General features: G+C 41.4%; 2 protein-coding genes and 1 long non-coding RNA gene across 3 annotated transcripts in view; 2 read left to right on the top strand and 1 right to left on the bottom strand.

Annotated features, from left to right (window-relative positions):
• Positions 1-23331: 23331 nt before the first annotated feature.
• On the bottom strand, positions 23332-30745 carry LOC146895933 (pregnancy-specific glycoprotein 22-like). The gene is made up of 5 exons (XM_087911432.1): positions 30685-30745; positions 29063-29422; positions 26096-26455; positions 24588-24947; positions 23332-23612 (listed from the first exon to the last, which is right to left on the bottom strand). Exons 1-5 carry the CDS (start codon positions 30743-30745, stop codon positions 23332-23334), a joined length of 1422 nt encoding a protein of 473 aa, XP_087767558.1.
• A 15072-nt stretch (positions 30746-45817) lies between these two features.
• Positions 45818-51063, top strand: LOC146895934 (pregnancy-specific glycoprotein 22-like). The gene is made up of 5 exons (XM_085685616.2): positions 45818-45881; positions 47101-47460; positions 47893-48252; positions 49411-49770; positions 50792-51063. Exons 1-5 carry the CDS (start codon positions 45818-45820, stop codon positions 51061-51063), a joined length of 1416 nt encoding a protein of 471 aa, XP_085541742.2.
• Positions 51064-71278: 20215 nt separating this feature from the next.
• The window catches only part of LOC148123418 (uncharacterized), a 6562-nt gene continuing 5751 nt past the window's right edge, over positions 71279-72089 (top strand). The window contains exon 1 of the long non-coding RNA XR_015738645.1: positions 71279-71366. This is a non-coding gene — a long non-coding RNA (uncharacterized LOC148123418). The remainder of the gene's footprint in view (positions 71367-72089) is intronic.

Genomic DNA, 72089 nt, shown 5'->3' with positions numbered 1-72089 from the left:
TTCTGAATAACACAATTAAAAAATGGGGCCCTGAACTGAACAGAAAATTCTCAACAGAAGTTCAAATGGCCAAAAGATACTTAAGGTCATGTTCAACTTCCTTATCTATCAGGGAAATAAAAATCAAAACAACTTTGAGATACCATCTTACACCTGTCAGAATGGCTAAATCAAAACCACCAATGATAACATATGCTGGAGAGGATGTGGGGTGAGGGGAACACTCATCCATTGCTGGTGGGAATGCAAACTTGTGCAACCACTTTGGAAATCAGTGTGGTGGTTTCTCAGAAAACTGGGAGTCGATCTACCTCAGGATCCAACAATTCCACTCTTGGGAATATACCCAAGAGATGCCCAATTATACTATAAAAACATTTATTCAACTTGTTCATAGCAGCACTATTTGTAATAGCCAGAACCTGGAAACAACTTAGGTGCCCCTCAATGGAAGAATGGATAAAGAAGGTATGGCAATATACACATTATAGTACCACTCAGCAGTAAAAAAACAATGACATCTTGAATTTTGCATGCAAATGGATGGAAATAGAAAACACTTTACTGAGTGAGATAACCCAGACCCAAAAAATGAATATGGTATGTACTCACTCATTAGTGGATTCTAGTCATAAACAAAGGTCATGAGCCTATAGTTTGTGATCCTAGAGAAGCTAAATAATAAGGTGAAACCAAAGAAAAACATATAGTTATCCTCCTGGAAATTGGAAGTAGACAAGATTGCTGGGCAAAAGTTTGGAGCATGAAGGTGGGGGTGAGGTGGTGGGAAGTGGAGAGAAGGGAGAAGGGGAGGATTGGGGAGAGGTTGGAGGAGTGGGATGGTTGAGATGGAGGAAGGGTGAATATGGGAGCAGGGAAGAAGATATCTTAATCAAGGGAGCCATTTTAGGGTTGTCAAGAGACTTGGCTCCAGAGGGGTTCCCAGGTGTCCAAGGGGATGTCCCCAACTAAGTTCTTTGACAGCAGAGGAGAGGGTACCTGAACTGGCCTTGTCCCATAGCCACACTGATGAATATCTTAAATATCACCATAGAACCTTCATCTGGTGATGGACGTAGATAGAGACAGAGAACCACATTAGAGCACTGGACTGAGCTCCCAAGGTCCAGATGAAGAGCAAAAGGAGGGAGAACATGAGCAAGGAAGTCCGGACTGCGAGGGGTGCATACACCCACTGAGATGGTGTGACTGATATAATGGGAGCTCACCAAGGCCAGCTGTACTGGGACTGAACGAGCATGTGATCAAACCAAACTCTCTGAATGTGACTAAGAAGGGGGGCTGACTGAGAAGCCATTGATAATGGCACTGGATTTTGATTCTACTGCATGTACTGGCTTTTTGGAAGTGTAATCTGTTCGGATTCACACCTTCCTAGACCTGGATGAAGTGGGGAGGGCCTTGGACTTCCTAAAGGAAACTGTACCCTGACTTATCTTAGGACTGGAGAGGTAGGTGGAGGGGTGTGAGGGGAGTGGGAGGCAAATGGGAGGAGGGTAGGAGGTGGAAATTTTTAATAAATCAAAAAGGCCTATGGGGAACCTCAAGTAATTGCCTCCTTCAGCTTGGTCTGGGGGAATGGGGAGAATATAATTGTTACTGTAAGGGCCCAACCCACTGTGGATATTGCCATTGTTAGGCAGATGTTCCTAGGCTATGCAAGAAGAAGGTAACCAAGCACACCTATACAGAGTATGTCAGGAATTGTCACTCTTCCATTATCTCTAACTGATTTCCAGTGGGTTAGAATAATGATTCAAATAAATAATAATAGTTTTACACCTTACAGTTCATTCTTCAGAATTTTAAGAATTCCATGAGAACTCAATACTTATTTACTAACTGTTGCATGTCTCAGATCAGATATATTCTTAGAAGTATAAAACCCAGAGAAGTAGAAGCATGGAAAGCATTAAACCAATGCCATGAATAGCCAATACAACTGAATCAATGAAGACAATTGACAAAATGAAGTCTTTTTAGTTTGTTTTGTTTTGTTATCCAAATATTCAATGTGTATCCCTAGATATCCCCAAACATGCTCTATAGTACAGGTTGACTGAGAGTAAAGGTGAACTTAACTACAACCCAGCTAAAATGAATAGATTTAAAAATTAACATAGACAAACTAAGTATAGAATACTATACTATTTCAGTAGGGCACACATGAAAATAGAGCACCAACTCTGGGTTTAGAAAGGACACTGACAGCTTTTTTTCATAAATTTCAGGATCAACACAAGCATGTAACCATGGACACTTCTATTCAAACAATTGTGAGAACTGACCTTCCCTCTTACAAGCCGTAGCAATAGGTCAAATGGGCCCTGCCCCTCATCTAGACAGCACAGTAGAGCTGCCTGCTGGTTTGAACTGAGGGTAACAACCCAAATGTTATGAGTGAAGAAGAGCTGTCCACATTATTCTTCAGATATGAGGTAGCTTGGACACAGCAGTGATGCCCTCCATGACTTCCTGCCCAACAACACCTGGGAGAGGTAGTGGAGCTGGGCCTAGGTTTGTAAGGGCAGAATGACTGTCCCTACTCCCCACAGCTGCAGAAATCAGAGGAGTTGCCCTCTGCCACCTAGGCAACACAATAGAACTGGCTCTGATAGTATAGGTGTGCGAGAGGAGACCCTGAGGGTGTGAAAACAGGAGAACCAGCCCCACCCCTTGCTCACTTCTGCAAGAGGTGAATTAACTGGGGAAATTCTGGAGAGCTCACCATGGTAGAGAGGACACAGACAATCTGACTGGCAGTCCAAACTTACAGATTACACACCCTGAACCAGAGTCATGACTTGGCCTTCCCCAATATCCACTTCAACTATTTTCTGTGGGATCATGTAAAGGGAATTGAAATGCAGACCCAAAGCTGCAGGATCTCCACAACAGAGGGAATAAACAATTCCAAGAAGAGTCCTAGTTAGGGCATTGAGAGTGTAGTAGAAATCAAAGGCCTTGAACCAGACAAATACATTTTTGCAATGCTTACAGTAAAGATATATGGACGAAGTGGTTTCCTGTGTGAAACACTATGTCACATCACAGCTTCCATGGTGTTAATTTTAATTTTTTTCACTTTTTTTCTTAAATTTTATTTATCTTGGGGTGGGGTTGGAACAGAGGGTGAATGCAAAAGAAAAAGAAATGAATAGAATCAAGATACATGGTGTGAAATATGTGTATAGTAAGTAAAAGAAAGAAGCAAAGTACATAGAAATGCCTCCACTCTGGTATAGGATAAGAGGAGAGAGGTCATAGGTTCATCACAGTCAACATGAATGGGAGACTGGCCTTTGAACTGACTGGGTTGTAGACCACACTGGAACTCTGCAGCATCTTCAGTTCTGACAGGGGGTATGTTAAGTTAGAACGTTTTCAGGGAAAATGTCATTCTCTCTGAAGTTAAGACTCCAGTTATTGAAGATACAAGCAGTGGAGATTGCAAAGTCAGGTGAGAGGCAGATTTGAATCATAGAGTTCTGTACTCTAACTGTGGTGTCTGAGAAATGAATAAAGAGTTGTGTGATAGGCCCTACAAAGCAGAAGATGAGGGAGAAAAATGACATGAGTCCTTCAGCTATCTCAACCAGCTCCTCTATAGTAAACAGACATTTAAAAAGCCTCCAGGGTATAGAAATTTGGTCTATGACAATACAGAGGATTCATGTGGTTCAGATATGACACCCATGATTTCTGTGACCTTGATTCACCCACTATTTCCTGGAACTCTATTTTCCCTTCCTTGTGCAAGAAGGGCATGATCATTGTTGCATCCCTGAGTCAAATTTAGGTAGGAGCAGTGACCTGCCCCTGAAATGGGGGCATGGCTCAAGTCAGACGCACCTGTTACTATTTACCTATAATAAGGAATTTCCTATAGAGAACCACTGAGGAAAAGCAGCTGCCTGAAGTAACTTTCTCCTCTGTGCCTCCCTTGTAGGACCTTCCTATGAAGTCTCTTAAGCCCATCAAAAAAGTTGCTTTATGTCCTGGCACCTGTCCACTGAATATGACCCATCATACTTTTATTAGTCGTTACTACATTTCACACAGTTTCACTTCTGTTAACAATTTTACCCCTTTAAACAAAGAAAAAGTATCAAAGGTTCTCTGTAATATTATGAACAAGTAGTAGAGTGTTTCCCCCTTCATCAAATTTGCGCAGCATTAATTCAATAGTGAACTGATCAGTGGTCCAAAGGCCACTCCAGGTTCAAAGGGAAGATAGAAGGGGAAGACAGAACAATTAATCAATAATACAGCCTTTGTCTTTGGAAAAATATGGGACCCTTTGTACTGAAAAGCTTAGTTTCATCACTCAGTTGAGGTGGGTTGGAGTGTCTGCTTCTTCACAGCTATAACACTTACAGTTTGACTCTCTGTTGATTTTCTCAAAGAACCAATTCTTGGTTCCATTGGTTCTTTGTATTGTTTTTTTTGTTTCTATTTTATAGATTTTACCAATCAGTTTACTATTGTCTGCTGTCCTCTACTCCTCTGGGATATGTGTGTTCATTTTATTTTTAGAGCTATCAGGTTTTTAGTTACTAATATGAGCCCTCTCTAATTTCTGTATAAAGACACTCAGTGCTGTGAAATTTCCTCCTCTGTCTCTATTCCTGGATTTTCTGCCTTGCTATATTGTATGTTACAGGCAAAGCGACTTCTTAGTTAACCAATGGTAATAAAACATACTCACAGCATATAGAGGGGAATCCCACATCATTTCCCCTTTTATACCTAAGTAAAAAGAAAGGTTTTAACTTTAACATACTAAAATTACATATAACAAAAGAGTTATCAAGTAAAAATTAAAGTTACAATATTTAGTCTATTTGTATAAGGCAAAAATTAAAGAAAATATCCTATCATCTATCTTATCTTTATGAGTCTAAAGTTTCATATCCAATTTGTCTTTTATGATAATAAGGAAAACTATAACTATCAAAAACCCTGGAAATATATAATATTATGTAAGTAGACAGGAAATACATTGTAACCAACTTCCAAAACTCTAGAATTGACAGATAAATCTTACTGTCTGCCTAATCAACCAATGTTCTTCTGTAACATTGATGCATCCATTTTCAGCCTGCAAGTCCATAGTATCTGTCAGACTTTTCCATGGAGCCAGAAATCTGAAAGACTGTTTCACCTATATTGACAGTTTATTAATCACTTCTGGGTCCTGCAGAATGTCTAGCAGACTCTTTCATGAAGCAGGAACCCTGCAGAACTGTCTCACCTTCTTTAGATGAGTGCAGCAGTCATTTTTGTGTCAGTCTTGCATGTCCAGTTCATACAGCATACCATCAAATAGTCCAGGGAAGAGCAGTTTCTTGCACAAACTGCAATGGGTAGTAAACTCCATAAAGAGCCTCTTCAATACCCATCACCCTCTGAAATAATTGGTGCTGACAGAAACAGACATGTCTCACTATCAGGAAAGTCTAAGTTCTTAAAACATTTTAAATGCTATATTCTGTAGGTCTTTGAAGTGTTGAAGATTATCTAGCATATATATATACTATATATATATGTGTGTGTATACTTTATAGATGTGTGTGTGTGTATGTATTGAAAACCTGACTAACATAATTAAAAGTTTGAATATTACAGATGACTGTCAATCTGTTTTTCTTAACTACACATTACATTTTTAAATGAGCTATATAAGCATAATACCTTAAACAAGAGTAGAAATATATACATAACAAAATTGACCTTAAATTTGCATCAATAGACCAATGTAAAGCACTCCTTTCTATATCATATTCCCCTTAAAATGAAAAGAAACATTTTTAAACAATATTTTGAGAATTTGGGCATTGTGTTTTCTTCAAAATTTTTCCTACTGCTTGTTGGGGAAAGTATCTTTAGTGTTCACATAGAATTTTCAGGAGGTCTTCTATAGATTCACATCCTCTGTGAAAATGAAAGCAGAACCTCTTTTCCAAAGTCACATAACCTTAGACTTTTGAAGTCAAGATACCTTTAAAATATATATGTTGGCTTATCTTAGCAACCCGTACTATGAAATGTCTCTCTATACTTAGCTCATTCACAGTCAAAAAATTCAAAATAAAAATCACAATAATGTACATAATCCATGTTTTTTTACTCTATTACTTTTTAATATTAATTTTATTGTTTTTATTTCTTTTATCTACCTTAACCAAGGTAGATAAACTTGATAGATAAACCAAGGTAGATGACTGTCTGTACTCTTTCTTCTCTCTCTCTCCTAAGGCCATGTACTTTTATTCAACACTGTGACCCATTTAGAAATCTTTTTTCATCTGAATCTGTCTTCCCTATTTATCTATAATACTTTTTTTGACCAGAGATACTTTTTAAAGTGCTAAGCAGCATGGCTGGGACTAACACTGCAGCTTTGCCTTTGGGTTCCTCTCAGTTCAACATGGCAGAAGTAAATTCACCACCAGCTCTGTGAGTCATGCTCTTCTTCCCAGCTCCAGGGATACAGTGGGTCTATGTCACGACTAAGCAACTTGTAGCACTCTGCTCACAAACCCTACTTAAATGCTCTGTAACTTAAGCTACACTTAAGTTAACTTAAGTGGTTCTTAAAGAGCCAGAGCCATTCATGCTACCAATATGAACCAGGAAGCAAGCTCTTAAAGAATTTATGCCTCTGCTCATCACAAGCAAGCATAGCTTTTCTGAAAAAAAAATGTGGCTACTGTTTGTATGGATCTAAAAGTCCTCTTTTTTAAAAAAAGCATTTTTAGCAAAATATTCAACAGTATGGTTATGGGCCAAGGCCGGTTCAGGCACCCTCTCCTCTGTCCAGAGAACAATCTGGGGATCTCTCCTTGGACCTGGAATCCCATATATAATCAAGTCTCCTGTAAACCCTAAACTGACTCCCTTAGTTGAAATATATTCTTCCCTGATCCCATATTCATCCTTCCTCCCTCCCCCCCATCCCGGTCCACCGAGCTTTCCCCATTCCTCCCCTACTCCCTTCTCTCTTACCCTCTCCCCTTCCAACAACCCTCCCACCCCCCCATGCACCCGAGGTTACCTGGGACTCTTGTCTATTTCCTACCTCCTGGTGGATAGCTAAATAATCTTCCTCAGGTTCATCTTCTTATTTAGCTTCTCTAGGATCACGAATAATAGGCTCAAAGACCTTTAATTATGGTTAGAATCCACTTATGAGTGAATACATACCGTGTTTCCTTATCACCATAGATCCTTCATCTGGCGAAGGATGGCGATACAGACGGAGACCCATATTGGAGCACCGGACTGAGCCCCCCAAGGTCCAAATGAGGAGCAGAAGGACGAATAAAATGAAAAAGGAAATAAGGACTGTGAGGGATGCTATCACCCACTGATACAAGGGGATGGATCTAATGAGAGTTTACCAAGGCCAGTTGGACTGGGACTGAACCAGGACGTGATCTAACCAGATTCTCGGAATTTGGCCAGATTCTCTGAATGTGGCTGGCCCGAAGTCTTTCTGAAAAGCCATTGACTATGACACTGGGACTTGTTTCCTCTGCATATACTGGATTTTGGGGATCCAGTCTGTTTGGATACTCACCTTCCTGGACCTGGAGGGAGGGGGGAGGAACTTGAACTTCCCACGGGGCAGGAAACCCTGACTGCCCTAAGGGACGAAGAGGGAGGAGGAGAGGGAGTGGGGGGAGTGGGAGGGTGTTGGGAAGAGGGGCGGAAATGGAAACTTCTATAATTTAGTAAAATTACTTTAAAAAAAAAATAACGTGCAAAAAAAAAAAAAAAGCGTTTTTAGGTCTTATGTGGATCCGTTCCAGACAGTAGGTGCCACTATGTAAACTAAGACTTTGCTTACATTTCCATGCCATCCAGACACAAATAATCACACAGAAACTACACTGGTTACAAAACTCTTTAGCCAATAGCTTAGGCGTATTCTTTGCTATCTCTTACACATTACATTAACTCACTTCTATTAACTTATGTATCACCATGAGACTGTGGATTACATGTAAGGATCTGTTCCACCATCTTTCTCCTTCGACAGGTACATGGCATCTCCCTGGTTCCACCTTCTTTCTCCCTGCATTCAGTTTAGTTTTCCCACTTCTCTCTATTCTGCCCTGCCATAGGCTAAAACAACTTGTTCATTAAGAAATTGTAATAAAATATATTCACAGCTTACAGAGGGGAATCCCACATCAAATGGATATTTTTCCACTCACTATGTTGCAAGTTTCACACTCAGAGAGTCCTGCATAAGTCATGATATTCAGTACAGTGACAGTTCAATTTCTTTCTGACAGTTCAACATAACTCCTTATTATAGCCTTTCACCATTTTTACTCAATGAGTAGATTGTATTCTCATCCTTATGTCCATGCTTTTAAGATACCATCCTCACCCTCAATGTGGTTAGAGTTGTTGTTTGTGATGGTGAACTTGGGTAGCAGTACTGACCCTACCAAAACCTTTTTTCTTTTTTGAGTTTTATTGTGTTCTACACTTTTCACTGCTCCCCTACCTGTCTCTCCCTTCCTCTTCAAGCCTCTTCCAAGGTCCCCATGCTCCCAATTGACTCAGGAGATATTGCCTTTTTCTACTACCAATGTAGATTAGATCTCTGTATATCTTTCTTAGGGTCTTCATTGTTATCTAGGTTCTCTGGGACTGTGATTTGTGGGCTGGTTTTCTTTCTATCAGTGTTTGTATTTCTAAGTTCAACTCACAATTCATGTCCTTCGATAACCAAGCAAAATATGACTCACAGTCAGATGCTAAAGGACCTTATTACTTAGAGATGATGTGTCTAGGTTGTTTCCAGGTTCAGGCTATTACAAATAGTGCAGCTATGAACATAGTTGAGCAAATACTTTTGTAGTATGATAGGGCATCTCTTGGGTATATTCCCAGGAGTGGAATTGCTGGGTCCTGAGGGAGGATGACTCCCAGTTTCCTGAGAAACCGCCACACTGATTTCCACAGTGGCTGCACAAGTTTGCATTCCCACCAACAATGGATGAGTGTTCCCCTCATTCCACATCCTCTCCAGCATAGGCTATCGTTGGTGTTTTTGACTTTAGCTATTCTGACAGGTGTAAGATGGTATCTCAAAGTGGTTTTGATTTGCATTTCCCTGATCGCTAAGGAGGTTGAGCATGACCTTAAGTGTCTTCTGGCCATTCGAAGTTCATCTGTTGTGAATTCTCTGTTCAGATCAGTACCCCATTTTTTAATTGGGTTAATTAGAGTTTTAGTGTCTAGTTTCTTGAGTTCTTTGTATATTTTGGAGATCAGGTGATGGAGGAGGGTTATCTGTCTATTGTGTTATTTTCATTGGTCAATAAAGAGACTGCCTTGGCCCCTTGATAGGACAGAAAATTAGGTAGGCGGAGTAAACAGAACAAAATGCTGGGAAGAGGGCTATGAGCCAGACGCCATTGAGCCAGCTACCAGGTCAGACATGCTGAATCTTTCCCGGTAAGCCACACCTCGTGGTGTGATACAGATTAATAGAAATGGGTTAATATCAAGATATGAGAGTTAGTCAGTAACTAACTCTCTAGAGATAATGGGCCAGGCAGTGCTTAAATGAATACAATTTGTGTGTTGTTATTTCTGGGACTAAGCTAGCCATGCAGGAGCCAGGCGGGATGAAAAGCAGGCCTGCCCGTAGCTCCTCACTACAGATGGCGCCCACGTGGATAACTGAGAAAGCCTGAGAAAGTTTGGAAAAGAATAGAGTAAAGCATGTTTTCTTGGTGGCAGCAATTTCTCGGGTCTGCTCTGCTTGCTAGAGACAAGCAAATGCTCTCATCTAAGAGAGGCTTCCTGACTCAGCTTTAGCTGCAAAACTTTGTAGCTCCTTTAAGAGGTCCTGCCGTGAAACACTTTAACGGTGTTGATGAAAAGCTGAACGCATGCTTTTCGGTTTTCAGCCATAGCAGGAAAAAAGCTGCGCAGTTTTAAAATGCCATCTTTCTGGGCTGCCCTGCCAGGGCAATCTCTGACTGTTTCAGGCAGGCAGTCCAACTGAGTGTGGTCTGTGAGCAAAATGCTACAGCTTGCTTGCTGGCAGGTACCTTGAAACGCCATAGAGTTGTGGCAGTAAAAGGCTCCAGTGGTACCTCTACCATGAGTCTGGAAAGCTAATAAATGGACTGGATCTCCTTAAAGGCTCATGTAGTCAGAAAAAAGAGAGATATACAGTAAAGAGAGATTCAAAGAGAAAAAAAAACCTCTAAATATTTTACAGTGTGTTAAAAATATACATGCAGGCTAAAAGTTAAAGTTCTTAATGTAAAAAAAGGAAGAAAGAGAGTAGTTGGGTGTGGTGGTACACACCTTTAATTCCAATGCCTGGGAGGCAGAGGCATATTGACCTCTGTGACTTCAAGGGGCAGAGGTAGATTGACCTCTGTGACTTCAAGGTGTGGTAGCACACACCTTTAATCCCAGCACTGCGGAGGCAGAGACAGACAGATCTCTGTGAGTTCAAGGACAGCCTGGTCTACAGAGTTATTCCAGGACAAAGATATACAGAGAACCTGTGTCAAAAAGTAAAAGTAAAAATAAAAGAAATAGAGGTTAAAAATAAAGCTGCATAAAGATGAAAAGTACACAGAGAATCTTGATACTGTATGCTATTATGCTCTCTTTGAATTGTTTGAATGCTGAGGAAGGAGCAACAGCTGCTAAAAGATATTTGTTTATAAATGCTGCTGAACTAATCCAAGATAGATGTGTTGAAAATACCTTGACTTCTGAACTTGGATCTAAGGATATGATACTTTGGAAAGGAGGTTCTTCTTTTGTTTTCACAGAGGGTGAGACCCTGTGGATTGCTTCTATCCCATTATGGTATGATAGACCACGCCCTCCTGAAAGGTTGCTGTGAACACCCTCAAAAAATTACTTCATTCAACTATCAACTGAGACGAAGCGAGCAAACAGGTTTACTGTGAAAGACTTGATTAACAGCGCCCCTATTCAGCAGGAAGAAGTTTGGAGAGAAATAACTACGTCCATATTCCCAGATATTGTTTATAAATGTTCTTTTACATTTAAAGGGGGATATGATATAGATATGAATAATTTTCTTTGTTGTGGATTTTAAGGTCAATTTTGTTATATGTATATATATTTCTGATCTTGATTGATGTATTGTGATTGTGTAGTTCATTTAAAAATGCAATGTATAATTAAAAATATAGGTTGTTAATGGATAATCATCGATAATAGTCAAGCTTGAAGTAATGTTAGTCTGATTTTCTAGAACAGCATAGATATATTTCAGATAGACATTCACATCTTTCAAAGACTACAGAACATGGCATTTACTGTTTTAATAACTTAGGACTTTTCATGACAATGAGACACGTCTGCTCCTGGCAGCACCAATCTACTTCAAGAGGAAGATGGGCATCGAAGAGGCTCCTTATGGAGTTGGTTAGCTATTTGGGCAAGAAACAGCTCTTGCCTGGACTGTTATATAAACTGGACACAGAGAACCCGCAGAGAGAGGACTGCTGAACTTGCCTAAAGGTGAGATGATCTTTCGGGGTTCCTGATTCATGAAAGAGTCTGCGAGACATTCTGCAGGACACAGCAGATACTGACTGAACTGCTTTTGAAATTTCCTGCTTCATGGAAATGTCTCTGGATATTATGGGCCTGAAGGCTGAAGATGGGTGCCCCAACGATACAGAGGAACTTTGGGTGACTGTCCAGGCAGCGAGATGTCTCTGTCATTTCTAGAGTTTTGGAAGTTGCTTACTTCTTGTTTACTTAGGTAATATATCCTTCTGGAGTCTTTGATGGAGTTAAAGAATGGATAGTCGTAGTTATAGTTTTCCATTATTATGATAAAGATATAGTTATAAATATTGTGACTGTAATTCTTGCTTGATAACTGTTTTGTTATGTGTAATTTTACTATGTTAAAATGAAAGCCTTTCTTTTTTGTTTAAACAGAAAAAGGGGAAATGATGGAGGAGGGTTATCTGTCTATTGTGTTATTTTCATTGGTCAATAAAGAGACTGCCTTGGCCCCTTGATAGGACAGAAAATTAGGTAGGCGGAGTAAACAGAACAAAATGCTGGGAAGAGGGCTATGAGCCAGACGCCATTGAGCCAGCTACCAGGTCAGACATGCTGAATCTTTCCCGGTAAGCCACACCTCGTGGTGTGATACAGATTAATAGAAATGGGTTAATATCAAGATATGAGAGTTAGTCAGTAACTAACTCTCTAGAGATAATGGGCCAGGCAGTGCTTAAATGAATACAATTTGTGTGTTGTTATTTCTGGGACTAAGCTAGCCATGCAGGAGCCAGGCGGGATGAAAAGCAGGCCTGCCCATAGCTCCTCACTACAATCAGGCCTTTATCTGATGAGGGGTTTGTGAAGATCTTCTCCCAGTCAGAAGGTAGCCTTTTTGTCTTACTGACAGTGTCCTTTGCTTTACAGAAGCTTCTCAGTTTCAATAGATTTATTCATTGTTTATTCATTTATTCATTGTTTCTCTTATTGTCTGCGCTCCTGGGGTTCTGCTTAGGAAGTGGTCTCCTGTGCCTATATCTTGTAGACTACTTCCCACTTTCTCTTCTATCAGGTTCAAAGTGGTCAGATTAATGTTGATGTCTTTAATCCATTTGGACTTGATTTTTGTGCATGGTGATAGATATGGATCTAATTTCATTCTTCTACAGGTTGACATCCAATTATGCCAGCACCATTTGTTAAAGATGCTTTCCTTCTTCCATTGTATACCTTTAGCTCCCTTGTCAAATATCAGGTGTTCATACGCTTGTGGGTTAATACCCGTGTCTCCTATTCGATTCCGTAGGTCGACTTCTCTGTTGTTATGGCAATACCAAGCTGTTTTCAATACTGTTGCTCTGTAATAGCATTTGAAGTCAGGGATGGTAAAGTCTCCAGAAGTTCCTTTATTGTATAAGATTGTTTTGGCTATCCTGGGTTTTTTGTTTTTCCATATAAACTTGATTATTGTTCTCTCAAGGTCTGTGAAGAAGTTTGATAGGATTTTGATGGGAATTGCGTTGAATCTATAGATTGCTTTTGGTAGAATTGCCATTTTTACTATGTTGATTCTCCCAATCCAAGAGCAGGGGAGGTCTTTCCATTTTCTGGTATCCTCCTCAATTTCTTTCTTCAAGGACTTAAAGTTCTTGTCAAATAGGTCTTTCACTTCCTTGGTTAGAGTAACCCCAAGATATTCTATGCTATTTGTGGCTATCTTGAAAGGTGATGTTTCTCTGATTTCCCTCTCTGCTTCTTAATCCTTTGTGTATAGGAGGGCAACTGATTTTTTGGAGTTGATCTTGTATCCTGCCACATTACTAAAGGTGTTTATCAACTGTAGAAGTTCTTTGGTAGAGTTTTTGGGGTCGCTTATGTACACTATCATATCGTCTGCAAATAACGAAAGTTTAACTTCATCCTTTCCAATTCGAACCCCTTTGATCCCCTTATGTTGTCTTTTTGCTATTGCTAGAACTTCAAGCACTATATTGAAGAGGTATGGAGAGAGTGGACAGCCTTGTCATGTTCCTGATTTTAGTGGAAAGGCTTTGAGTTTCTCTCCATTCAATTTGATGTTAGCTGTCGGCTTGCTGTATATTGCTTTTATTATATTTAGGTATGATTCTTGTATCCCCAGTCTCTCCAACACCTGTATCATAAATGGGTGTTGAATTTCGTCAAATGCTTTTTCAGCATCCAATGTAATGATCATATGATTCTTTTCTTTCAGTTTATTTATATGATGGATTACATTGATAGATTTGCGTATGTTGAACCAGCCCTGCATCTCTGGGATAAAGCCTACTTGATCATAATGGATAATTTTTCTATTGTATTCTTGGATTCAGTTTGCCAGTATTTTATTGAGTATTTTTGCGTCAATGTTCATGAGTGAGATTGGTCTGTAATTCTCTTTCTTGGTTGTGTCTTTGTGTGGTTTTGGTATCAGGGTAACTGTAGCTTCATAAAAGGAGTTTGGCAATGATTCTTCTGTTTCTATTTTGTGAAATACATTAAGGAGTATAGGTATTAGCTCTTCCTGGAAGTTCTGGTAGAATTCTGCATTAAACTATCTGGTCCTGGGCCTTTTTTGGTAGGGAGATTTTTGATAACAGCTTCTAATTCTTCGCGACTAATAGGTCTATTTAGATTGTTCACCTGTTCTTGGTTCAACTTTGGTATATGGTACTTATCTAAAAAAATGTCCATTTCTTTTACATTTTCCGACTTTGTGGCATATAAACTTTCATATTAAGATCTAATGATTCTTTGAATTTCCTCTGTGTCTGTGGTTATGTCCCCCTTTTCATTTCTAATCTTATTAATTTGCATGTTCTCTCTCTGCCGTTTGATTAATTTGGATAGGGGTTTGTCAATCTTGTTGATTTTCTCCAATAACCAGCTTTTTGATTCATTGATTCTTTGGATTGCTTTCTGTGTTTCTATTTTGTTGATTTCAGCCCTCAGTTTGATTATTTCCAGTCTTCTAGACCTCCTGGGTGAATCAGCTTCTTTTTTTCAAGAGCTTTCAAGTGTGCTGTTAAGTCTCCAATGTGTGCTTTCTCCGTTTTTTTAATTGGGCACTTAGTGCTATGAACTTTCCTCTTAGCACTGCTTTCATAGTGTCCCATAGGTTTGAGTATGTTGTGTCTTTGTTTTCATTAAATTCAAGGAAGACTTTAATTTCTTTCTTTATTTCTTCCTTGACCCAGGGGTGATTCAGTAATTGACTGTTCAGCTTCCATGAGTTTGTAGGCTTTCTGGGGTTAGAATTGTTGTTGAATACTAACTTTATTCCATGATGATCTGACAAGACATAGGTGGTTACTAATATTTTTTTAACATATCAAGGGGATTTATTTCACAACATTTGAAAAACAAAACAGCACAATTTCCACTTTAAACAAATAACTATAAATAGCAATCCTAGTTTTGCAAACCTAAACTATCAGGTAAAACAACACACCTATAACAGCTATGAATAGAAACACCATATTTGTAAAATGGAAGTTTCAAAACATTGCAAAAATCCGTATCACTGTATATGGTAATCGTATATGTCCATATTTACATCTAATTTACTCACAATTTAACAGGAATTAAAATCACCTATATGAAAACTCTCTAGACATATCTGTGAGTGAGTTTCTAAATTATGTCCAATTGAAGTGGAAAGCACCACCATAACTCTGGGAGACACCAGTCTCCGAGCTGGGTACCTAGACTGAACATAAACGGTAAAGAAAACTTAGTAATACCAGCTTTTGTTTCATTTTACTTCCTATGTACAAACAGTATGTGACCAAAGACCACGATGCTTCCTCCCTGTCATGATGGTATATACCACTAAATTGTAACAAAAGCAAGCCCTCTTTTAAATTGTTTCCATCTGTTATTTTACGAAAATAAAAGAATGAAAGAAGGGATGAAGAGAGGAAGGGAAGAAAGGAGGGAGGGGAAAGGAAGGAAGGAAGGAAGGAGGAAGGAAAGAAGAAAGGCAAGCAGGCAGCCAAGAAAGAAACAATGAAGGAAAGAAAAAAGTTAATACAGAAACAATCTAATTCTTTAAACAAAATAAACCCAAATAGGGATTTTAACCCTAGAGTCTGATGCTACTGATCCAGACATTCTGACGTTCCAGGAACCAGGAGAAAGCTACCTTAGCTTCATAGAGAGACCAGTTCATCGTGTGCATTCCATCTAAGACACTGGTGAATTTTAAGGTACCAGCTGACACTTAGGGCACTTCTATATCTTCTGTCGTTCATTGACTTGTATGATATGTGATACCCTGGAAACAACCCCAGAGCAACAGGCAAGACAATGCTCTCAAAGTTAAGAGATATTGGTTCCCTAAACACGATGCACTTATCATGGAAATATACAACACACACACACACACACACACACACACACACACACACACACACACACATCCCTCCATTCTCCAGAATTTTCTACTCTTTTTTTTATCTCAAAGTTTATTAAAATACAAAAGTCTCCATTTCCGCCCCTCCTCCCAACCCCCTCCCACTCCTCCCACTCTCTCCCCTCCTCCCTCTCCATCCCCAAGAGCAGTCAGGGTCTCCCGCCCTGTGGGTAGTTCAAGCTCCTTCCCCCCTCCCTCCAGGTACAGGAAGGTGAGCATCCAAACAGACTGAATCCCAAAAATCCAGTATATGCAGAGGAAACAAGTCCCAGTGTCATTGTCAATGGATTTCAGAAAGACTCCGGGCCAGCCACATTCAGAGAATCCGGCCTCATTCAGAGAATCTGGCTGGATCACGTGCTCGCTCAGTCCCAGTCAACTGGCCTTGGTGAACTCTCATTAGATCAGTCCCCTTGTATCAGTGGGTGATCGCACCCCTCGCGGTCCTGATTTCCTTTTTCATGTTCTTCCTCCTTCTGCTCCTCATTTGGACCTTGGGGGACTCAGTCCGGTGCTTCAATGTGGGTCTCTGTCTGCATTGCCATCCATCGCCGGATGAAGGTTCCCTCTGATCTTGCCTTCCTTGCTCACGTTCTCTTTTCTTCTGCTTCTCGTTTGGACCTAGGGAGTTAAATCCAGTGTTCCAATGTGGGTCTCTGTCTCCATCTCCATCCATTGCCAGATGAAGGATCTATGGTGATAAGCAAAATATTCATCAGTATGGTTATGGGCCAAGGCCAGTTCAGACACCCTCTCCTCTGTCCAGAGAACAATCTGGGGATCTCTCCTTGGACCTGGTATCCCATTTATAATCAAGTCTCTAGTAAACCCTAAACTGACTCCCTTAGTTGAGATATATTCTTCCCTGAACCCATATCTATCTTTCCTCCCTCCCTCCTCCCAGTCCCCCGAGCATTCCCCATTCCTCCCCTGCTCCCTTTTCTCTAACCCTCTCCCCTTCCAACAACCCTCCTACCCCCCCATGCACCCGAGGTTACCTGGGACTCTTGTCTATTTCCAATCTCCAGGAGGAAAACTACCTGAATTTTCTTCAGGTTCACCCTCCTATCCAGCTTCTCTAGGATCACGAATAATAGGCTCAAAGACCTTTAATTATGGCTAGAATCCATTTATGAGTGAATACATACCTTATTCCTCTTTTTGGGTCTGGCTTACCTGACTCAGTAAAGCGTTTTCTTTTCTTTTTTTTATTCTTTTTATTTTTTATTTAATTTTTACTGGGAACCCCTCCAGAATCAAGTCTCTTGAAAACCCTAAAATGGCTCCCTTAGCTGAGATATAAACCTCCCTGCTCCCCAACCATCCTTCCTCTCTCCCCCCTCCCATTCCCCCAAGCCATCCCCAATCCTCCCCCTCTCCCCTCTCCCTGACCATCTTCCCTTACTTCCACCCCCCACCCCCAATGCACCCGAGTTTGCCTGGCAATCTTGCCTAGTTCCACTATCCAGGAGGATAACTACTATAGCTCTGTAATAGAGTTTGAAGTCAGGGATGGTAGTGCCTCCAGAAGTTCCTCTATTGTATTGGATTGTTGTGGCTATCCTGGTTTTTTTGTTTTGCCATATAAAGATGATTGTTATTCTCTTGAGGTCTGTGAAGAATTTTGTTGGAATTTTGATGGGGGCTGCATTGAATTTATAGACTGCCTTTGGTAGGACTGCCATTTTTACTATGTTGATACTACCCATCCAAGAGCATGGGAGATTCTTCCATTTTATGGTGTCCTCTTCAATTTCTTTCTTCAAAGCCTTAAAGTTCTTGTCAAATAGAACTTTAACTTTCTTGGTTAGTGTAACCCCTAGATACTTTATGCTATTTGTGGCTATTGGAAAAGGTGAAGTTTCTCTGATTTCCCTCTCTGCTTCTCTATTCTTTGTGTGTAGAAGGGCTACTGATTTTTTGAGTTGATCTTGTAACCTGCCTCCTCACTGAAGGTGTTGATCCGTCATAGGACTTCTTTGGAAGAGTTTATGGGGTCACTGATGTACACAATCCTTTTATAGACAATAACAGAAGTTTGACTTCTTCCTTTCCAATTCGAATCCCCTTGATCTCCTTATTTTCTCTTATTGCTATTGCTAGAACTTCAAGCACTATGTTGAAGAGATATGGTGAGAGTGGACAGCCTTATCTTGTTCCCGATTTTAGTGGAATGGCTTTGAGTTTCTCATCATTTAATTTGATATTAACTGTTGGTTTGTTGTATATTCCTTTTATTATATTTAGATATGATCCTTGTATCCATAACCTCTCCAAAGCCTTTATCATAAAGGGGTGTTTAATTTTGTCAGATGCCTTTTCAGCATCTAATGAAATGATCATATGTTTTTTTCAGTTTATTTATATGATGGATTACATTGATAGATTGTCATATGTAGAACCAGCCCAGCATCTCTGTGATGAAGCCTACTTGATCGTAATGAAATTTTTTTTGATGTGTTCTTGGATTCTGTTTGCCAGTATTTTATTGAGAATTTTTCCATTGAGGTTCATGAGTGAGATTGTTCTGTAATTCTCTATCTTCATTGAGTCTTTGTGTGGTTTTGGAATCAGGGTGACTGTAGCTTCATAAAAAGAGTTTAGCAATGACTCTTCTGTTTCTATTATGTGAAACACTTTAAGGAGCATAGGTATCAGCTCTTCTTGAAATTTTTGGTAAGCTCTGTATTAAAACCATCTGGTCCTGGGCTTTTTTTTTGATTGGGAGGTTTTATTTCCTCATAGCTTATATTTCCTCACAACTTATAGGTCTATTTAAATTGTTCACCTGGTCTTGATTTAATTTTGGTAAATGGTATTTATCTAAAAACAATCCATATCTTTTACATTTTCCAACTTTGTGGCATATAAGCTTTTGTATTAAGACCTAATGATTCTCTGAATTTCCTCAGTGTCTGTTGTTATATGCTCCCTTTCATTTCCTATCTTGTTAAATTGCGTGTTCTCTCTTTGCCTTTTGATTAGTTTGGATAAAGGCTTGTCAGTCTTGTTGAGTTTCTCAAAGAACCAGCTCTTTGTTTCATTGATTCTTTGGACTGTTTTCTGTTTTTTTTTTGTTGATTTCAGCCCTCAGTTTGACTATTTCCAGTCTTCTACTCCTCCTGGGTGAGTCTGCTTCTTTTTTCTAGATCTTTCAGCTGTGCTGTTAAGTCTCTAATGTGAGCTTTCCCCGTTTATTTATTTATTTATTTTTATTGTGGGCACTGAGTTCTATGAACTTTCCTCTTTACCCTGCTTTCATAGTGTCCCATAGGTTTGTGTATGCTCTGTCGTTAGTTTTGTTGAATTCAAGGAAGACTTTAGTTTCTTTCTTTATTTCTTCCCTGACTCAGGAGTGGTTCGGTAGTTGATGGTTCAGTTTCCATGAGTTGTAGGCTTTCTGGGCTTAGAACTGTTGTTTAATTCTAACTTTATTTGATGGTCATCCGATGAGAAACAGGTGGTTACTAAAATTTTTTCTTGTATCTGTGGAAATTTGCTTTGTTACTAAGTATATGATCAATTTTTGAGAAGGTTCCATGTAACATGACAGGCCGGCTTGTTGGGGTTTCTGTCCCACTCAGTATCCCACAACCGGCATATGCCAAAGAAAATCAATCACACAGAGATCTCTATAAGTTATAAAGCTGATTGGCCCATTAGGTCAGGCTACTTATTAGTTCTTATAACTTATGTTACCCCATTATCCTTATCTACGTTAGCACACGGCTCAGTACCTTTTCCAGTGGGGCAGCTTACATGTTGCCTCTTCGGTGGTTTGGGCAGGAATGGCAGAGGAACCTCCCTGCTTCCCAGAATTCTCCTGTTCTCATTGCAACACTTCTACTTTCTGTCTAGTTTTCCGGCCTATATTGCCTGCCTGGCCAATCAGCGTTTTATTAAAATATGATTGACAGAATACAGACAATTCTCCCACATCAGTTCCATGAGATGCCGAGAAGAAGATATATTCTTTCCTATTTGTGTAGAATGTTCTATGAATGTCTGTTAAGTTCATTTGATTCATTACCTCCATTAATTGTCTTATTTCTCTTTTAGGTTTCTCTCTGGTTGACCTGTACATTGGTGAGAGAGTAATGTTGAAGTCTCCTACTATTAGTGTGTGGTGTCTGATGTGTGTTTTGAGTTCTAGTAATGTTTCTTTCACATATGTGGGTGCTTTTATATTAGGGGCATAGATATTCAGGATTGAGACTTCATCTTGATGAATTGTTCCTGTTATGAATATAAAGTGTCCATCTCCATCTCTTTTCATTGATTTTAGTTTGAAGTCAATTTTGTTAGAAATTAGTATAGCCACACCTGCTTGTTTCTTAGGTCTGTTTGATTGAAAATCCTTTCCCCACCCCTTTACTCTGAGTAAATGTCTGTCTTTTTGGTTGAGGTTTGTTTCTTGTAAGCAGCAGAATGTTGGGTCCTGCTTTCACAACCATCTCATAACCTGTGATTTTTAAAGGTGAATTGAGTCCATTGATGTTAAGTAATATTAATGACCAGTGGTTATTAACTCTGGTTATTTATTTATTTTTTTGGTGGTAGAGTTTGTGTGTTTCCCTTCTTTGGGTTGTGCTTGTGGAGGGTTGTTAGATGTCTAAGCTATTGTGGGTGTTGTTGGATTCCTTAGGTTTTGGGTTTTGATTTTCCTTCTAATACTTTCTGTAAGGCTGGGTTTGTGGCTACGTATTGTTTAAATTTGTTTTTATCCTGAAATACCTTGTTTTCTCCATTGATGGTAAAAGAAAGCTTGGCTGGGTATAGTAGCCTGGGCCTGAATCTTTGGCCTCTTAGTTTCTGCAGCACATTTATTCAAGACCTTCTGGCTCTCATGGTTTCCATAGAGAAGTCAGGTGTAATTCTGATAGGTTTACCTTTATAAGTTACTTGACCTTTTTTCTTTGCAGCTCTTAATATTCTTTCTTTATTCTGTATGTTTTGTGTTTTGATTATTATATGGCGAGGGGATTTTTTTGATCCAGTCTATTTGGTGTTCTGTATGTTTCTTGTACCTTCATAGGAATATTCTCTTTAGCTTGGGAAAGTTTTCTTCTATAATTTTGTTGAATATATTTTCTGTGCCTTTGAGCTGTAATTCTTCTCCTTCTTTACCCCTATTATTTTTAGGTTTAGCCTTTTCATGGTGTCCCAGATTTCCTGGATGTTTGTGCTATGAATTTGTCGGTTTTGCTGTTTTCTTTGATCAATGAGTTCATTTACTCTATAGTATCTTCAGTGTCTGTGATTCTCTCTTCTATTTCTTGTATTCTGTTGGTTATACTTGTCTCTGTAGTCCCTGTTCATTTTCCCAGATTTTCCATCTCCAGCTGTTCCTCGGTTTGTGTTTTGTTCATTACCTCCATTTCAGTTTTCAAGACTTTAACTCTTTCCATTACCTGTTTGATTGCTTTTTCTTGGTTTCCAAAGTATCTTTGAGGGATTTGTTCATTTCTTCAAACTTTTTGTTAGTCTTCTCATCCATTTCTTTAAGGGAGTTTTTCCCATCCAGTTTATGGGACTCTATCACTTTCATAATGTTACATTTAAGGTTTATATCTTCTACTGCTTCTGGATTAGTATGTTCAAGTCTTCCTGTTGCATGTTTGCTGGATTCTGGTGTTGTCATGTTGTTCTTCAGATTGTTGGAAGAATTCTTGTATTGGTGCCTGCCCATCTCTTCCTTCAAATGCTGTCATGAGAGTCTTGGCTGCTTGGTCCAATCTTTGCTGTGGCTACCTGTGTACTTGGGGGTTTTTCTTGGTCTTCCCTCTCTTAGGTCCCTTCTGCACTGAACTCTCTCAGATCCTCTCCACCATTGAGTATGCTGTTTTGGTGGATCTAAGGTCCCTGCAGATGGAAAGAGTGCTTTGGGGGCAGCTGGTATGGAGTAAGTAGAGAAAGGCACTAGCCAGGGAGAAGCCCCACTGAATGGTCAGAAAGTTTAGGGGAATGGGGGGGTGCCTGTGCTCCATTCCTGGGACATCTGACCAGCCTTTCGTGCACTCACTTACTCCTCCTGAGGGATGGAACTTTTGGTACAGGATCAGGCCACTTGCTGGCCAGGGACCTCACAGACAAAATTGCATGCTTCCTGGGTGCAAGCTCAGTGGGACAAAGAAACTCCTGCAGCAGTTGCCCTAACCACTTTGTCCCCAGACCCTCAGTCCTGAAGCAGGCTGAGTTGGGGGATCCTATAATCCTACAGAATTAAAGGGGTTCTTGGGGGCATTCTGCAATGGGATAAGAGGAGAAAGACAGTAGCCAGAAAGAAGCCCCGACTGAATGGTCAGAATGTTTAGGGGAGTGGAGGGTGCCTGTGCTCCCTTTCCGGGCCATCTGAGGTGTTAATCTTTGACCCTACATGAATTTGAGCTAGGGCCTTAGCATATAAGTTAAAGTAATGCAGATGGATATTCTTCAAGAACTTCTAAAGGTAGAATAGGGGGACATCATTGACTCTTTTGCCTGCCCTTGGACCCTTTGCTTCCTACAGGATTGCCACTCCCAGCTCTGATATGAGGAATGGTGGCAAGTTTAATATAACTTGCTATGCCATGTTCTGTGGATATCCCTGGAAACCTGCTCATTATTTAAAGGCAAAGATGAGTGGATTCGAGGTAGAGGTGAAATGAGTTCTAGGGAGAGGTGGAGAGAGGGGAACTGTGTTGGTGATGTAATGAGAGAATGTAAACAGAAGGAAATACATATCAACAAGAAAGAAGGCTCAGGTGCAAGGTCCCACTGTGAATGCCACTTTCTGGGTGAAAAGAGTGTGATTTGCCCTTAGGTGAAGGATGCAACATCTGTGCATTTAGAAACCAGCGATGCCCACAGTAAGTCATGGATTGTCCATTCTCCTGTCTTCACTCTTTCTCACTTCACATGGATAAATAGTGTGCAGGCAGCACTGGATTTAGGTGAGTTAGAGAGAAAATGTATTTGAGCATACAAGAGAATGTTTTTCTCAATGAAAACATTGCACTATTTTTTAAGCAGACTCCAAGCATCCAAAGATTGAGAGCTCCTGAAATTAGTTCCTATGGGTTCTGAAGGATCACAATATATTTGACCCATAGCAAAAGTTCTTAAAGCCTTTGGATTTTTGTTTATCATATTGATGTCTTTATTTTCCTTTTAAGACAACATCACTTTTATTTCTGGTCTTTCCTTGTACACACGTGTATCCCAGTATTATAGGTATGAGTCACCATACTGGCTGTATCTTAGTAGTAACTAATCATTTTCCCCACATAGTGTGTCTCCATTTTGTACCCCATTGATAAAGAAATACCTACACTCTGATATGGGATGAGAGGAGAGGTCACTCACTTATCATGGCCCCAGGAAACTGGGAGACTGGTCTTTGAACTGACTTGGTTGGAGACCTCACACTGATACTCTCCAGCATCCTCACTCCTGACAGGATCTATTTTGAGTCCACACTTTGTCGGAGACAGAGTCATCCTCTCTGTGTGCTTCAGATTCTTCTTATTGAAGATCCAGCGGATGGAGACATCAGTGTCGGGTGAAATGCAGGTGAAGATCACAGACGTACCTCCTGAGACTGTGGTGTCAGTGATTTGCACAAAGGGCTGTGTCACAGACTCTGTGAAGAAACAGAGGAGAATGCCAAATGACAGTAGTCCACAGAGTAAACCAGGCCCTCTTTAGTTCATGCTTTTTAAAGCATCCAGGGGGGAGAATTTGGAGCTGTGACTCTAGACATAACTTGTGCTTTGGATTTGCACTCAAGAACTGTTTTACCCAGATTCAGGCACTGTTTCCTGTGCCTCAGTTTCCCTGTAATAGAACACATAGTGCCTGGTCATTGCTGTGTTCATGAGCTGAACTTGGGATGGGGGAGCTGCTCACATTAGCAGCATCTGCTACTGTTTACTTGCAGAAGAGAATTCCCTAGGTTGGACCCCTGAGGAGAAGGAGGAATCTGGAGCAGCTGACCCCTCAGTTTCTTCACTTGGTGCCTTGACCTTCCTGTGAAGTCTCATAAGCCCATCATAGCAATAGGCTAATGGCCCGGACACCTGCCCACTGAGCCTCAGAAGGAGACGCACAGGTGACCTACCTAACGGCAGCTGTCATGGCAGTAAACAGCTGATTCTACACTCTGTGGGGCAGTCAGTCAAGCCTTGTTCCTTCTTGATTCTAACAGAAAATCTAACCAAAACAGCGACATAAACTCCCCACTGTCACCTACTGTCCAGCCAGAGGCAAAGTTTTGGAGTCCAGGCTGACAGCCTCTGTGAGGACCCCATGGTTTAACTATTCAGGGGCTGCCTGATCCCCTCTTTCTGAGGACATGTGCATGGTGAGTGCTGCAGGTGACATCCTGGGACTGAGTTTACACAGCACAGTTCTTCCTTTTTCTGTGGAAAGGCAAGTGTGGGGTTTTGATCTATTCCAGTTTGTCTACTCCATGTGTGTCCTGCAGTAGGGGCCCAAACCCCAGTAGGGGGACACAATGCAGTGGAGGAGAGAGCAGGCACAACCCAATCCTGACAGGTTAGTGTATGAAGTGGGATCAGACACTTCAAGCAGTTGGAGAAAATAGAGAGTCACTTACTCTTTACAAAAAATTCCACGTAAAGTCTTTTAATTTTGGAATCTTTGTTTAAAACTGTTAGTGTGTAGGTTCCTGTATCTTTCTCAGTAAGATCCTGGAGTATCAGAGATCCGTTACTGTATACTGTCTTTTTAACTTTGTGTTCAGGCCCCCAGGAGCTGGAATTTGTGGCTCTGGTGTATTTTACAATTTTAAGGGTCGGAGTTCTATACGTTGCTTTGTGCCAGTAAAAGGCTTTCAGATCTTCTGGAAGATTATGAACTTGGAGAAGTACGTCTTCCCCTTCAGCTGCATAGCGAGGCATCGGTCGGATCATGAGTTGGGAAGAAGTGAAAGGGTTGCAGAACTGAGAATGGGAAGCTGGGAGGGAAAAGGGAAGAAAAAGCCATCACATGGGTATCATTGTGCTTGGTGAAAAGATGGTGAACTCCATCCTGAGCAGATGGATTCATCACTTAACCTAGGGTTCCAGGTATGTGTGTATCTCTTCCTCTTAAAGAAGGGCAGAAACATGACCTCCTCCTTTCTAACAGTGCCTCTGAATGTCTTCTGTGGAACAGTCTCTTTGGGTGTCTACATGGCTGCTCCCTCACTGCTCTTAGTCAAATACTGTACAGACTCATGAACACTGACATTTAATATGATGCCTCCCCTGAACTCAACAGGCCTGGTACTTTCACTTTCTAGGTTTTTTATTCTGACCTCTGACTTCACCCTATAGATGCAATTCCTGTTGTGTCATATAGCCCTTCGGTCTTTATGAGGGCTGGGAGCAGTCTTATCTTCAAGGCAGGCTCCATTCATTAAAGGCTTGGCTACTAGGTTGATTGTTTTCAATCAACTTGATACAAGCTACTGTTATTTTTCAAGAAAAGAACTCAGTTGAAAATGCCACCATCAATTTGGCCTGTGCACAAAACTTTAGTACAATATTTAAACCGGGGTTGATGTAAGAATTTAGATCAATGTGGTCAGTTTAAGCCCTGGCCTGGGACTCCTGGGTGACACAAGAGAGCTGATTGAGCAAGCAAGAATGGCAAGCCAATAGAAATCACTCCACCTTGGTCTCTGTACCAGGTCCTCGATTTTAGTTATGACAGTCTCATTTGTAAGCTAATAAATACCACAGTTTGACATGAGGTCTCTAACACCATTGTTTCCTATCAGTTTAGAAAGAATTAAGAGAAGAACAATAGAAAAATGTTCTCCTGGGTCACTTCGCTCCAGTGTTGAAAAGATAACAGTATTCAGGGCTCTCTAGTCTAGAGCACCAAGGGACTAGGTTGACTCTGACATCTTAGGCTGAGTTACTTTCCATCAAGGTCTTTCTTGACGCAGGTGGAGTCAGATGACAGAAGCGCATCTCTGGCCGTTTGACTCTACCAGTGTGTCCTTCACTAAGTGCTCAAACCTCAACACGGGGACCCAGAAGAGAGGCTAGGCCAGCCATGGCAGTCCTGTCTGTCTAAGCCCCACCCAGCACTGAACAGTCATAGAGAAGTACTTACTGTCCACCTGGAGTTGTACTTGTGCGTATTCAATTCCTGTATCTGTTCTCAGAATTCGTAGGGTGTACAATCCAGAGTCTTTCTGAGTGACACCATGAAGCAACAGGGATCCATCACTGTGCAATGTCTCTCTGCCACTGTATGCAGGCCCCCACACAGTTGATTTCATATCTTGTATTAACCGGGTGGCCACAATATTCTTGAAGTTAGCCATTCCCTTGAACCAGACAAAGCCTAAAATATTCTCTGGTGGATTGTGAATGAGTAGAAGAACACTTCCCCCTTCAGCAACGCTGGGTGGCACTGATTCAATAGTGAGCTGGTCAGAGGTAGTAAGGCGTCCACACTTCCAGAGGAAAGCTAGAAGGAAGAGAGAGATCCATCTAAACTGGAAGTTTTGTATTTGACTAAGATAAGGCCTTCTGTCCTGAGCAGCTGTGTCCCTTGCTCAGCCCAGGTTTCTGGGTGAGTTTCTCCCTGTCCTACTTGGTAGAGATCTGTACATGACCTTCATGTTCTCAGTGTCCCCACACTTGCCATTTCCACTATATAGTTCTCTCTTCACTTGTCAGCATTGCCCAGCTTAAGACTGACTGCTCACACTTACAGTGGATTAGTGTTGGGATGATGCCAACCTCTTCCCCTACAGACCCTGTGTCTTCACTCTCTGGCTTTGTTGCTGCTCTGTTCCCCTTGGGGCTGCAATGAACACCTGAATTCTGAATTCATCTTCCAGTTTTTTGTTTTTTACTTCAAGTCCACTCAAATGTTGACATCATCATAAGAAGCACAAGTCGTCTTGGCCTTCTTCTGTTCATTTGTCTCAGTTCGTCAGTCAATGAAGCAAATGCCTGTATACATTGGATCATGTTAGTGATCCACACCAGCTTGAATTTTTATTCAGACCATCAAGCTGAGAGCATCAGTCCTCAGAATATTGTGGTCATGAATACCAACTTGATGGAAGAATAATGTCTCCCCCATTCTTACTGTCTAATATTCGATGAGGATATCTTAATGCTGAGCCTCTTTTCCTCTCTGTATCTTCTGCCCTACAAACACTGAGGCTCCTCTCATGTCCTTGTGCCACTCAGGAGATTCCACAGTTTGTCAGTCCCTCCTCACACACACTGGTCTCATCTGTGAGAAGAAGCCCTGGCTTGTGCTGAACTTTTTCAGAGAAGTACCGAGAGGGCCTCCATTGTCTCAGATGTCTGATTTGTTTCTGTGAGGAACTTCTGCTCCACCACGTCTCCCAAGCTCTGTTGTCCTTCTCCCTTCTCAGCTGAGCCTCTTCCAGGAAGTAGCTCCTCCCAGAGTCTTATGGTGGGTCTGTTTTCAAAACACTGCTCTGCCCTTGCGGTTTCAGTGCTGCCCCATATTCCTTTCCCATTCTCTCCTGGTGTTTCTCTCCTCTAGAACAGAGTGGGAGTCAAGGCTACTGACCATCCCTGTGACGAGAGATAATTGCAGCGGACTCAAGAATTGCACTCTGCTGTGTGGTGGTCTAGTCTATGGAAGCTTGAAAAATGGGAAATCTGCACAACTGTGTGACAAAGAAACCCAGCTGTGCATCCAATCTGCCTCATTTTCAATGCTCTGGAAACCTGGAATTTGCTCTCAGCAGGAAGGTGACAAAACTGCCCTTGAGGTACAAAGGGACCAGGTGTGTGATGTGTGGAAAAAATAAATCTATTCTCCCTAGACTCACTATCAGCCTAGATTCTGACTGAGGTCAAAGGCACAGGATGCGCCACGTGTCATGAGGATCACGTCTTGGGTGTGTGGGAGGAGGTGACCTGATTCCGGGAAAAGGACTGTGAGATTCTTCAACCTGTGGATGATTTTCTACATGATTCTCCCACTTCCTCTGTTTGCTGAACTGTATAATGGGTTTGCCCATGTGATCCATGGTTTTTCTGAGAGGCCTTGAACCTCTATCTAGTTGATTCCCCTTGGATACCATAGGTTTCCCAAAGGAAATACATGAAGTAGGAAGAGAGAACATGATCTCCTGGCAGTGTAGCAGACACATTAAGTAGCCAGTAGCTCTGAGAATGTTGAGACAGTGATTTTCTGGTCTGTAAAAACAGGGGTGGAACCAGGCTACTAGGATAGTTCCTGATTTAGGCAAATATTTTTCTGCCAGTTCATTGTGTATCCTGATGACACGCCTGGTGATCACCAGGGGAACTACAGCTCATGTCTGCAAAGCTTTCAGATCAGCATAGCCTGTAGCCATTTGCATGAAGGAGGGAATTCCCCTCGTTGGACCTAGAGGACAGGCCCTTGTAAGAAGAATCTGTGTCCTGAGTCCCTCTCCTCGGGGACCACAACTTTCATGTGAAATCTCATAAGCCCAACAGGACAGTTAGCTAATGGTTTGGACACCTTTTGAGCTATGTTTCCCTACTGACTCTCTGAAGAAGATGACCATGGGATGAAATCCAGTCAAGGCTCTCAGGACAGTGCACTGTCTAATCCCACACATCACAAGACTTCGACTACCAGAGAGCACTCTTCCCTGCCATCTGAAAGCCAAAATTCAACACTTAGAAAATGCTCCTCATGGACACCTGGAGTTGAGTCTGGGACAGAGATCTTAAACCAGGGCATCCTGGTGTTCACATCTCTGAGAATCCTATGTTTTCCTCCACCAGGCAAAATGCTAATTCTCTCAAAGTCTTTCTCAAGGAAACAAACCTGTGAGAATCCCTAGACTCTCGACAGAGGCTATATCTTAGGCTGAGTTACCTACCATACATCCACCTGTGTCAAAGTGAAGTCAAATGAAGGATCCTGATCTATTGTCATTATTCTCCACCATTTGTTTCCCACATTAAATGCTCAAACCCCGCCATGGGGACACAATGCACAGGGAAGGAATGTAAGCAGAGGCCACTCTCCTGTATGTGTCCAGTGAAATGGACCTCACCTAGCTCACAGAGTTCTCAATGAATCACTTACCGTGCACATGGAGGTATATGGGCATGGTTGATATAAATTTTCTTCCTCTATTATAGGTTCGTAGGGTATAGAATCCTGTATCCTTCTGGGTGACCTTTTCAAGAAGCAGGGATCCATTGTGATATATTATCTCTCTCCCGCTGTGTATAGGACCTGGCATAGTTAAATTTTTGTGCAGTACGTACACTGCAATTTGTTGTTTCTTATTTCTCAGCCCTTTGAACCAGGCTACGTCTATAATATCCTCTGGCAGATTGCGGACCAGGAAAAGGACGTTATCTCCTTCAGCTACTGGTGTTGGCAGTAATTCAATGGTGACACTGGCCATGGTAGACAGGTGCCAGGAGGTTGAAAGGGAGGCTAGAAGGGAATTGAGAAAAACCACCAATATTAAAGAGGTATGAGCATCTCTCAGTTTGGTGTGTAAGTAGGACTGTGCTTACCCTCCTTGGTAGACATTAGCAACTTGGGTTTTTTTTTTTGACTTAGAGTGTTTGAGTGTGTCATTTACTCTCTCAGGAATTCTCTGCTCAGGTGTTTTCCTAGTTCCCCCTAAGTGTCCATCATCCTTCCTCATGTAGATTATTTGGTGTGAGGAGCATTGCATCTCTGAACTCCTCCTCTGGAGACTTCTCACTTTATGATTTTTTTCTCTGATACCTTTGTGATTCTAGTCAACCCAGGGTTTCTCATTGGATATGCTTACATCAGGTTCGAGAACCAGGACTTTTTTATTTTTTATTTTTGGTTATTTGAGACAGGGTTTATCTGTGTAGATTTGCCTGTCCTGGATCTTGCTATGTAGACCAGGCTGGCTTTGAACTCACAGAGATCACCTGCTTCTGCCTCCTGAGGGCTTGGTTTAAGGGCTTAAGCAGAACTGCCAGTTGAGAACCAGGGACTTGTAAGGGCAATATTATTCTGAATTTTTGAAAGGTTCAGTTCCTGGAAAATAATCAGACACAAATAAAAGAAAAATGGGAGGAAGGAAAGAGGAATGTGTCTCCATAGATTTCTCTTCATAATTCCTATGTTTGGAACTTATGACAGTACTTATATTTCAGTGTGAAATAAGTGATTTTAGATTTACTAATTTAAATATATGTGTTCATTTGTGCAGGCTGGTGTCTTCTTGTGAACATCTAAAGATGTATGCCACAAATCTGTGTGAGGTCACATGTTCCAGGGTGTATATATGTGAGTTCTAATCAGAACTCCTATGTGAATGGAAGAGTAGAACCTTCAGGAATCTGTTTTCTCTGTCTACTGTGTGGGAGCAGAGGATTAGTTTCAGGTTACCATATCTTCACACACTGAAACATTTCACTAGCCCTCCCCTGTTGATTTCTTTTTGGAGGGCCATGCTGGGAACATGTCTTCAGAACATTACAGCCAATGAAATTCACTGTGAATATGGAGTGCTTGAGGCTTTTCTCTTACCATCATCACTCCCTGTCCTCTGAGAGCTTCAGGATGCTGAGCCTCTGTCCCTCACTGTACCTTCTGCTCCGTGAGTGCACACAGAAACCTTGAGTCTCCCCTCAACATCTTGGTCTCTTTAGGAGACTCCAGCCTGCATCTAAGTTCCCCTTCCAACAGAGTCATAGAGTAGGTGCCATTACCTGTGAGCAGAAGCCCCTGCCAGAGGGTATACCTCTTGCAGAGAAGCACAGAGAACTCCATCTATCTTCTCACTCGTTGTCCTCCCTCTGAGGAGGAGAATCTCAGCTCCAACACAGAACTCAGGCTGTGCCGTTCTTCCTCCTTCTGGGCTGAGAATCTTTTCATACAGGAGCACAGTTACAGGATCCAAAGGGCTGTGAGTGGTGGGGTTCGAGTCAAGTCACTGCTCAATCCCTTCCACTCTCAGTGTTGCCCTGCATCCCACTCAACTTCCCTTTATTCTTCTTCTCCAAGCAACATATTGAGCAACAAGGCTGATAAGCATCCCCAAGCCCTCAGAGAACAATGACTCATCCCAGGGCTGACACCTGCTGTGTCCTTGCCTTGGGTCTGTCAGCACCAAAGAGCGAGCCTCCACCCTGCCTATGTGTCCATGTGATACAGAGACCAAGCTGAGCACCCAGCCTCCACTGTGTTCTCAATGCTCTGGGAAGATAGTATTTACTTAATTCCTGCAAGAAGGTGACAGAGATGTCTCTGAGGGCTGGAAAGAGGCAGGCTGAGTGATGACCTCAATCCTTTATCATCAGTCAAATTAATGATCCAGAAGAGAGGCCCAGGTACAGTTGTGTGAGGAGTTTCATGTGCTCAGTGTTGGGGAAGAGGTGACTTGTGTGTCTTTTAAAGGACTATGGACTCCTTCATTCTATGTTTCAAGACAACATTTTACTGTTATGTGTTGGGTGTGCACATGTGCTCTCTGATTTTCCTGAGTCACCTTTGTTCTTTCTCAGATGATCTCCTGGTGGTAATCAAGTCTTCCTCTATGGGAGAGGCCAGGAAGGAGGAGACATTTACGGTACCCATGCAGAAAGGTGTTCTCAGACAAAGGAAGATACAATAGGTCAGAAAAAGGTCTAGGGAGGGAGTTCAATGTTAGCAGGGACAGAGATGGAAGTCAGTTTGCTCAGGGAAAAAATTCTCAGAGCATTGAGACTATGCCCTGCTATCATCCCATGAAGATCACTGGAAGAACTGTAATATCATGTCTAGAGCTACAGCAAGCATGATCAAATAACCAAATAAGAACTTCCCCGAGACATTCAGCACAGGTAGTGTGCAGGGAACATCACACCAATCACTGTGCTATTCAGGACTCCTAATTTCTTCTTCTGTAGGATGGGTCTAGACAGGGTTTCAGATTTGTTTTTGGAAGACCTGGACTAAAGTTGGAAGTAGTGTGAATCCAGAGGATGGACATTCTTAGGAGGAGCCTTGTGCTTAGGAAATTTTGAAGGAAAGCCCTAGGATACTTCTTTTGAGGTTAAAAGAACAGGACACAGTTGTGCAGGATGGTAAATGCCTTTAATCACATCATCACTCAGGAGGCACAGGCAGGTGAATCACTTCCAGCCAGCCTGTTTATGATCAAATTCCAAGACATTTGTCTGGTTAAAAAAAAGGAGAGGACACTTATGTAGGGGGCTGCACCTGCACTTTCTGGCCAGTCACTGTTGTCTAAATCCTACCATCTCTGTCTATATTCTACCGTCTTTCCTAGAGGGTGCAGAGGGGTTTGCTCTTGAGTATAAATTACTTTGATTCAAATAGTCGTCTTCCCTATACACTGTTCTATGGTTCTTTCTCTTGGGGTAATAAAAACAGCCTGAAAAAGAGCATTTTAGGAGAGAGAAAATTCCATTTCCCTATTGGGGTTGTTTTATATTGTATCACTAAAGGAAGTCAAGGCAGAAAACATGTTGCTTGCTGGCTCATTCACTGACTCACACTCTGGATCATGCTTAGCTCGTTTCTTTGACAACCAAGGCCCATCTGCCTAGAAATGATGTTGTTGCAGTGGTTTGTGCCCCTGCATCAATTAGGACAATCACTCACAGAAATATACAGCCTGACCTGATTTGGTTGAGACTCTGTTATTTGTTGTTTGTTTATTTTTGCACCCTGACCACAGTTTCACCTCCTTCCTCTCCTCCCTGAAGCATGATTGATAAAATCTCAGAGACAGAAACTGGGGTTTAACATGAATGTCAGAAAAGCAAATTAGCTAGCCACTGTCTTTTACCTCTATCTCAGTCCCAAATGGCAATCCTGCCCTCAGGAATCTCAGAATAAGACTGATCCTGTGAGCTGTCTCTCACATTTTATAATCCTCTCTAGTTCTGGGATTAAGAGTATGCACCACTATCACCTGGTTTCTGTGGCAAGCTGGTGTGGCTATTGGGATTAAAGGTGTTTGTCATTGCTGCCTGGTCTGTAAGGCTGCCCAGTGTGGATGTTTCTAATCCTTGGGCAAGCTTTATTTATTAAAACATGAATGAAATGCCACTACATTTCCCCTTTTTGTCTAAAATAAAAAATGCTATAACCAATATAAGAAAAACTATATATAATAAGCACAATGACTATATACGATATATACAGGAAATAAATATGTCAACAATATCTAGTCCATTTGCACTTGCCAAATTCAGAGAAATACTCCATATCTTTGTGATTTTGTTGAGTTCAAAGTCTTATACCTAATTCACTTTCTATCATAATTTGGTTTCTGTGCCAGGTAAACAAGGAAAACAATAATTATCTAGTCTTCAAATCCCTCAGAGACCCAAGAAGGAAACAATATTATATACATAAACAGGAAGTGCATTGTAAGCAACTTCCAAAGTTCTAGAAAAGCCAGAGTTTTCTTGCTGCCTGGACAGTCACCCAAAGTTTTTGTGTAATGTTGGGGCAGTCATCTTCAGTCTATAGGCCCATAATATCTGGTATACTTTTCAGAGAAGCAGGAAATTTGAAGTTCTGTTCTTCCTTGTACTGGCAAAGTTCATCAGTTGCTTTCTTCTGTGTCCTTCAGAATGTCTGGCAGTTTTTTTTCTGTGGACCAGGAACCCCAAAGGACCATTTTGTCTTTTGGAAAACACAGCAGCCACTTTTCTGTGGGTCTTACAATCCAGTTCATAGATTATACCATTAAGCAGTCAAGACAAGATCAATTTCTTGCCCAAATGCCTATCCTAGTCACATTGAAGGCAAATTCCATAACAAGTCTCTTTGATACCCATTAACCTCTCTGAAGTAATTGGTGCTGCCAGAAGTAGACTTGTCTCATTGTCATAAAAATGAAACACTGGCTTATTAAAACATTTTATTTTATTTTCTTTTTTTAATTTATTTATCTATTAAAAATTTCCCCAACTCTCTTTTCCCTCCCCCTCCTCTACTCCCTCTCCAGTCCTAAGAGCAGTCAGGGTTCCCTGCCCTGTGGGAAGTCCAAGGTCCCCCCGCCCCCTCCACCCAGGTCTATGAAGGTGAACATCCAAACAAACCAGGCTCCCACAAAGCCAGTCCATGCAGTAGAATCAAAACCCAGTGCCATTGTACTGGCTTCTCAGTCAACCTTCATTGACAGCCTCATTCCGAGAGTCCAGTTTGATCACTTGCTCCATCACTCCCAGTTCAGCTGGCCTTGATGAACTCCCGTTAGATCAGTCCCACCGTCTCAGTGGGTGGATGCACCCATTGCGGTTCTGACTTCCTTGATCGTGTTCTCCCTCCTTCTGCTCCTCATTTGGACTTTGGGAGCTCAGTCCAGTGCTCCAGTGTGGGTCTCTGTCTCTATCTCCATCCATAACCAGATGAAGGTTCTATGGTGATATGCAAGATATTCATCAGTGTGGCTATGGGAGAAGTCTAGTTCAGGAATCCTTTCCTCTGCTGCCCCTCAGGGTTCAGAACAGGATACTTACACCAAGCAAAACTGGATAAAAGGGGTCTGAGGTTGAACAAATCACCTCAAACATGTTTCCTCCTCGCATGTCTTTATTCTTCAATAAAGAGTTTCCATTCTCTTCAAGGTTTTCAGTTTGTATACACATACAGACACAATTAGCAATTATTTAGGCAATAGCAATGATACCAATCATGCATTTCACATTCCAGGAAAACAGATAAATCTGACAAAGTGGGTTCCTGTTAGCTTACTATGTCTCAGAGGAGGCATGACTGAAGCTCCCCTGTAGTTACTGGGAGAATTAATTAAGGATCGTGGCTTTAAATCAGTCAAGAATTCTAAGAAGAAGAAAAATGGGGGATTTCTTTTACTAACTACATTTCCTAAAGGTAAATAGTTAAGCTAGAAGTTTGTAATTAATAAATGCAATAAAAACAGAGATGAATACATGGCAGTGTCATTGCGCTTTCTGAGTTCTTCCTCTTCCTTCTGCTGCAGCTCTGGAGACAACTTTATGGTAACTATGGCAACCAACTTTCATCATGGGAATAAAGCTATGATGCTTGATTTTCATTGGCATTTTTTAAAAGATTTATTTATTTATTTATTTATTTATTTATTTATTTATTTATTTATTTATTATGTACACAGTATTCAGCTTCCATGCCTGCAGGCCAGAAGAGGGCACCAGATCTCATTACAGGTGGTTGTGAGCCACCATGTGGTTGCTGGGAATTGAACTCAGGACCTCCGGAAGAACAGTCAGTGCTCTTAACCTCTGAGCCATCTCTCCTGCTGCTGTGGGAGTACCTTCCGCTCCTTCAGCCTATAGTCGCTGAAGTACTAGCCCACAATGCTGCGGGAGCGCATTCTGCTCCTTCAGCCAATAGCTGCTGAAATACCAGCCCACTTGGGTGTGGTATATTTCTCTTTAAAAAAGAGAGTGAGCCGAGGTTTGCTGCTCTTTCTTGCCGCTATTTTTAAAAAGGAGAGCGAGCCGAGGCTTGCCGCTCTTTCTTGCCACTCTTTTTTGGCTTAGCGATCCAAGCTTTCCCTCTGTATTTCTAGGGGCAAAGGCACAGTTAATTTCCTAGATTAAGATCTTGTGTCAAATGAAACTGAGGTGAAGATCAGTACAGAATATTAATAGCTTATTAGGGTAGAACCAAGGTCAATAGGTTACACTGTCCTGAGTCAGCTGCTAGAGAATTCAGGGCTTCCCAGCCCTGCTAATCAATAAGGGCATATATTTTGTCTTCTACTCAGTGCCTGTCTTTTGAGATTCTCATGTGGTCTATTTGCAAAACTCCTTTCCTTGTCAGATGTCCTTCCATAAAGGATAATTGTGAGTAACTGTTTTTATATAGATTTGACTATGAGAACAAAGGTTTCTTTGATTGGGTGAATACTTTTACACCAAGGCCCTACAGTGCAAGAAAAGTTTATCCAGCTACCAGTACAGAAAAAGTTATGCTCAGTGAATGATTAACTACATTGCTGATGATTTTTGGAATGAAACCCTCTATGGAAAGGGGTGGAACACTGTGACTTAACAAGGGTCATCACAGAAATGACAGTGACAGATATTCAAAAGTCAGGTATTCCTAAAGCTCTACAAATGGGTTTCCTCACTGGATTACTTCCATGAGTTAGTCTAGAGATATGTTAGCTGTACTTTCACTCTAAAGTCCTGTGGGCTTGTAGCAGAGAGTCCTACATATTCTAGGCAACAGGAAATGGTCTGTCTGCCATAAAAGCAAAGGTTTAGCAAAAGATACCTCAAAACCCACTCCTACAGTGATATACTTCTTCCAACAGGGCCACACCTCCTAAGAGTATCACTCCTCTTGGATGCCATTTTCTTACAATCTACCATTCTTGGTTAGAGCCACACTACGATATTTTCTATTTTTTTTTTGTGGATACTGTGAAGGGGGTTTTATCCCTGATTTTTTCATAGCCCATTATCATTTGTGTGTAGGAGAGCTACTGATTTTTGAGTTACTTTTGTAATTATCCATTTCCCTGTAGGTGTTTATCAGCTCTATGTATGCTCTGATAGAATCTTGGGACTTGGTTATGTAAACAATAATATCATCTGCCAATAGGGATACTTTGAATTTTTCCTTTCTGATTTATCCCCTTGATCTATTTCAATTGTCTTGTTGCTCAAGCTAAAACTTCAAGTACTTAAAAAGATACAGAGAGAGTGGAAAGTCTTGTCTTGTCCACGATTTTATTGAAAGTGCTTTGAGGTTCTCTTCATTTAATTTGATGTTGGCTGTTAGTTTGCTGTATACGGCCTTTATTATGCTTAGGTATGGCCTTATATCCCTATTCTCTCCAAGACATTTATCATGAAGGACTGTTATGTATTTGCAAAGGCCTTTTCAGCATCAAATGAGATGATCACATAGAGTTTTCTACTTTCAGTTTCTTTATATTGTGGGTTACATTGACAGATTTTCTTATGTTGAACCATTTTAGATTCTCTGGAATTAATCCCACTAGATCATGTAGGATCATCTTTTTGATGTCAATTTGGATTCTGTTTGTGAGTTTTTATTGGGTATTTTTACATCTATGTTTCTGAAGGAAACAGATCTGTAATTCTTTTTTTTGTTGACAATGTGTGGTTTGTTCTTTGATGACTATGAAATGTCCTTTTCCATATCTTTGGATTAATTTTATTTTAAGTCTATTTTATTACATATTAGGATAGATATACCAGCTTGTTCCTTAGGTGTGTTTTTTTAAAACTTGTTTTCTAACTCTTTACTCTGTTTTAATAACGAGCCTCTGTTGAGGTTGGGAGCTAATTTTGGGGACGTTAGATTTGCTTTTGGTGTAACAGGGGGTCTCTGTTTTTCTTACTGGTATGGCCTGCATCTCTTCTTTAGATTGATGTGGTCTGTGTCTGAGCTGAGGAAGTCTCTGCGAAATAGAGTCAGGACGCATTAAACAATGGAATTGGTGGTCTGGGACAGATTACTCTGTGGGGTGGCTCTTTGAGAGCATAATCTAGGGAGTCTTGCATTTCAGTTAGCAGGCTTGTCATTTTCCTGTTTTTCTGACAAGTGTGCCCTGTGCCTCAAACTCTGCTTTCCCCTAAGGTGATTTTGGGCAGTGTCAGCTTGAAAGTTAATGGTAACTAGGACATTGTTTTAAACTTATGTGTTATCCCTCTCCCGCATAGAGCTTTGGTGGAAGTTTCCCATTCTCTGAGTGCCCCTCTTTGTTTGCCATAGACATCTCACATGTTGGTGTCTAAGTATAGTTAGAGTATTGCTCAAGGACATCTACCCTAAGTGTCATTTTTCCCAGTTCCCAGATACTGAGCTCAGGGATATTGTGATCTCTACCACAGAATTTGTGAAGAGTTAATGAAACTGCATCATCAAAACATAAGTTTCATCCTGACACAGGACAGGCCTCCCAGGCACATTCATCACCTGCCTCTTCTGGCTCCATTGGAACAAGGGCAGAAGTTAATTGCCAGCTGAGAAAGACAGGATCTGCAAGCATTTGGGATAAAGGAACATGACCCAAAGTTCTGAGTGTTCTTTCTGGGTCATAGAGATCATGTTAGCAAACGGGGATAAAAGAGTGTATGAGTTAGTGACAGAAAGAAAAATCTACTTATCCTTAAGTAAAGTCTCTAAGTCTGGGACATTTCTCTCTCCTGGGAGAAACCCTTCCAATTGATATTTCAATATCAGTCCAAGGTGAGCCAAGAGAAATAAGAGATGCCAGGAGGGGAGGAAGAATCATAAGTGGAATCTCATAGGAGGATTGGAATTTTTTGTGACCATGACACAGGCTGAGAATTAATTTCTGTATCTATCCATAAAGCTGTAAATGGAAGTTTCTGTTCTGCCTGCAGTAGTTCAGTCCCAAAGAATCATACAGAAACTACATTAATTATAACCCCATTTGTCTGATGGCTCAGGCACATTCCTAATTCATCCTTATATCTTAAATTAAATCATTTCTATTAATCTGTGTATTGGCAAGAGTTTGTGACCTACCTGTAAGTTTCTGGCATTTTTCTCCTTTGACAGCTACATGGTGTGTTCCTGACTCTTCTTTCTTTCTTCCTCTATCTCTGCTCAGATTTCCTGCCTTGATATGTTCTGCCCTGCAATAGGGCAAAGAAGCTTCTTCTTTTAACCAATGATAATAAAACATATTCATAGCATACAGAGGGGAATCCTACATCATAAAACCAAGACTTCACCCAAAGCTCAATGTTGTCCTTTCAGGGATCCTCTTCCCAAGATCTGTGAATTTTTTTCACTTTGGTTCAACTGATGCCAACGGCCGATTCTGGACAAGGGAGATATAGGATCTTCAAGTACTGGTAATGATGTTGGGGATAAAGAGCGCTTAGCATGAAATTTTGGGCTGTCCACTGGTAAGTCAAGAGTGCTGTGTAGGTGGGTGAGAGGTATCATTGTAAAAGATTAAGGAGGGAGGGGGAGGTAGGAGGGTGAGTGGGAGAGCAGGAGGGAATAGGAGGAGCGGAGGAATTGCAAATATTTGAATGGAAAAATTAAAAAAAAAGAACTCTTAGCATGAAAGTTTGAGCTGTCCACTGGTAAGTCAAGCGTGCTGTGCAGGTGGGTGAGTGGCATCATTGTAAAAGAGGTGGAGGCTTGACTCTGGATACTAATAGTTATCTGAGAGGATATGATTAGATCATCTGAACCCTCTGCAGCAAACTTAATAAAGCCACATGTGATACCTGCAAAGAAAAGGGAAAATCCTGTTGTTTGGAACACTCTAGTATCTCTTCTATTCCCTTAGTTGTGCATGTATCACCCACAGCTGATGTGCAGATTATTAGAGGAGTATTCATATAGCATACACAATCCTTGATCCATTACTGGCACAACACACAAGAGAATCCACTGGACTCTCATGTGTGCACTGAGTCTGAGCTTGAGATTTCCCGTCTTCATCACCCTAGGCCTCACTATAAAGGAGAAGTCCCCCACAGCATTCTAGCTCAATGCTGGTTGTAGCTTGTGATGGTGGCCTCAGGTAACAGTGTTTTGTAGACGACAGAGAGAAGATGGCCTGCTGTGGTAGTTCTGACCCTTACAAAGGTCTCTTCCAACTAGTGTTGGTTTTTCTAACTTTCACCCACACTCCAACTCCTTAGAGAACTAGGCAGAAGAAGAATCACAGGCAGATGCACGAGGAGTTGAGTGTTCAGAGATGGTAGTTCTCCTGTGTTGTGTGGGAGAAACAGTTTTCATCATGTGTGAGATGAGATGCAGAACTTGATGATACAGACTTAGGATTTAGAGTCAGATACCCATTGTCTCTTCTGGATATCACTGACACACTGCCTGCCTTTTACTAAAGAATGCTGTGTCCCTCTTGCTGTACTGGTATCCACTGCTGAGCCGGGGCCAGTGCCCTCCAAGACAATGATATTTAAAGATGTTCTTCAGATAGGACAGAATAATTTTTCCTATTTAACTTCCCTGACAAATACCTACAAAACAGTTCTCAGGACTTGTGTGCACAGAAATCTCACACATAAAACCAGAAATGGGCCTGTCATTAGATAAATTAGCAGACTATGTCATAATATTTACCAATCTTGTTAGGTGTTTGATGGTGAGTGAAATGAGACACGGATACCTGAATTCAAGGAATGAGTCATAGAATGTTCTTGGAGAGGGAATATAATAGTTTAAAGGTAAGCTTGAAACAGAACCATTGTCTTGGCCCGTCATACTTTGTTTTGTACAGTTAAGGGCCATAACAATATATTTTCTGAAATGCAGGTTGCTGTTTCCTTCTTTCCTTCTTTCTATCCTTCTTTCCTTCCTTCCTTCTTCCTTCCTCCTTCCCTCCTTCCCTTCCTTCCTTTTCTCCTCCTTTCCTTTGTTTATTTCTTTCTCTTCAGGTGTATGAAAAGTTATTTTTACTGCATGTATATTTGTATGCCGCAACTATGCCCAGTGCTCACAGAAGCCAGAAAAGGGCATTGTATATCCTGGAAGTGGAATTACAGATAGGTTATGAGATGTTTTGGGTGTGCTGAATACAGAACTTAGATCGTCTACAAAAGCAATCAGAGCTCTTAATTACTGAGCCATCTCTCCAGCACTCCCAGGTGAATGTTTTCAGAGGCAGATCTGACTGGTAGAGTGTCATGAACAAGACCTTGCTGGAACTATGAATGGAAGAAGCAGGTGTGTTTTACAGATGTGGATTAAAAATTTAGGACCCTCACGTTCTCCATATGATACTATTGTTACTAATACCTAGGATTTAAGGTCAATCCCCAAATGGAGTGCTTCTCTAAAGAGTACAATGGAAATTTATGAGAGACAGATGCTAAACTTGTTTAAAACCAGTGACTCCCTGAGCAGAACCCTATGTTAATTGCAGAATATTTTGCAAGGTTCAAAGCAAATCCCTGTCCTTCACCTTTCTGGAGTAGTAATAACAGCATGCTAGGAATCACAGAATTTCCCATCCAGTAGATTATCTTGGGAGTCCTGGGATTTGGTAGAATTATCCAGAAGTGTTGTAGATCAAAATTGAACTCTCCATTTGTTTTCACCTCACAGAACAGCCATATTCCCAAGCTTTCAATGGCCAAGAATAACACCTGTGAAAAACAGCTGATCCTGCTACACATACACCCGAGGAGGCTCCGAGGGTGCAGACACTAGATACGTGGTTGTACATATAGAGAGATTATCTGTTACCCATGACCTGTGAGACAGATGTACACACTATGATTTCTGTATCTCTTTCCAGTAATAATACACATTGTTAATGTATTTTGCCATGGTGATAAGGTAGTCTCAAACACAAACATGTCCCTGACACTGGAACAGGACAGCTGTCCAGATCAGCACCATCTGTTACTACTTGCCAACAGGAGAACATTTGCTAGAATTAATCTCAAAGGGTCTGGGGCCATAAGGAGGACCTGTGGCTTCTGGTCCTCTTCTTAGGCTCCATAAATTTCCTGTAAAGTCACATAAGTTCATTAGAAGAGCTGGCGAAGGGCCTGGGCAATGGAACAGCTCGGTTCTTCATAATGAGACTCAGAAGAAGATGTCCATTTGGCTAGTTGATGCCTAGGGACTTGTGAAGTCCTCTGGAGATGGAGTTAGGTAACCTAGTGAGGTCTCTTCACATAGGTGCTTGGAACCCAACTCAGGTCCTTTGGAAGAGTAGCATGTGCTATTAAACACTGGGCCTTATCTCTGGCCCTCCTTTATCATTCTTTTCCTTTTACCCTTTGTGGTTCCATTCAACTCCTGAATTCATCTCCCAACTATCTGTCTGCATTCTGGTCAATTGCAGCTAGGGCTTTGGGAGGGCAGAATGCCCTTGCTGTATTTAGATGTTCCAAGTCCTAGAAATGGCTCAGATACCTGTGGATGAATAGGAATGATGGAGTTAATGAGTGAAGAATCATACAAGGGAACTTATTTGAAGGAATCTCATGTTGGCAGATAACAAGATAGATTAATGACTTGGTTTGAGTTTTATTTTACCATTACTTATGCATTTTAGATATGTGTATGAGAGATAGTAGCAAAACTTCTGAATTAAATCATCCAATATCCTTTGCAGATATACTGACCTCAGAATGGAAACCAGGGCATGTGTTATATTGAAGAAGAGGTTTTGCTTTTGTTTCCACAGGAGAAGAAAGGCTATGGATACCATCAAAATTGATGAAGATTTGACTTGAATAAGAGATACTTCATAATTACAAGAGATCATCAAATAGCATGGCTGTTTAATCTTCCTTCCTAGATTTAATCTACCTACACTAGGTAGGTAGTTTAACCTACCTAGAAAACTAGTAAATGCTTTTCACTTTATCAGATATAAAGAGAACATCCCCAAAATTAGGGTTGGTGAAGGATTGTGTTTCTGTCATTTCTGAAGAATAAAGGTATCCAGATAACGAATCTGAAGACCACTGAACAAATGAGACATCTGAAGAGAAAGGACAAATCATCCAGAAAAAATGCCTCAAGAGAAAGAGTAAATTGGCCTATTGGCATATTACATGTCTGACAGGATAAAATTTAATAAATCTTTCCAAGTGTTTGTTTCTGTGGTTTTCTACAGACATATAATGCAAATTGTCTTTTTGTCGTTGCAGTAAAATTCAAGATTAAAGCTCTCTTTGGCAATGTGCTAGACTTTGTTGACTCTATGGGAAGCCTTACCTTCCATGAGGAGTGGATGGGGGAAAGGTGGGCGGAGCAGGAGAAGGTGGGAAGTGGGAACTAGAATTGGCATGTAAAATTAGAAAAGATTGTTGTTTTTTAAAATAAATAAATAAAGAAAGAAAATTTAAAAGTCTGTCTTTGGAGTTGAAATGTGGCTTTCTTTTTATCTAAATCCAAGCATGCTTATTAAAGTGAAATCCAAAATCTCTATCTCATGTCAGAAGAGCCACCTGATATGGGACAGAAGAAAAACAAATATTTAAGTACTATTTTATTGCCACTAATCTCATAATCTATATTGTATCTTTAAAGCTTTTCTTAAGGCAAACATATTATCACAAAATTTATAAGATTAATATATATGTATTTTAAAGTTTTGTCATGATATTAATGGTCATATATAGTACTAATTAATTCTAGCCAAAAGCTTCATCTACCCTCCCAGTACGTGATTTCGGGTTTGAGTCCCTATCAGTTTTATGTAGTGAACCATGACCATGCCAAACAGTGACCTCTGAATGATGAGGCCCCACAAAGATTCCTCCAGTACTATAATACCACTAAACTGAAAAATACTACCCAAAGCTTGGCTTTGGACTACAAACTGCTCAGAACAATTTCTAGGTGGCTAGTTCAGATGATCCAGCTTCACAGACTACTTCAGTTAGGACTTGAGACAAGCCCATTACACAGAAACTAGACAACAAGTGATAGAGCCATCTATCCCAGGGCTTGATAACTAACCTAAATTTTTCTTTTCCAGAGCCCCCAAAGATGTTGTCATCCCATATATATATATATATATATATATATATATACATATATATACATATTATATAATAATATATATAATATGTGTGTGTGTGTGCATGCTTGTTTTTCTTTTCAAAACAAGAACCTGAATCTAATCTATTTTGTTTCGCTTTTTACCTGATCATTACCAATAACAGCTTGTAATCAACCACCCTAAACAACGACAAACATTTATAACCCATTGAACTACCATTTTATACCACCTACACCACTGCTTGGGAATGCAGGTATCATGTTCTTAAATTTACTTCCTGCATCCCCAGACTTCTATACCCAGCAAAGCTTTCTTTCACCATCGATGAAGAAAACAAGATATTCTATGACAAAAACAGATTTAAACAATACGTATCCACAAACACAACCTTACAGAAAGCATTAGAAGAAAAACTTCAACCAAAGAAAGCTAACACCACCCACAATAATGCAGACATCTGATAACCCTCCAACAACTCAACTCAAAGAAGGGAAACACACAAACACTACCACCAGGAAAAGTAACTGGAGTTAGCAACTACTGGTCATTAATATCACTTAATATCAATGGACTCAATTAAACTATAAAAAGTCAGGTTAAGAGAATGGATACAAAAACAGGATACAGCATTGTCCTATTTACAAGAAACACACCTCACCCTCACAGACAGCTACTACCTCAGAGTAAAGGGTTGGGAAAAGGTTTTCCAATCAAGTGGAGCTAAGAAATGAGCGGGTGTGGCTATACTAATATCTAACAAAATTGATTTCAAACTAAAATCAGTCAGAAGAGATGGAGAAGGACACTTTATAATCAAAACAGGAACAATTCAAAATGAGGTCTGTCTCAATCCTAAATATATATGTCCCTAATATAAAAGCATACACATACGTAAAAGAAACATTACTAAAACTCAAATCACACATCAAAGCCTACACCCTAATAGAAGGATGAGAACTAACAGATGTAGTGAATCAAATGGACTTAGAAGACATATATAGAACATTTCACCCAGACTGGAAAGAATATACCTTCTTCCCAGCACATCGTGGAACCTTCTCAAAAAGTGATTACATACTTGGTAACAAAGCAAACATCTACAGATACAAAAAAAATTGGAGTCAACACCTGTGTATTATCGGATCGCCACAGAGTAAAGCTAGAATTTAACAACAATAGCACTCCCAGAGAGCTTATGAACTCATGGAAACTGAACAGTAAACTACTGAACCACCCCTGGGTCAGGGAAGAAATAAAGAAAGAAATTAAAGTCTTCCTTGAATTCAATGAAAATAAAAACACAACATGCCCAAAGCTATGGGACACTATGAAGGCAGTGTTAGGAGGAAAGTTCATAGCACTAAGTGCCCACATAAAGAAAATGGAGAAAGCTCACATTAGAGACTTAACATCACACCAGAAATCTCTAGAAAAAAAGAAGCAGAGTCACCCAGAAGGTGTAGAAGACTGGAAATAATCAAACTGAAGTTGAAATCAATAAAATAGAAACACAGAAAACAATGAAAAGAATCAATGAAACAAAGAGTTGGTTCTTTGAGAAAATCAACAAGATAGACAAACCACTATCCAAACTAATCAAAAAGCAGAGAGAGAACACCCAAATTAACAAAATCAGAAATGAAAAGAGGGACATAACAACAGACACTGAGGAAATTCAGAGAATCATTAGGTCTTACTACAAAAGCCTGTATGCCACAAAATTGGAAAATGGAAAAGAAATGGATAATTTTTAGATAGATACCATATACCAGAATTAAATCAATACCAGGTGAGCAGTAATTAAAGGCTCCTGGGCCTCTCTCCCAGTTCAGGAATTTGACTGGTGACATTAGTGATAAAAAATTGACCTTCATCCATAGTTATCATACATCTAGTCTCTTTCCTGCCTTCAGAGACATATGTCACTTTCCTCCTGGGATTAAATAAATACAGTCTTTGTCGAGCATTGAGTGCACAGGACAGACAGCGTGCTCAGCTATGTATTTTTTGTCACAGGACACGTAGTTGTGATAAAGGTTCCCTCTGGTGTTAAGACCCAAGGCAAGGACACAGCAGATAACAACTCTCTGAAGAGCCATTGTTCTCTGAGGGTATGGGGATGCTTATCAACATTGTTGCTCAATGTGTCGCATGAAGTAGAAACATAAAGGGAAGTCAAGAGTGATAGAGGGCAGTACTGAGAGTGGAAGGGACAAGGCAGTACCTTGGACACAAAATCTACCCTCAGCCGCCCACTGGGTTCTGGGAAGTGTTCCTGTCTGAGAGGAAACTCAAAGAACAGCAGAGACTGAGCTCCTTGCTGGAACTGAAGCTCTTCTCCTAAAAAGGAGGACTGTACAGTGAGAAGGGAGATGGAGGTGTCTTCTGTTCTTCTCTGCAATGGATGTACCTCATGGCAGGGGCTTCTGCTCACAGGTAAGGGTACACACTCTCTGACTGTGAGGGTGGAAGGAAACTTGGAGGCAGGCTGTAGTCTTCTAAGGAGGGCAGGAACCTGAGAGAAGATTTGAGGTTTCTGTTTGCAGTCATGGGGAAGAAGGTACAATGAGGGACTGAGGCTCATCAGCTTGAGCAGACAGATGTGATGAGGGGAAGAGACAAGCCTCAAGCACTCAATATAGTCAATTGCTTTGTCTGCAGTGTTCTAAGACAGCTGTTGCCAACCACGATAGCATGACCCTCCAAATAGAAATCAATCAGTGGTGGACCAGAGAGATGGCTGAGTGTGTGGAGATATGACAACCTGAATTTAATCCTCAGCTCCCTCATTGTAGATGGAGAGAACAGATCCCAGAAGGCTCTTTCCTGCCCTCCACACAGGTGCTGTGGTGTATATCTGCAGATGCTAATATTGAGACAAATGTCTTCACATATGTTCTGCGGCATGTACCCACACATGGGCAAACTGAAACATATGCTTCCACACAGATTTTGGCACACTCTTCACGTGAATACACAGAGACACCTGCCTTCAGAAATACACATGTATTATACATGAGTAAATTAAAATAATTTAAATCACACCTGAATATAATTATTGTCATTAACTCCAAACCTGGGAACTATGTAGATAATCTCATGGGGACACACTCCTCTTTCCTTCCTTCCTTCCTTCCTTCCTTCCTTCCTTCCTTCCTTCCTTCTTTCCTTCCTTCCTTCCTTCCTTCTTTCCTTCTTTCCTTCCTTCCTTCCTTCCTTCCTTCCCTTTATCCACTATTCCTGAATCTTTCCCAAGAGCTGAATTTTCCAAAACAGTCACACTAATCCCTGTCCTCACAAGGCCTTGGCTCTTGTGGACCTGACATCAGTGTATCTGCAAAATGAAATCCTGGGTTGACTGAAATTCTAAAGTGGACAGAGAAAAAAAGTCAGAAAGTTAGGACTCTCCAGAGGAGTTCAGAAAGGCATCACATAAAATATTTTATGTGAGGAGTGATATGGGCACACTCACAGGGAAACAGACAGACACCTGAGCAGAGGATTCCTAAGGGAGTTGGACATACAGTGTGAGGCTCTGAGGGACTGAAAATCATGTTGTTCATCAAGAACGGTGGAAACACTTCTATTCCCCCATCTAAGCTGAGTGATGTTCAAATAAACTCAACATTGATGGTTTTTCTCTGCTCCCTTCTAGCCTCCCTTTTAACATGCTGGCACCTGTCCACAGCCGTCCAAGTCAGAATTGAATCTATCCCACCCCAAGTGACTGAAGGAGAAAACGTCCTTTTTCTTGTCCACAATCTGCCAGAGAATCCTCTAGCTTTAATCTGGTGCAAAGACGGGGGAAGTATGAACCATGCAATTGGAACATATTTACTGAACAAAAGTTTAAGTGTACCAGGGCCTTTTCACAGTGGTAGAGAGACAATGTACAGCAATGGATCCCTGCTGCTGAGAAATGTCAACAAGAAGGATACAGGATTCTATACCCTACGAATCTTAAATAGATATATACTTCTTGTGTCAACAACAACCGTGTACCTTCACGTGCACAGTAAGTGATTCTGTGAATTTTGGGTTCTGGGTGGATTTTATTTCATTGGACATACACAGTAGAGTGGCCTGTGCCTCCCTTCCCTGTGCACTGCAACCCAATTTTGTGTTTTGAGTGTTCAGTGCAGGATACACACAGTGCAGAGTAATGACAATAGATCACAGTCCTTCACTTGACTTCTCTTTAGAGACAGGTGGACAGATGGTGGGTAACTCAGTCTAGGATAACAATAACCGGCTATGTATAGACTCCTGGGGCTCTCAAAAGAGTGTGTCCTTGAGAAAGATCCCCCAAAAATCAACATTGGGTGCTTACCTTCACCACGAAGGACAGGGAGAAACTCATATACCTAGGTTGAGCAGCAGACACAGGACCTCATTTTAGCCAAATCCAAAAGTTCAAATTTGGTCGGATCTCTCTCTTCCCTTCTAGCCATCATTTGGACTTGTGGGCGCCATGCCACCTCTCCCCAACCCACTATTGAATCAGTGCCACCCTGCATTACTGAAGGGGGAAGTGTTATTCTACTCGTTAACAATCCACCAGAGAATATTAAAGCCCTTGTCTGGTACAAATGGATGACTGTGTTCAAGAAACTTGAGGTTGGGCGATACATACCAGGCAGGAAAGCAACTGTGTGGGGGCCTGCATACAGTGGCAGAGAGACGTTGCACAGTGATGGATCCCTGCTGCTTCATGGTGTCACGCAGAAAGACCCTGGGGTGTACACTCTTGCTATTCTGAGAACAGATTTGAGACGTGAAGAAGCAGAGGTGCAGCTCCAGGTCCACAGTAAGTGATTCTCTGTGATTGTTCAGTACCTGGTAGGCCTTAGACATACAGGACTGCCGTGGGTGGCCAAGCTGCTCTTCTCTGTATTGTGTTCCCAGATGGAGATTTGTGCACTTAGTGTAGGTCACACTGGTAGAGACAAATGGCCATAGATCAACTTCCATCTTCTGACTCGATCTGCATCAAGGAAGATCTTGATGGAAAACAACTCTGTCTAAGATGTCAGAGTCAGAGCAGTCTCTTGAGGCTCTAGATCAGTCCTGAATTCTGTCATCTTTCCAAGACTGGACTAAAGTGACACAGGGGAGCATTTTCTAGTGCTCTACTCTTACATCCTTTCAATGCTGATAGGGAAAATGGTTTTAGAACATTCATGTCAAACTAGGTTATTTATTAGCTCCAAATTGCGAGTGTCATGAATAAAATCCAGGTACAGAGACCATGAAGGAGTGCTTCCATTTGGCCCGATCTTCATGCTTGCTCAAACAACTCTCTTATATCACCCAGTATTCCTTGCCTGGTGTTTGAACTGCCTGCATTTGTCCAAACCCTTTTGCATCAATTCCAAATTTAAAAATATGTCCTGTAGCTTTGCCCAACCCCCCCCCCCAATCTGGTGGTGGAGTTTTCAACTGTGACCATTTTTTCCAAAATGACTGTAGCTTGTGTCAAGTTGACATAAAACCATTCAGCCTATTACTGAAGCATTTTAAAGACCCAACACTGCCTTGAAGATCAGAGTGCTCCCAGGCCCCAGACCTAATGGATACTCGATAGAGCAAGGACATCTATTACTGAAGTCATGGGTTAAGTGTTGCTTCAAAGTAAACCAAAGAAAAATCCTACAAAGTTCCAGGCCTGTTGAGTTCAGAGGAGTCATCATCTCAAACCCTAGTGTTCATGTGTGCATGCAGTGTCTGAGGGCAGTGGGGGAGCAGCCATGTAAGCACCCTAGGGGCAGTTCCATGCAGAGGACATATCAGGGGCATTTTGGAAAGGAAGAGGTCATGTTTCTATTAACTCTATTAAGTTGGATAGACACACACACCTGCAACTCTAGGTTGAGTGATGAATCCATCTGCTCAGGATGGTGTTTGACATCTTTTCACCAAACACGATGATCCCCATGTGATGGCTTTTTTCTCTTTTCTCTCCCAGCTTCCCATCCTCAGTCCTGCAACCCTTTCACTTCTTCCCAACTCATGATCCAACCAGTGCCTCGCTATGCAGCTGAAGGGGAAGGCGTACTTCTCCAAGTTCATAATCTTCCAGAAGATGTAAAAACCTTTTACTGGCATAAATCAAAGTCTACGACCCCATTCCTTAAAGTTGTAGAATACAGGAGAACCACGAATTCCATCATCTGGGGGCCTGAAGCCAGAAGAAGAGATATAGTGTACAATAATGGATCCCTGATGCTCCAGGATCTCACCGAGAAAGATGCAGGAATCTACACACTAACAATTTTAAACAAAGATTCCAAAATTGAAAAAGGATACGTGGAATTTTATGTAAAGAGTAAGTGACTCTCTATGGTCTCTAACTGCTTGAAGGGCCTGATCTCACTTTATATGCTAACCTGTCAGGATTGGGCTGTTTCTGCCCTCTTCCCCACTGCATTGTGTCCCCACACTGGGGTTTGGGTCTTTATTGCAGGACACACATGGGGTAGAAAAACTTTAATAGATCAGAACCCCACGCTTGCCTTTTTCATATAGAGCTCAGCCTCAGGATGTCAGCTACAGCCCAAACACTTGGAACTCTCACCATGCACATGTCCCAGAAAGATTATGTTGGAGTCAGGCAGTTCTTGGATAGTTAAATCTTGGGGTCTTATCAGAGAGAACCAGAAAGCCCCAACTCTCCAACTTTCCCCTGGCTGGACTAAAGGTGACATTGGGGAGATTTTTCAACTGTTTGTCTAGATTTCATTGGAGCTCACAGGGAACAAGGCTTTACTGATTGTACAAATCATGGGGCTGACTATCCTAAAGTGTAAAACCAGCTGTCTACTGCCCTGAGAGCTGCAGTTTGTTCGGTCACCTGTGCATCTTCTTTTCCTATGACTCAGTGGACAGGTGTCTGGGCCATTAGCCTATTGTTCTGAAGGGTTTATGAGACTTCCCAGGAAGTTCAAGGCACCAAGGGAAGAAATCGAAGAGGTAGCTACTTCCGGTTTCTCCTTCACCTCAGGAGTCCAGACTAGGGAATTGTTTTCTGCAGCTAAATAGTAACAGATGCTGTTGATGTCACCAGCTCTCCCACCCCAATCTTAGACCATTGCTCACAACTAAACTTAACTCATGGACATGGCAATGATCATGCATTGTGTTTCCTATCCCAGTGAAACCGAGACACAGAAAACAGTGCCTGACTCAGGGTCCTACAGTCCCTGAGTGGCAGATCCAAAACACAAGCTATGTGTCTAACCACAGCTACAAATTCCCCCCCACCCGGAAGGTTTATAAAGTCTGAACTAAAGAGAGCCTGGTTGAACTCTCTGGATGACTGCCATTTGGTATTCTCTGTTTCTTCACAGAGTCTGTGACACAGCCCTTTGTGCGAATCAGTGACAACACAGTCACAGGAGGTACATCTGTGATCTTCACCTGCATTTCACCCGACACCGATGCCTCCATCCGTTGGATTTTCAATAACCAGAGTATGCCTCACCTAGGAAGAATGACTCTGTCCCCAACAAAGTGTGGATTCAGAATAGATCCTGTCAGGAGTGAGGATGCTGGAGAATACAAGTGTGAGGTCTCCAACCAAGCCAGTATGAAGACCAGTCTACCAGTCTCCTGGCCGTGATGAGTGAGTGACCTATCCTCTCATTACAGGGTAGAATGCTGACATTTATTTAATCAATGGGGTACAAATGTAGAAAAATTATGTGGTGAAAATGATTAGGTACTACTCAGGTTTAGCCACCATGGTGACTCATGCCTATAGTCCTGGGATACATGTGTGTACAATGGAAGGTCAGGAATTCTAGTGATGTTGTCTTAAAAAGAAATTAAAGACATCAACATGGTAAACAAAAATCTAAAGCCTCAAAAGCTTAGCTTGTGATTCAAATACATAACTATCTCTCAGAATTCATGCAAACTAATTTCAGGAGCCCTAAAGCTTTTGGATGCCCCAAGTCTGCTCTGAAAGTGATGCATTGTTTTCTTTGAGAAAAACATCATCTCATATGAACAAACACATTTTCACCAGTTCACCTAAACTGAATGCTGCCTGCACACCAGCCAGCCATGTGAAGTGAGGAAGAATGACAGGAGAAGGGTCTGTCCATTTTCACTGTGGACATCGCTGGTTTCTTAACAGCTTTGGTCCAGTTTGGTTGATAAACAGAAGTAACATCCTTCACATAAGGGCAGATCACACGGTTTTCATCCTGAAAGTGGACTTCACAGTGGGACTTTGAACATAAGTATTTTTCTGTTAATATGTATTTCTTCCCTTTTTCCTCTCATATATCACATACTGACTGCAGTTAACCCCTCCACCCCCTCCTTTCTAAATTCCACTTTCCCTCTACCTTAGATCTACTCCCCTTCTCTTTCCCTTAAAAAAATGATAGGGATATCTACAGAACATGACATATCAAGTTATGTTAGATTTGCCACCATCCCTCATATCAGAGCTGGAAGAGGCAACCCAGTAGAAAGAAAAGGGTCCAAAGGCAGGCAAAAGTGTCAGAGATGTCCCCCACTTCCACCTTTAGGAGTTCCCGAAGAATCTGCATTACCATAACTTATATTCCAAGGCCCTAGCTCAAACCCATACCAGGTTTATCACTTCAGTCTCTGTGATCCTCTATAAGCCCTGCTCAGTTGTTTCTGTTGTCCATGTGTTCATGGCATCCTTGACCTCTCTGGTTCCTACGATCCATTCTTCTACTATTCTTTGGGGTTCCCCAGGTTCTGCTAAATGTTGATCTGTATATCTCTGCATCTGCTTTCATATTTTTCTGAATGATGGTTCTCTGATAATCATTAGGCTTGACACTGATCTTTTAGTATAACTAAAGTTTATTAGTCAGTATTTCATTGAAATATTTTTTTTCGATCATGTTTGTTTCTCTTCTTAATTTCTGGGCTGTCCAGCTTCTGTCTGCTTCCTAGCCATCCAGGCAAGGTCAGGTCTGGCCTCCCTCTCATGGCATAGACTTTAATTTGAATCAGTTATTAGTTGGAAAATCCCACAAGTTCTCTTCAAACATTACCCCTGTATATATTTCAGGATAGACAAATTGTAGGTCAAATGTTTTGTGGCTGGATTGGTGTCCCAGTCTCCTTGTTAGAGTCTTCTGTGGTTACAGCAGATAACTGGGTCAGGTTACCTATGCCTCACTACTAGGAGTCTTTACCAGGGTCACTCTTGTAGCTTCCAGGGAGATTCCACCTGCTGCCATCCCAACCTGCCCCAATCCATCCACAAGTCTTTTACATTTATTTTTCTAAGGGAGGTACAGGTGTCCTAAGTTGAGTCTTACTTGCCACTTAGCTTCTCTATGCATGTGACCAAACAGGGAATCTATTGGTTTGTGTGCAATATTAGTTTACAGTAGTAGAGCTCAGATGGATGTGTTTGCTCACCAGTTCCAGAAGCTACTGCATAATCTTTAGGATTAAAAAAATACGTCCATGTTATCTGCAGATCTATTTTACAGGTAATTATTTGTCCAAATTTCATTTATTTGTGTTGTCTAATTGTTTTGTCTAGGACATGCAAGAGAATACTGAAGAAAAGTGGCCACCACAGCATTCTTTTGTTGATCCTGTTCTTAGAATGAAAGTTATCTGTGTCCCCAGTGAGTACTGAGCTGGCAGTTGTTTTTCACATGTGCCTCCAACGCACTGGCCTCTCTTATACCCTTAGTTTGTCTGCTTTCATCATTAAATTTTTTCACTTTCGTCAAACTTCTTTATTAATTCAGTCAAAAGTTATTCATGGCATCTATATTGTGTTTCATTACGTATCCATCTCTGTAGGTTCTGGGCTTCTGGGTATTTGTCTGTTTCATGTAAGTCACACTACTATTACCCCTGTCACTCTTAAATAGTCATGGAAATTTTAGTAATCTGAAAAAGTGACAGGAAGGTCTCAAATTTCACTACCAGTGTTAATAGTGTTACTACTTTAAAACCAAAGTTCATCTAATTAAATGTTAAAATGCCATTAATCACTTTGATGAAGGAACTATTTTTCTTTTTTTTCAAAGTTTATTAAATTATGAAAGTTTCCATTTCCGCCCCTCCTCCCAACACCCTCCCACTCCCCCCTCCCCCTCCTCCTCCCTCTCCATCCCTAAGAGGAGTCAGGGCTTCCAGCCCTGTGGGAAGTTCAAGTCCCTCCCCCCTCCCTTTAGGTCCAGGAAGGTGAGTATCCAAACAGACTGGATCCCAAAAATCCAGTATATGCAGAGGAAACAAGTCCCAGTGTCATTGTCAATGGCTTTTCAGAAAGTCTCCCGGCCAGTCACATTCAGAGAATCCAGCCACATTCAGAAAATCTGGTTGGATCATATGCTTGTTCAGTCCCAGTCCAACTGGCCTTGGTGAACTCTCATTAGTTCAGTCCCCTTGTATCAGTGGGTGATCGCATCCCTCGCGGTCCTGAATTTTTTTTCATGTTCTTCCTCCTTCTTCTCCTCATTTGGACCATGGGGGGCTCAGTCCAGTGCTCCAATGTGGGTTTCCGTCTGTATCGCCATTCATCGTCGGATGAAGGATCTATGGTGATAAGCAAAATCTTCATCAATATGGTTATAGGCCAAGGCTGGTTCAGGCACCCTCTCCTCTGTCTCGAGAATAGTCTGGGGATCTCTCTTGGACCTGGGATCCCATTTATAATCAAGTCTCTTGTAAACCCTAAAATGACTCCCTTAGTTGAGATATAAACTTCCCTGCTCCCAGAACCATCCTTCCTCCCTCCCTCCATCTCAGTCCCCCGAGTTTTCCCCATTCCTCCCCTACTCCCTTCTCTCTAACCCTCTCCCCTTCCAACAACCCTCCCACCCCCCCATGCACCCGAGGTTACCTGGGACTCATGTCTATTTCCAATCTCCAGGAGGATAAGTACATGATTTTCTTCAGGTTCACCTTCTTATTTAGCTTCTCTAGGATCTCGAATAATAGGCTCAAAGACCTTTAATTATGACTAGAATCCACATATGAGTGAATACATACCATATTCCTCTTTTTGGATCTGGCTTACCTCACTCAGTAAAGCGTTTTCTATTTCCATCCATTTGCATGCAAAATTCAAGATGTCATTGTTTTTTACCGCTTAGTAGAATTCTAATGTGTATATGTTCCACACCTTTATTAACCATTCTTCTATTGAGGGGCACCTAGGTTGTTTCCAGGTTCTGGCTATTACAAATAGTGCTGCTATAAACATAGTTGAACAAATGCTTTTGTAGTATGTTAGGGAATCTCTAGGGTATATTCCCAAGAGTGGAATTGCTGGGTCCTGAGGGAGGTTGACTCCCAGTTTCCTGAGAAACCGCCACACTGATTTCCACAGTGAGTGCACAAGTTTGCATTCCCACCAACAATGGTTGAGTGTTCCCCTCATTCCACATCCTCTCCAGCATAGGCTATCTTTGGTGTTTTTGAGTTTGGCTATTCTGACAGGTGTAAGATGATATCTCAAAGTTGTTTTGATTTGCATTTCCCTGATTGCTAAGGAGGTTGAGCATGACCTTAAGTGCCTTTTGGCCATTCGGAGTTCATCTGTTGTGAATTCTCTGTTCAGTTCAGTACCCCATTTATTAATTGGATTAATTAGAGTTTTATTGTCTAGTTTCTTGAGTTCTTTGTATATTTTGGAGATCAGACCTTTGTCTGTTGAGGGGTTTGTGAAGATCTTCTCCCAGTCAGAAGGTAGCCTTTTTGTCTTACTGACAGTGTCCTTTGCTTTACAGAAGCTTCTCAGTTTCAGGAGGTCCTATTTATTCATTGCTTCTCTTTTGTCTGCGCTCCTGGGGTTCTGCTTAGGAAGTGGTCTCCTGTGCCTGTATCTTGTAGACTACTTCCCACTTTCTCTTCTATCAGGTTCAAAGTGGTCGGATTAATGTTGATGTCTTTAATCCATTTGGACCTGAGTTTTGTGCATGGTGATAGATATGGATCTATTTTCATATTTCTACAGGTTGACATCCAGTTATGCCAGCACCATTTGTTAAAGATGCTTTCCTTCTTCCATTGTATACCTTTAGTTCCCTTGTCAAACATCAGGTGTTAATACTTTTGTGGGTTAATACCCAGGTCTTCTATTCGATACCATAGGTCGCCTTCTCTGTTGTTATGCCAATACCAAGCTGTTTTCAATACTGTTGCTCTGTAATAGAGTTTGAAGTCAGGGATGGTAATGCCTCCAGAAGTTCCTTTATTGTATAAGATTGTTTTGGCTATCCTGGGTTTTTTGTTTTGCCATATAAACTTGATTATTGTTCTCTCAACGTCTGTGAAAGAAGTTTGATGGGATTTTGATGGGAATTGAATTGAATCTATAGATTGCTTTTGGTAGAATTGCCATTTTTACTATGTTTATTCTCCCAATCCAAGAGCAGGAGAGGTCTTTCTATTTTCTGGTATCCTCCTCAATTTCTTTCTTCAAGGACTTAAAGTTCTTGTCAAATAGGTCTTTCACTTCCTTGGTTAGAGTTACTCCAAGATATTTTATGCTATTTGTGGCTATCATGAAAGGTGATGTTTTTCTGATTTCCCTCTCTGTTTCTTTATCCTTTGTGTATAGGAGGGCTACCGATTTTTTGGAGTTGATCTTGTATCCTGCCACATTACTAAAGGTGTTTATCAACTGTATGAGTTCTTTGGTAGAGTGTTTGGGGTCGCTTATGTACACTATCATATCGTCTGCAAATAACGAAAGTTTAACTTCATCCTTTCCAATTCGAATCCCCTTGATCCCCTTATGTTGTCTTATTGCTATTGCTAGAACTTCAAGCACTATATTGAATAGGTATGGAGAGAGTGGACAGCCTTGTCGTGTTCCTAATTTCACTGGAATGGCTTTGAGTTTCTCTCCGTTCAATTTGATGTTAGCTGTCAGTTTGCTATATATTGTTTTTATTATATTTAGGTATGATCTTCGTATACTCAATCTCTCCAACACCTTTATCATAAAGGGGTGTTGAATTTTGTCAAATGCTTTTTCAGCAACTAATGAAATGATCACATGGTTTTTTGTTTCAGTTTATTTATATGATGGATTACATTGATAGATTTGCGTATGTTGAACCAGCACTGCATCTCTGGGATGAAGTCTACTTGATCATAATGGATAATTTTTCTAATGTATTCTTGGATTCTGTTTGCAAGTATTTTATTGAGTATTTTAGCGTCAATGTTCATGAGTGAGATTGGTCTGTAATTCTCTTTCTTCGTTGTGTCTTTGTGTGGTTTTGGTAACAGGGTAACTGTAGCTTCATAAAAAGAGTTTGGCAATGATTCTTCTGTTTCTATATTGTGAAATACATTAAGGAGTATAGGTATTAGGTCTTCCTGGAAGTTCTGGTAGAATTCTGCATTGAAACCATCTGGTCCTGGGCTTTTTTTGGTAGGGAGATTTTTTTTTTGAAAGTGATTTTATTAAATTATAAAAGTTTCCATTTACGTCCCTCTTCCCAACACCCTCCCACTCCCCCCTCCCTCTCCTCCTCCCTCTTTGTCCCTAAGGGCAGTCAGGGTTTCCTGCCCTGTGGGAAGTTCAAGTTCGTCCCCCCTCCCTCCAGGTCCAGGAAGGTGATTATCCAAATAGACTGGGTCCCAAAAATCCAGTATATGCAGAGGAAACTAGTCCCAGTGTCATTGTCAATGGTTTCTCAGAAAGACTCCGGGCCAGCCACATTCAGAGAATCCGGTCACATTCAGAGAATCTGGTTGGATCACGTGCTCTTTCAGTTGCAGTCCAACTGCCCTTGGTAAACTCTCATTAGATCCGACCCCTTGTGTCAGTGGGTGATAGCATCCCTCGTAGTCCTTCGTCATTTTCTTCGTCCTTCTGCTCCTCATTTGGACCTTGGGGGGCTCAGTCCGGTGCTCCAATATGGGTCTCCGTCTGTATCGCCGTCCTTCGCCAGATGAAGGATCTATGGTGATAAGCAAAATATTCATCAGTAAGGTTATGGGCCAAGGCCGGTTCAGGCACCCTCTCCTCTGTCCAGAGAACAATCTGGGGAGCTCTCCTTGGACCTGGGATCCCATATATAATCAAGTTTCCTATAAACCCTAAAATGACTCCCTTAGTTGAAATATATTTTTCCCTGATCCCATATTCTTCCTTCCTCCCTTCCCCCGATCCCGGTCAACCGAGCTTTCTCCATTCCTCCCCTACTCCCTTCTCTCTAACCCTCTCCCCTTCCAACAACCCTCCCTCCCCCATGCACCCAAGGTTACCTGGGACTCTTGACTATTTCCTACCTCCTGGCGGATTGCTAAATAATCTTCATCAGGTTTGTCTTCTTATTTAGCTTCTCTAGGATCACGAATAATAGGCTCAAAGACCTTTAAATTATGGTTAGAATCCACTTATGAGTGAATACATACCGTGTTCCTCTTTTTGGGTCTGGCTTAACTCACTCAGTAAAGCGTTTTCTATTTCCATCCATTTGCATGCAAAATTCAAGATGTCATTATTTTTTACCGCTGAGTAAAACTCTAATGTGTATATGTTCCACACCTTTTTTAACCATTCTTCTATTGAGGGGCACCTAGGCTGTTTCCAGGTTCTGGCTATTACAAATAGTGCTGCTATAAACATAGTTGAACAAATGCTTTTGTAGTATGCTAGGGAATCTCTAGGGTATATTCCCAAGAGTGGAATTGCTGGGTCCTGAGGGAGGTTGACTCCCAGTTTCCTGAGAAACCGCCACACTGATTTCCACAGTGAGTGCACGAGTTTGCATTCCCACCAACAATGGATGAGTGTTCCCCTCACCCCACATCCTCTCCAGCACAGGCTATCATTGGTGTTATTGACTTTAGCTATTCTGACAGGTGTAAGATGGTATCTCAAAGTGGTTTTGATTTGCATTTTGGTAGGGAGATTTTTGATAACAGCTTCTAATTCTTCACGACTGACAGGTCTATTTAGATTGTTCATCCGGTCTTGGTTCAACTTTGGTATATGGTACTTATCTAAAAAACTGTCCATTTCTTTAACATTTTCCAACTTTGTGGCATATAAACTATCATAGTAAGATCTAATGATTCTCTGAATTTCCTCTGTGTCTGTGGTTATGTCCCCCTTTTCATTTCTGATCTTATGAATTTGCATGTTCTCTCTTTGCCGTTTGATTAATTTGGATAGGGGTTTGTCAATCTTGTTGATTTTCTCCAAGAACCAGCTTTTTGATTCATTGATTCTTTGGATTGTTTTCTGTGTTTCTATTTTGTTGATTTCAGCCCTCAATTTATTATTTCCAGTCTTCTAGGCCTCCTGGGTAAATCAGCTTTTTTTTTTTTCCAGGGCTTTCAAGTGCGCTGTTAAGTCTCCAATGTGTGCTTTCTCTGTTTTCTTTAATTGGGTACTTAGTGCTATGAACTTTCCTCTTAGCACTGCTTTCATAGTGTCCCATAGGTTTGAGTATGTTGTGTCTTTTTTTTCATTAAATTCAAGGAAGACTTTAATTTCTTTCTTTATTTCTTCCTTGACCATGGGGTGATTCAGTAGTTGACTGTTCAACTTCCATGAGTTTGTTGGTTTCCTGGGGGTAGCACTGTTGTTGAATTCTAACTTTAATCCATGGTAGTCTGACAAGACACAGGTGGTTACTAATATTTTTTTGTATCTGTGGAAGTTTGCTTTGTTACCCAGTATGTGATCAATTTTCAAGAAGGTTCCATGAGCTGCAGAGAAGAAGGTATGTTCTTTCCTATTTGAGTGGAATGTTCTATAGATGTCTGTTAAGTCCATTTGATTCAATACCTCCAATAATTTTCTTACTTCTCTGTTAGGTTTCTGTCTAATTGACCTGTCCATTGGTGAGAGAGGAATGTTGAAGTCTCCTACTATTACTGTCTGTCGTTTGATGACTGCCTTGAGATCTAGAAGTGTTTCTTTTACATAAGTAGGAGGCTTTATATTAGGGGCATAGATATTCAGGATTGAGACTTCCTCCTGATGAATTGTTCCTGTTATCAGTATAAAATGTCCGTCTCCATCTCTTCTGATTGATTTCAGTTTGAAGTCAATTTTGTTGGAAATCAGAATGGCCACACCTGCTTGTTTCTTAGGTCCATTTGCTTGAAAAACCTTTTCCCAACCCTTTACTCTGAGTAGGTGTCTGTCTTTATGGTTGAGGTGTGTTTCTTGTAAACAGCAGAATGTTGGATCCTGTTTTCGTATCCAATCTCTTAGTCTGTGCCTTTTTATAGATGAATTGAGTCCATTAATATTAAGTGATATTAATGACCTGTGGTTGTTGACTCCGGTTATTATTATTTTCTGTTTGTTTGTTTAATAGAGTTTGTATGTGTCCCTTCTTTGAGTTAAGGGTCGCTAGATGTCTGTGTTATTGTAGGCAGTGTTGGCAATGTTGGATTCCTTGGGTTGCGATTTTCCTTCTATTACTTTCTATAAGTCTGGGCTTGTGGCTATGAATTGTTTAAATTTGTTCTTATCCTGGAATAGTTTGTTTTCTCCATTGATAGTGAATGATAGCTTGGTTGGGTATAGCAGTCTGGGTTTGCATCCATGGTCTCTTAGTTTCTGCAGTACCTCTATCCAGGACCTTCTGGCTTTCATGGTTTCCATAGAGAAGTCCAGTGTAAGTCTGATAAGTTTACCTTCATAAGTTACTTGCCCTTTTTCCTTTGCAGCTCTTAATATTCTTTCTTTAATCTGTATGTTTTGTGTTTTGATTATTATATGGCGAGGGGATGTTTTTTTTTTTGATCAAGTCTAATCGGTGTTCTGTATGCTTCTTGAACCTTCATAGGAATATCATTCTTTATGTTGGGAAAGTTTTCTTCTATAATTTTGTTGAATATATTTTCTGGTCCTTTGATCTGCAGTTCTTCTCCTTCTTCGATCCCTATTATTCTTAGATTTGGTTTTTTTTATTGTGTTCCAGATTTCTTGAATGTTTTGTGATGAGAATTTGTTGGATTTGCTGTTTTCTTTGATCAGAGCATTTATTTTCTCTATGGTATCTTCAGACTCTGAGATTCGTTCTTCTATCTCTTGGATCCTATTGGTTATGCTTGATTCTGTAGTCTCTGTTTGTTTACCTAGATTTTCCATATCCAGCCGGCCCTCGTTTTGTGTTTTCTTCATTGCCTCCATTTCAGTTTTCAATTCTTGAACTGTTTCCATTACCTGTTTGATTGATTTTTCTTCGTTTCCCAGTGTATCATTCACGGATTTACTCATTTCTTTGAACATTTTGTTATACTTGTCATCCATTTCTTTACTCATTTCTTCAATCTTTTTGTTGTACTTCTCATTCAGTTCATTAAGAGAGTTATTCATATCCTGTTTAAGGGACTCTATTACTTTCATAATGGCACTTTTTTCCACTTCTTCTGAATTAAGAGGTTCAGGTCCTTCTATTGTAGGGTCGTTGGGATCTGGTGATTTCATGTTGTTTTTTAGATTGTTGGAGGAGTTCTTGCCTTGGCGTCTGCCCATCTCTTCCTTCAAATGCTCTATATTGGATCTTCTGGTACCAGGTCAGGTTCCCTTGTTGGGCAAGGACTTCACTGACAGAAGGTCTACCTTTCCTCAGGCAGTCTATTGAAACACAGGGACTCCCTCATGCCGGGTTGCAGTCACAGCCCAGGCCCAGCATGCAAGGGAGCTGCTCTGGGGAGATCTTGTGACCCCAGGGGGTTGGGGTGAAGAGAGGAAGGTGTGTCTGGATGAAGGCTGGGATGGGATTTGGAAGAGCTCCGCAGGGTGGGGCCAACACTGCAGGGTGACCAGAAAGTCGAGGGGGGGGGATGTCTGAATTCCTTCTAGCCAAAGCCAGGAGCAAACTCACCCCTCCTTCAATGGATGTCTGCTGAAAGTTCACTGTCTCTTGCTGGCCAGGAATGTGGCTGAGCCGACACAGGGCCTGCCTGTGCTCAGGCAGGCTCTCAAAGCACAGGAACTGCCCCTGCCGGGCTGAGCCCACAGCCCAGGCTCAGCGTGCAAGGGAGCAGCTCTGGGGAGATCTTGTGACCCCAGGGGGATGGGGGGAAGAGAGCTTATTTTTTATTTTTGGTTTTTTGAGACAGGGTTTATCTGTGTAGATTTGCCTGTCCTGGATCTTGCTATGTAGACCAGGCTGGCTTTGAACTCACAGAGATCACCTGCTTCTGCCTCCTGAGGGCTTGGTTTAAGGGCTTAAGCAGAACTGCCAGTTGAGAACCAGGGACTTGTAAGGGCAATATTATTCTGAATTTTTGAAAGGTTCAGTTCCTGGAAAATAATCAGACACAAATAAAAGAAAAATGGGAGGAAGGAAAGAGGAATGTGTCTCCATAGATTTCTCTTCATAATTCCTATGTTTGGAACTTATGACAGTACTTATATTTCAGTGTGAAATAAGTGATTTTAGATTTACTAATTTAAATATATGTGTTCATTTGTGCAGGCTGGTGTCTTCTTGTGAACATCTAAAGATGTATGCCACAAATCTGTGTGAGGTCACATGTTCCAGGGTGTATATATGTGAGTTCTAATCAGAACTCCTATGTGAATGAAAGAGTAGAACCTTCAGGAATCTGTTTTCTCTGTCTACTGTGTGGGAGCAGAGGATTAGTTTCAGGTTACCATATCTTCACACACTGAAACATTTCACTAGCCCTCCCCTGTTGATTTCTTTTTGGAGGGCCATGCTGGGAACATGTCTTCAGAACATTACAGCCAATGAAATTCACTGTGAATATGGAGTGCTTGAGGCTTTTCTCTTACCATCATCACTCCCTGTCCTCTGAGAGCTTCAGGATGCTGAGCCTCTGTCCCTCACTGTACCTTCTGCTCCGTGAGTGCACACAGAAACCTTGAGTCTCCCCTCAACATCTTGGTCTCTTTAGGAGACTCCAGCCTGCATCTAAGTTCCCCTTCCAACAGAGTCATAGAGTAGGTGCCATTACCTGTGAGCAGAAGCCCCTGCCAGAGGGTATACCTCTTGCAGAGAAGCACAGAGAACTCCATCTATCTTCTCACTCGTTGTCCTCCCTCTGAGGAGGAGAATCTCAGCTCCAACACAGAACTCAGGCTGTGCCGTTCTTCCTCCTTCTGGGCTGAGAATCTTTTCATACAGGAGCACAGTTACAGGATCCAAAGGGCTGTGAGTGGTGGGGTTCGAGTCAAGTCACTGCTCAATCCCTTCCACTCTCAGTGTTGCCCTGCATCCCACTCAACTTCCCTTTATTCTTCTTCTCCAAGCAACATATTGAGCAACAAGGCTGATAAGCATCCCCAAGCCCTCAGAGAACAATGACTCATCCCAGGGCTGACACCTGCTGTATCCTTGCCTTGGGTCTGTCAGCACCAAAGAGCGAGCCTCCACCCTGCCTATGTGTCCATGTGATACAGAGACCAAGCTGAGCACCCAGCCTCCACTGTGTTCTCAATGCTCTGGGAAGATAGTATTTACTTAATTCCTGCAAGAAGGTGACAGAGATGTCTCTGAGGGCTGGAAAGAGGCAGGCTGAGTGATGACCTCAATCCTTTATCATCAGTCAAATTAATGATCCAGAAGAGAGGCCCAGGTACAGTTGTGTGAGGAGTTTCATGTGCTCAGTGTTGGGGAAGAGGTGACTTGTGTGTCTTTTAAAGGACTATGGACTCCTTCATTCTATGTTTCAAGACAACATTTTACCGTTATGTGTTGAGTGTGCACATGTGCTCTCTGATTTTCCTGAGTCACCTTTGTTCTTTCTCAGATGATCTCCTGGTGGTAATCAAGTCTTCCTCTATGGGAGAGGCCAGGAGGGAGGAGACATTTACGGTACCCATGCAGAAAGGTATTCTCAGACAAAGGAAGATACAGTAGGTCAGAAAAGGGTCTAGGGAGGGAGTTCAATGTTAGTAGGGATAGAGATGGAAGTCAGTTTGCTCAGGGAAAAAATTCTCAGAGCATTGAGACTATGCCCTGCTATCATCCCATGCAGATCACTGGAAGAGCTGTAATATCATGTCTAGAGCTACAGCAAGCATGGCCAAATAACCAAATAAGAACTTCCCTGAGACATTCAGCACAGGGAGTGTGCAGGGAACATCACACCAATCACTGTGCTATTCAGGACTCCTAATTGCTTCTTCTGTAGGATGGGTCTAGACAGGGTTTCAGATTTGTTTTTGGAAGACCTGGACTAAAGTTGAAAGTAGTGTGAATCCAGAGGATGGACATTCTTAGGAGGAGCCTTGTGCTTAGGAAATTTTGAAGGAAAGCCCTAGGATACTTCTTTTGAGGTTAAAAGAACAGGACACAGTTGTGCAGGATGGTGAATGCCTTTAATCACATCATCACTCAGGAGGCACAGGCAGGTGAATCACTTCCAGCCAGCCTGTTTATGATCAAATTCCAAGACATTTGTCTGGTTAAAAAAAAGGAGAGGACACTTATGTAGGGGGCTGCACCTGCACTTTCTGGCCAGTCACTGTTGTCTAAATCCTACCATCTCTGTCTATATTCTACCATCTTTCCTAGAGGGTGCAGAGGGGTTTGCTCTTGAGTATAAATTACTTTGATTCAAATAGTCGTCTTCCCTATACACTGTTCTATGGTTCTTTCTCTTGGGGTAATAAAAACAGCCTGAAAAAGAGCATTTTAGGAGAGAGAAAATTCCATTTCCCTATTGGGGTTGTTTTATATTGTATCACTAAAGGAAGTCAAGGCAGAAAACATGTTGCTTGCTGGCTCATTCACTGACTCACACTCTGGATCATGCTTAGCTCGTTTCTTTGACAACCAAGGCCCATCTGCCTAGAAATGATGTTGTTGCAGTGGTTTGTGCCCCTGCATCAATTAGGACAATCACTCACAGAAATATACAGCCTGACCTGATTTGGTTGAGACTCTGTTATTTGTTGTTTGTTTATTTTCGCATCCTGACCACAGTTTCCCCTCCTTCCTCTCCTCCCTGAAGCATGATTGATAAAATCTCAGAGACAAAAACTGGGGTTTAACATGAATGTCAGAAAAGCAAATTAGCTAGCCACTGTCTCTTACCTCTATCTTAGTCCCAAATGGCAAACCTGCCCTCAGGAATCTCAGAATAAGACTGAGCCTGTGAGCTGCCTCTCACATTTTATAATCCTCTCTAGTTCTGGGATTAAGAGTATGCACCACTATCACCTGGTTTCTGTGGCAAGCTAGTGTGGCTATTGGGATTAAAGGTGTTTGTCATTGCTGCCTGGTCTGTAAGGCTGCCCAGTGTGGATGTTTCTAATCCTTGGGCAAGCTTTATTTATTAAAACATGAATGAAATGCCACTACATTTCCCCTTTTTGTCTAAAATAAAAAATGCTATAACCAATATAAGAAAAACTATATATAATAAGCACAATGACTATATACAATATATACAGGAAATAAATATGTCAACAATATCTAGTCCATTTGCACTTGACAAATTCACAGAAATATTCCATATCTTTGTGATTTTGTTGAGTTCAAAGTCTTATACCTAATTCAGTTTCTATCATAATTTGGTTTCTGTGCCAGGTAAACAAGGAAAACTATAATTATCTAGTCTTCAAATCCCTCAGAGACCCAAGAAGGAAACAATATTATATACATAAACAGGAAGTGCATTGTAAGCAACTTCCAAAGTTCTAGAAAAGTCAGAGTTTTCTTGCTGCCTGGACGGTCACCAAAGTTTTTGTGTAATGTTGGGGCAGTCATCTTCAGTCTATAGGCCCATAATATGTGGTAGACTTTTCAGAGAAGCAGGAAATTTGAAGTTCTGTTCTTCCTTGTACTGGCAAAGTTCATCAGTTGCTTTCTTCTGTGTCCTTCAGAATGTCTGGCAGTTTTTTCTGTGAACCAGGAACCCCAAAGGACCATTTTTGTCTTTTGTCTTTTGGAAAACCATTTTGTCTTTTGGAAAACACAGCAGCCACTTTTCTGTGGGTCTTACAATCCAGTTCATAGATTATACCATTAAGCAGTCAAGGCAAGATCAATTTCTTGTCCAAATGCCTATCCTAGTCACATTGAAGGCAAATTCCATAACAAGTCTCTTTGATACCCATTAACCTCTCTGAAGTAATTGGTGCTGCCAGAAGTAGACTTGTCTCATTGTCATAAAAATGAAACACTGGCTTATTAAAACATTTTATTTTATTTCTTTTTTCTTTTTTAAATTTATTTATCTATTAAAATTTTCCCCAACTCACTTTTCCCTCCCCCTCCTCCTCTCCCTCTCCAGTCCTAAGAGCAGTCAGGGTTCCCTGCCCTTTGGGAAGTCCAAGGTCCTCCCCCTTCCACCCAGGTCTATGAAGGTGAGCATCCAAACAAACCAGGCTCCCACAAAGCCAGTCCATGTAGTAGAATCAAAACCCAGTGCCATTGTACTGGATTCTCAGTCAATCTTCATTGACAGCCACATTCAGAGAGTCCGGTTTGATCACTTGCTCCATCACTCCCAGTCCAGCTGGCCTTGTTGAGCTCCCATTAGATCAGTCCCACCGTCTCAGTGGGTGGACGCACCCATTGCGGTTCTGACTTCCTTGATCGTGTTCTCCCTCCTTCTGCTCCTCATTTGCACCTTGGGAGCTCAGTCCAGTGCTCCAGTGTGGGTCTCTGTCTCTATCTCCATCCATAACCAGATGAAGGTTCTATGGTGATATGCAAGATATTCATCAGTGTGGCTATGGGAGAAGACCAGTTCAGGAACCCTCTCCTCTGCTGCCCATCAGGGTTCAGAACAGGATACTTACACCAAGCAAAACTGGATAAAAGGGGTCTGAGGTTGAACAAATCACCTCAAACATGTTTCCTCCTCGCATGTCTTTATTCTTAATAAAATTTCCATTCTCTTCAAGGTTTTCAGTTTGAATACACATACAGACACAATTAGCAATTATTTAGGCAATAGCAATGATACAAATCATGCATTTCACATTCCAGGAAAACAGATAAATCTGACAAAGTGGGTTCCTGTTAGCTTACTATGTCTCAGAGGAGGCATGACTGAAGCTCCCCTGTAGTTACTGGGAGAATTAATTAAGGATCGTGACTTTAAATCAGTCAAGAATTCTAGGAAGAAGAAAAATGGGGGATTTCTTCCATTAGGAAGAATTAGGAAACTACATTTCCTAAATGTAAATAGTTAAGCTAGAAGTTTGTAATTAATAAATGCAGTAAAAAGAGAGATGAATACATGGCAGTGCCATTGCGCTTTCTGAGTTCTTCCTCTTCCTTCTGCTGCAGCTCTGGAGACAACTTTATGGTAACTATGGCAACCAACTTGAATCATGGGAATAAAGCTATGATACTGAGTTGCATTGGCATTTTTTTTAAAGTAATTTTATTAAATTATAAAAGTTTCCATTTCCGCCCCTCTTCCCAACACCCTCCCACTCCCCCCACTCCCTCTCCTCCTCCCTCTTCATCTCTTAGGGCAGTCAGGGTTTCCTGCCCTGTGGGAAGTTCAAGTTCCTCCCCCCTCCCTCCAGGTCCAGGAAGGTGAGTATCCAAACAGACTGGATCCCCAAAATCCAGTATATGCAGAGGAAACAAGTCCCAGTGTCATAGTCAATGGCTTTTCAGAAAGACTTCGGGCCAGCCACATTCAGAGAATCCGGCCAAATTCCGAGAATCTGGTTAGATCACGTCCTCGTTCAGTCCCAGTCCAACTGGCCTTGGTAAACTCTCATTAGATCCGACCCCTTGTATCAATGGGTGAGAGCATTCCTCGCAGTACTGATTTCCTTTTTCATGTTCTTCCTCCTTTTGCTCCTCATTTAGACCTTGGGGGGCTCAGTCCGGTGCTCCAATATGAGTCTCCGTCTGTATTGCCATCCTTCGCCAGATGAAGGATCTATGGTGATAAGCAAAATATTCATCAGTATGGTTATGGGTCAAGGCCAGTTCAGGCACCCTCTCCTCTGTCCAGAGAACAGTCTGGGGATCTCTCCTTGGACCCGGGATCCCATATATAATCAAGTCTCCTGTAAACCCTAAAATGACTCCCTTAGTTGAAATATATTCTTTCCTGATCCCATATTCATCCTTCCTCTCTCCCCCCATCCCAGGCCACCTAGCTTTACCCATTCCTCCCCTACTCCCTTCTCTCTAACCCTCTCCCCTTCCAACAACCCTCCCCCACCCCCATGCACCCGAGGTTACCTGGGACTCTTGTCTATTTCCTACCTCCTGGCGGATAGCTAAATAATCTTCCTCAGGTTCATCTTCTTATTTAGCTTCTCTAGGATCACGAATAATAGGCTCAAAGACCTTTAAATTATGGTTAGAATCCACTTATGAGTGAATACATACCGTGTTCCTCTTTTTGGGTCTGGCTTACCTCACTCAGTAAAGCGTTTTCTCTTTCCATCCATTTGCATGCAAAATTCAAGATGTCATTGTTTTTTACCGCTGAGTAAAACTCTAATGTGTATATGTTCCACACCTTTTTAAAGGCTTTATGTGGATACAGTTGTCCACATGTTGGCGCCATTTGTAGTAAGGAGTAGATAGGGTGTGGTGGTACACACTTTAATCCCAATGCCTGGGAGGCAGAGACAGACAGATCTCTGAGTTCAAGGTCTGGTAGCACACACCTTTAATCCCAGCACTGGGGAGGTAGAGACAGGCAGATCTCTGTGAGTTCAAGGACAGCCTCGTCTACAGAGTTATTCCAGGACAAAGATATACAGAGAACCTGTGTCAAAAAGTAAAAGTAAAAATAAAAGAAATAGAGCTTAAAAATAAAGCTGCATAAAGACGGAAAATACACAGAGAATCTTGATACTGTATGCTATTATTCTCTCTTTGAATTGTTTGAATGTTGAGGAAGGAGCAACAGCTGCTAAAAGACTTTTGTTTATAAATGCTGCAGAATTAATCCAAAATAGGTATTTTGAAAATACCTTTGCTTCAAAATTGAAGTCAAAAGGTATGCTACTTTGGAGAAGAGATTTTGGTTTTGTTTCCACAGAAAATGAGAGGTTGTGGATTTATTCTGAGTTAAGAAAAATCCAGTATGATCAAGGAAGGCCACCTGAGAAATCTCCGACAGGAACAGATGGCCCAGATGTCTGAGTTCTTCATCCAGAACAGGTTCAAGACTGCTGCCTGAGATGATCAAGACTCACAGGATACTCCAGTCAGGACTTGATGATAATTCTAAATTTTCTTTAGGTCCCCATAAGATCATCAGCGCCCCCAACCAGCAGGAAGTAGCCTGAAATACTACGCCCACATTCCCAACAAATGGACTATGGGTATTTTTCTTTGTTTTTTTTTTTTTTTTTTTAAAGAGGGAAATGATGCGGGAGAATTGTCTGTATTCTGTCAATCATATTTTAATAAAACGCTGATTGGCCAGGCAGGCAGTATAGGCGGGAAAACCAGACAGGAAGTAGAGGTGATGCAATGAGAACAGGAGACTTCTGGGAAGCAGGGAGGTTCCTCTGCCACTCCTGCGCAGACCACCGAAGAGGCAGCATGTAACTTGCCCAGCTGAGAAAGGTACGGAGCCATTATGGCTAACATAGATGAGAATAATGGGTTAATATAAGTTATAAGAGTTAACAAGAAGCCTGACCTAATGCGCCAATCAGTTTATAACCTTATGGAGTCTTGTGTGTGATTTTCTTTGTTGATTGCCAGCTGTTGGGGTACTTGGAGGGATGGAAACCCCAACAAGCCGGCCCCCTCATGTTACAATTCTTCTATGGAGGGGCACCTAGGCTGTTTCCAGGTTCTGACTATTACAAATAGTGCTGCTATGAACATAGTAGAACAAATGCTTTTGTAGTATGTTAGGGAATCTCTAGGGTATATTCCCAAGAGTGGAACTGCTGGGTCCTGAGGGAGGTTGACTCCCAGTTTCCTGAGAAACCGCCACACTGATTTCCACAGTGGCTGTACAAGTTTGCATTCCCACCAACAATGGATGAGTGTTCCCCTCACCCCACATCCTCTCCAGCATAGGCTATCGTTGGTGTTTTTGACTTTAGCTATTCTGACAGGTGTAAGATGATATCTCAAAGTTGTTTTGATTTGCATTTCCCTGATCGCTAAAGAGGTTGAGCATGACCTTAAGTGTCTCCTGGCCATTCGAAGTTCATCTGTTGTGAATTCTCTGTTCAGTTCAGTACACCATTTTTAAATTGGATTAATTAGAGTTTTATTGTCTAGTTTCTTGAGTTCTTTGTATATTTTGGAGATCAGGCCTTTATCTGATGAGGGGTTTGTGAAGATTTCTCCCAGTCAGAAGGTAGCCTTTTTGTCTTACTGACAGTGTCCTTTGCTTTACAGAAGCTTCTCAGTTTCAGGAGGTCCCATTTATTCATTGCTTCTCTTTTGTCTGCGCTCCTGGAGTCCTACTTAGGAAGAGGCCTCCTGTGCCTATATCTTGTAGACTACTTCCCACTTTCTCTTCTATCAGGTTCAAAGTGGACGGATTAATGTTGATGTCTTTAATCCATTTGGACTTGATTTTTGTGCATGGTGATAGATATGGATCTACTTTCATTCTTTTACAGGTTGAGATCCAGTTATGCCAGCACCATTTGTTAAAGATGCTTTCTTTCTTCCATTGTATACCTTTAGCTCCCTTGTCGAAAATTAGGTGTTCGTAGGTTTGTGGGTTAATATCTGGGTCTTCTATTCGATTCCATAGGTCGACTTCTCTGTTGTTATGCCAATACCAAGCTGTTTTCAATACTGTAGCTCTGTAATAGAGTTTGAAGTCAGGGATGGTAATGCCTCCAGAAGTTCTTTTATTGTATAAGATTGTTTTGGCTATCCTGGGTTTTTTGTTTTGCCATATAAACTTGATTATTGTTCTCTCAAGGTCTGTGAAGAAGTTTGATGGGATTTTGATGGGGATTGCATTGAATCTATAGATTGCTTTTGGTAGAATTGCCATTTTTACTATGTTGATTCTCCCAATCCAAGAGCAGGGGAGGTCTTTCCATTTTCTGGTATCCTCCTCAATTTCTTTCTTCAAAGACTTAAAGTTCTTGTCAAATAGGTCTTTCACTTCCTTGGTTAGAGTAACCCCAAAATATTTTATGCTATTTGTGACTATCATGAAAGGTGATGTTTCTCTGATTTCCCTCTCTGCTTCTTTATCCTTTGTGTATAGGAGGGCCATTGATTTTTTGGAGTTGGTCTTGTATCCTGCCACATTACTAAAGGTGTTTATCAGCTGTAGGAGTTCTTTGGTAGAGTTTTTGGGGTCACTTATGTACACTATCATATCGTCTGCAAATAACGAAAGTTTAACTTCATCCTTTCCAATACGAATCCCCTTGATCTCCTTATGTTGTCTTATTGCTATTGCTAGAACTTCAAGCACTATATTGAAGAGATATGGAGAGAGTGGACAGCCTTGTCGCGTTCCTGATTTTAGTGGAAAGGCTTTGAGTTTCTCTCCATTCAATTTGATGTTAGCTGTCGGCTTGCTGTATATTGCTTTAATTATATTTAGGTATGATCCTTGTATCCCCAGTCTCTCCAACACCTTTATCATAAATGGGTGTTGAATTTTGTCAAATGCTTTTTCAGCATCTAGTGAGATGATCATATGGTTTTTTCTTTCAGTTTATTTATATGATGGATTACATTGATAGATTTGCGTATGTTGAACCAGCCCTGCATCTCTGGAACGAAGCCGACCCGATCACAATGGACAGCCTCTCCAATGTGCTCCTGGACTCGGCCCGCCAGCACTTCACTGAGAACCTTTGCGTCGATGCTCCTGAGTGAGACCGGCCTGCAACTCTCCCCCTTGGCCGTGTCCCTGCGTGGCCCTGGTACCAGGGCAACTGCAGCCTCATAAAAGGAGCTAGGCAATGACTCTTCTGTTTCTACACTGTGGAATACGTTAAGGAGCATAGGTACTAACTCCTCCTGGAAGCTCCGGCAGAACTCCGCACCGAAACCATCTGGTCCTGGGCTCTCCCCGGTAGGGAGATCCCCGACAACAGCTTCTAATTCCTCGCGACTAACAGGTCTATTCAGATTGCTCGCCTGTTCCTGGCTAAACCTTGGCACATGGCAATCATCCAAAAAAAATGTCCATCTCCTCTACATCCTCCAACTCCGTGGCATATAAACCCCCACAGCAAGATCCAATGATTCTCTGAATTTCCTCTGTGCCCGTGGTCATGTCCCCCCTCTCATCTCCGATCCCACCAATTTGCATGTTCTCTCTCTGCCGCCTGACTAATTTGGATAGGGGTTTGTCAATCCTGTTGATTTTCTCCAAGAACCAGCTTTTTGATTCATTGATTCTTTGGATTGTTCTCTGTGTCTCTATTTTGTTGATTCCAGCCCTCAGCCCGATCATTTCCAGTCTTCTAGACCTCCTGGGCGAGTCAGCTTCTCCTTTTTCTAGAGCCTTCAAGTGTGCTGTCAAGTCTCCAATGTGTGCTCCCTCCGCCCTCTTTAATTGGGCACCTAGTGCTATGAACTTTCCTCCCAGCACTGCCTTCACAGCGTCCCACAGGCTTGAGCATGTCGCGTCCTTGCCTTCATTAAATTCAAGGAAGAGTCCAATCTCTTTCTTTATTTCTTCCTTGACCCAGGGGTGATCCAGTAGTTGACTGTCCAACCTCCACGAGTTTGTTGGCTTCCTGGGGGAAGCATTGCTGCTGAACTCTAATTTTAGTCCATGGTGATCTGACAA

Source organism: Myodes glareolus, chromosome 1 (assembly GCF_982192425.1).
Source record: "Myodes glareolus chromosome 1, mMyoGla1.1, whole genome shotgun sequence".
NCBI classification, from domain to species: domain Eukaryota; kingdom Metazoa; phylum Chordata; class Mammalia; order Rodentia; family Cricetidae; genus Myodes; species Myodes glareolus.
This window is presented reverse-complemented; position numbering and strand designations above follow the sequence as displayed.

Bases quoted from the DNA above. Each gene is read 5' to 3' on its own strand.
- LOC146895933 (XM_087911432.1), bottom strand. From the start codon at position 30,745: ATGGAGTTCTCTGTGCTTCTCTGCAAGAGGTATACCCTCTGGCAGGGG. The intron at 26,456-29,062 runs GTAAGTGATTCA...TCTTCCTTCTAG, and splicing joins CATATACCTCCATGTGCACG to CTTTCCTCTGGAAGTGTGGA. The intron at 24,948-26,095 runs GTAAGTACTTCT...TTTCCCTCCCAG, and splicing joins AGTACAACTCCAGGTGGACA to CTTCCCATTCTCAGTTCTGC.
- LOC146895934 (XM_085685616.2), top strand. From the start codon at position 45,818: ATGGAGGTGTCTTCTGTTCTTCTCTGCAATGGATGTACCTCATGGCAG. The intron at 47,461-47,892 runs GTAAGTGATTCT...CTTCCCTTCTAG, and splicing joins CGTGTACCTTCACGTGCACA to CCATCATTTGGACTTGTGGG. The intron at 48,253-49,410 runs GTAAGTGATTCT...TTTCTCTCCCAG, and splicing joins GGTGCAGCTCCAGGTCCACA to CTTCCCATCCTCAGTCCTGC.